The sequence below is a fragment of the Mesoplodon densirostris genome, chromosome 4 (assembly GCF_025265405.1).
Source record: "Mesoplodon densirostris isolate mMesDen1 chromosome 4, mMesDen1 primary haplotype, whole genome shotgun sequence".
In the NCBI taxonomy this organism is placed as follows: Eukaryota; Metazoa; Chordata; class Mammalia; order Artiodactyla; family Ziphiidae; genus Mesoplodon; species Mesoplodon densirostris.
The window spans coordinates 95714641-95786729 of record NC_082664.1 but is presented as its reverse complement, the minus strand read 5'-3'; the positions used below and the strand labels follow the sequence as shown (position 1 = coordinate 95786729).

At 45.3% G+C, this 72089-nt stretch overlaps 1 protein-coding gene across 1 annotated transcript; it reads left to right on the top strand.

Annotated features, from left to right (window-relative positions):
* Window positions 1–30050: 30050 nt before the first annotated feature.
* On the top strand, window positions 30051–71148 carry TNFAIP8L3 (TNF alpha induced protein 8 like 3). The gene is made up of 2 exons (XM_060098374.1): window positions 30051–30184; window positions 69684–71148. Exons 1-2 carry the CDS (start codon window positions 30133–30135, stop codon window positions 70244–70246), a joined length of 615 nt encoding a protein of 204 aa, XP_059954357.1. The 5' UTR covers window positions 30051–30132; the 3' UTR covers window positions 70247–71148.
* The last annotated feature ends 941 nt before the right edge of the window (window positions 71149–72089 follow it).

Below are 72089 nucleotides of genomic sequence, written 5' to 3'. Positions count from 1 at the left end.
TGTCTTGTTTTTAACAATAGAAAGAGGACAAGAGTGTTACAGATGAAAACAGATTACAGAAGTTATTATTAATTCAACCCTAATAAACTTGCCTAAAACTAAGAAAGGAGTCTGCATTATTTGGCAAAAAGTTTAGATAATAATCAGCATTTTCAGATTTTTTGTAGTGACAAAATAGCTTCAATATCTCTTATTCATAAAACCACATCTATACATATTCATATATCATTTATTTTTAAGGACAGAATCATCAACAGCAGGAGGGAGAAGCATATATAAAAATAAAAGACTATAATGAATATAAGTGACAATCACATCTGGTTACGTACCTTTTTTTTTTTTTTCAGAACCCAATTTTTTGGGATATGAGTGGCACTATTTTCAGGGTATGTCAGCCCTTAGACAATCCATTTCTCCCCTGGTTTCTAAACGTGGGCAAATAACCTGTTAGGACTAATGAGACCTGAGGGGAATTTTCTGAGAAAGACTTTCCTCCTTAATAAAAAGAAAGAGATGGGCATAAAGAACTTCAGACTTGCACCTTTCCCCTTGTTCCTGGTTTGGATTGCAATTGTTAGAGGAATTACTATAGTTATTCATGTGATCGTAAAACTCAAAAGAATCACTGAGAAGGTAAGTCAGGGTTTTAAAATCATTGGGTCACTGAACCAATTTTGTAATAACTACTTACCTTTGAAATTAATACTACCCAAGACAATAAACTTTCATTTTAGGCTAAAAAAAAAAAAGAACGGAACAATGCCATTTGTAGCAACATGGATGAAGCTAGAGATTATCACACTAAGTGAAGTAAGTCAGAGAAAGCCAAATAGCATAGAATATCACTCATATTTGTAATCTAATTTTAAAAAATGATACAAATGAACTTATATACAAAACAGAAACAGACTCACAGATTTCAAAAACAAACTTATGGTTACCAAAGAAGGAATGTTGCAGGGAGGGATAAATTAGGAGCCTGGGGTTAATATACACACACTACTATATATAAGATAGGTAACCAACAAGGACCTACTGTAGAGCACAGGGAACTCTACTCAATTTTCTGTAATAATCTATATGGGAAAAGAATCTGAAAAAGAATGAATATATGTATAACTGAATCACTTTGCTGTACACCTGAAACTAACACAACATTGTAAATCAACTAAACTCCAATAAAATTTTAAAAATTTAAAAAAAGAGAGACTTCCTAGACACAGGACACTTCCATTTATAGCTCATTGGCCAGAACATAATCATATGGTCATACCTAGCTGCAAGGAACGCAGGGAAATGTATCTTTCACCCAGGTGAAAATGTGGCCAACTGAAGAGTAGTAGATGAGGAATGGCCTCTTATAAAATTATTCCAATAAATAAATGAAAATGAAATTATAGAATATCACCATCTTGCATCCTGCAACAAATTAATGGATAAAAGCATTGAGCATCAACGACTGCTAATATAAGAGAAAAAGACTGAAAAGCAGACATTACATGCCTCCTGATAAAAGAACACATAACACTAACAATCCAGTTAAAACGATCAGTTATGAGTTTGATCAAACCTCTGGTAATCAGTAAAACCAAAACTGTGAGAAACTCTATAGGTCAAATAGATCAGGTTCTTCAAAAGATAAACTGTAAGAAGAAGAAAGGGATGGACAGGAACGTGCAGTTTAAGAGATTTAAGAGACAGATCAGTGTTGTTAAAGAGCAAAATTAAACTTTGTTGTCTAGAGATGCACAATGGGGGTAATCAAACTGTGAAGATATGCAAGAAAGTGATTACCATAAAAGTTATGATCGTAGTTACTTTTGGAGGGATGGAGGAGTTTGTCATTGGGGCAGAGTTCATGGAAGGGCTTCTGAGGTAGCTGGCAGAACTCTATGCCTTCACCTGGGTGGCGGTTAGAAGGATGTTCGCCTTATAACAATCCACTGATCTATAATTTGTTTTGTGTGTTTTTTTCTGTTTGCATTTTGTCTTACAATGAAAGGGTTAAAATGAGCAAAAGAAATGTTTCTCATTAAAAGGCACTGTAGCCTTCAATTAAAAAGGATGCCAGGAGCTTCCCTGGTGGCGCAGTGGTTAAGAATCTGCCTGCCAATGCAGGGGCACAGGTTCGAGCCCTGGTCCGAGAAGATCCCACATGCCGCGGAGCAACTAAGCCCGTGCGCCACAACTACTGAGCCTGTGCTCTAGAGCCTGTGAGCCACAACTACTGAAGCCTGTGCGCTTAGAGCCCGTGCTCCGCAACAAGAGAAGCCACGACAATGAGAAGCCCGCGCACCACAACGAAGAGTAGCCCCCACTCACTGCAACTAGAGAAAGCCCGTGCACAGCAACAAAGACCCAACACAGCCAAAAAATTTTAAATAATTAATTAATTTTAAAATAAAGGATGCCAGAACAAAATTTAAAAGGGCAAGATACCCACTATAATCAAAGAAATAACTGAATAAATTTTTCCTAAGCTGAAGATGCTCTCAACAAGGCAATGGAAAGGATGTATAAGCTGCTATACAAGAGTATTCCTTACAGAAAACAATTTCTAGAAGACCTTTTGACTAAGAAGTCTGAGCCCTTAATTCATTGCCAAGGAGTTGCTCAGGGCAACCTCAACTCGAGCCAGGAAAGGCTCCGTTTCCTAATAAAGAGGAGGTGGCCGCCTGGCATAGCCACTCACACTGTGAGTCTGGGAACATAAGTTCCCGCTTTAGCTCAGCCACTGCCTCCCTACATGACCTCGGGTGAGTCACCTAAACTCAGTGTCTCTATCACCCAAATGGGGAGTGAGTGTTTAATGAGGTAATCAAGAGGCCCTTCCAGCTCTACCTTCATATAATCTTATGATTCTAAAGCAGGATCTCTCAGAGGGTAGTCTGTCAACCACCTGTGTTAGAATCACTGGTTATTGAAAAGGCAGATTCCTTGGCCCCATCCAGACCTAGTGAGTCAGACACTCTGGGGCACTGGAAGCTGTTTTTTTTCCAAGGACCCCAGGTGTTTCTTATATTAATTAGTTTGAGGGTCCCTGTTCTAAGGTACTGTTCAGGTAGAAAGAGGGTGGAAAGGGCTTCACATCTCTTAAACTCCTCCTATATGCCAAAATGTTAGGGCAGTTTGATTATATATATATGGTGGTACTCCCCCATCCTACAGATGAAGAAAAGGAGACTCAGAGACTTTCAGTCACAGAGCAGTAAGTAAGAGATCTGTCTGAATTGGAGCGCTTCTTCACAAAAAGTTAGGGAGGGAGGGAACTAAATTCAAACTGAGAAAGTGTCCCAGGATTGGAAAGATCCTAGTTGAGAGGCCCTGTTATGCATTTGTCACTGGCAAAGCCCATTAACAATTCCCAGGAAAGAAAAATAGAATAAAGTCTAACCTTTTTTCGTCCTTTGTGCTTAGTTTCACTCGCTCGTATGCGGAGGTACTGCACCGGGCACTTCAGACGAGAGTTCCTAGTGCGAAATGACTGCGCCAGCACCTCGGCTTAAACGCTGCAGACGCCTCTGTAATTCAAAATGGCGGCAGCAGTGAGCCGTGTGTAGAGAAGCTGCACCTGGCACCTCAGCTCGGCGGGCCGTGCGCAGAAGCTCTGCGCACGACACTTCAATTCAAGATGGCGGCGGCAGCGTGCTGTGTGCGGAGACGCTGAGCCTGCAGTTCAAGCTGGAGCATCTTTGAGCAGCACAGCTGTGCCCTACCGGGAAGAACTCTGCCCCCTCCCCGCTGACAAGAAACCTACAAAGCAGCCCTGCTGTTGGCCATTGCCGAGGGCTCTTTGGGAGAGCGTGTGCTCTAGGGCGAGAGTTCCTTTTTTTTTTTTTTTTTTGGTACGCAGGCCTCTCACTATCGTGGCCTCTCCCGTTGCAGAGCACGGGCTCCGGACGCGCAGGCTCAGCGGCCATGGCTCACGGGCCCAGCCGCTCCGCGGCATGTGGGATCCTCCCGGACCGGGGCACGAACCCGGTCCCCTGCATCGGCAGGCGGACTCCCAACCATTGCGCCACCAGGGAAGCCCCGAGAGTTCCATTATTTGATGAAAGAATAAAGCTTTCCCTTGCTTCTGAGTCGACAGCGGTCTCGTTAGATTGGCACGAGTGACAGGGGGCAGAGGGACCCTTGTTGGGGACTGACTCGAGGGGGTCAGTAACGCTTTCAGCACAGGCACACACCATACAAAACTATCTTTAGCTTAATATTGTAAAGAGGAGGTGGGTGGGGAGTAACGGGAGGGATGACGTGGGAAGACAGAGTAAGGTCTCTCCTTTGACCAACATGGAAGCCAGAGGAAGATACGTAAACACTTGAAGTCTCTGGAGTAGAAAAATAAGTAGCCAGAAAGACCTTAAAGTTAAGTGGCCGAGAGAACAAAACAGCCAGGAATAGCTTTTGACTCCTGCATGTTAAAGAAGAATTTATAATAAAACAATATTCTGGCATATTGATTTCTTTAAAAGTTGCTATAAAATATGATCCTTAAGTATATGGATTATTTAATATATCTTAAATGTCTTAATAAAGAAAAATTGCTATAAAAAAAGGGCTGAAGATGCCATTACTGGAGGTAGATCTCAAGCAGCCTTTGCCTTGTAGGACAGATCAGGTGTTTGAGTTCCCATTGCCTGGGGTCAGCACACCCAATATTTGGGGAGAGAAGATGATAACCTTCTTAAAGGTGAAACCTGCAAGTATAAAATGATCAAAGTCCTAGCCAGAGGCATAGCCATGTGGAAGAGGGGGTAGAAAGTGCTTTCAAATATCTGTTAAACATTTTTTAAGTAAGTCAAAGGATGGAAGGGGCTGCAGTAAGTAACATCCAGTTCTCTGGACAGGGAGAAAGAGAGCTCAGAGAGCCTCTGGCTACAAAAGTCAGGCTGTGGGAAGTAGTTGAATCGAATGGGGCAGCCACAAAGATCACGGAAAGGTTTGTAACCTACTAGTGTCAGCCACTGAGGTAGACGCTGTGGGGGAGGCACTTCTGCCCTGGGAGGCCAGTCACACACAGGAAAAGGTAACTAACAAGAAGAGATGGTAGAATGAGAACTACAGAGCAAGATGAGCCAAGAAGTGCTGTGGGCATACAGAGGTGTGAGATACCCTCTCAGCCTAGGGTTTCCAGGGGAGCCAGTTTTCAAAATGAGAGACTTGTAAGTCAGACTCCAAATGGGGAATGGTGAGAAAAGGCACAGAGTGTGCACACCACACGGCATAGTTGGGGATCAGTGAGTCAGTCAGTTTAGTTGGAGAGGAGGGTTCCTACAAGGGATGTAAGATTGCAAAGGGCCAGACCGGGGATGGAGTACGGGGCTCGAATGACAAGATTAAAGAGTTTAGAAGTTATCTTATAGGCAATAGGGAGCTAATGAAAGGTTAGGAATAGCATAACCCTTATAAATCCCAGATCCATATGTCCAATCCCTATATGGAGTTACAATAAAAAAGCACAGTCCTGGGCTTCCCTGGTGGCGCAGTGGTTGAGAGTCCGCCTGCTGATGCAGGGGACACGGGTTCGTGCCCCAGTCCGAGAAGATCCCACATGCCGCGGAGCGGCTGGGCCCGTGAGCCATGGTCGCTGAGCCTGCGCATCCGGAGCCTGTGCTCCGCGATGGGAGAGGCCACAACAGTGAGAGGCCCGCGTACAGGGAAAAAAAAAAAAAGCACAGTCCCAACAGTTAACAACAAAAAGAATTCCAGTCTTTTCCTTCCATCTCTCCCATTCATAACTCCCAGGAACATTTCTTGAATACTTTTTTTTCCCTCTCTTCCTCCATACATACTACTCCAGAGTTCAACTTTCTAGCTAAGTTCTTCCCCTTTCCCTCCAACCTCTCTGCTCCAGTCTTTCTATATTGCAAAAGTCTTGGAACACTTCTGACAAATGGAAACTCTCTTAAGCATGGGAGTGGGGAGGGAAAGAGTGAGGATGTAATACAAGGAACAAAGTTGAGGTGTAAAGGCAGCATTCTCCAAATCAAGAGGAGAGAAGGGAATATTCAAGTCTACATATATTTTACACCATCACTGTAGTGATGATGAATATGGAGTTTTAGAAAAATGTCTATAATTATTGATCTGACCCTGAAATATTACAGATAGATTGGATACACACAGCTTTTTTATGTTTGGGAAGTCAATGGATGGATGGACATATTCAATGAGAGGAGAGTAAGCATAGGAGAGTGGTGAGCTGATTGTGTGTCACCGGAACTGGGCACGAAAGATAGTAAGTGATCAGCAACACTGACAAAGAAAGCTAAATTTTTGTGATTTTTCTGAAGGTTAATGAGTCATGAGTCAACCACTTCCAAGTAAACATTTCAAGCTGCATATCTAGGTCTTTTGGCGGTAATAAAAATGAGAGAATTACATTTATAATTTCATTCAAATTTATTTTGTTTTATTTTTTTAGACATCATTTCAGACTCACAGAAAAGTTGCAAGAGTAGCTAGTTATTTTGTAGAATGTCCTCAGTTGGGTTTGTCTGATGTTTTGTCATCATTAAATTCAGATTATGCCCTTTCGATAGGAATGCCACATAAGTAATACTGAGTTCTACTAAATGTCTCGTATGAGGAGGCAGTATGTTTTCATTTAAAAATAAAATATAACATATTATAAGGAGTGATTTTTCTGAGAATGATTATGCCAAAACTATGTTTAACTATAAAAATGAGAACAAACAGCTCCTAAAGGAACCATAGTAGGAACAATTGTAGACAATGGAGTTGTTTTCCAAGATGACACCAGAGCCTGTGGCTGTTTTCTTTCTGTCTTCAGAAATTTTTCTGGGTGTCTCATCCTGAGTCCATGTAACCCCAGGTGGCCTTTAAAACTTTTTAAATCATGTAATTTAAGGAACAGAAGTCTTTATGATATATCCACAAAATGGAATGCTATGCAGCCATTAAGATGATGAAAAGGTAGGAATCACATGAATAGACATGAAAAGATGCCCAGAATTGGCTTTTTAAAGCAGGGTACAAAGCAGTAGGCATAATCCCATTTTTGTAACAAAACCGCAAGAGAGAGAAATGGAGATGGAGAGAAAGAGAGAGAAACAGAGTTAGAGAGAGAGGAATCTGGAAAGATCCATACCTGGTTATTTCTGGGATGTGAGATCATAGGCAAATTTCGATTTCCACTGTCATCTGTCTATATTTCTGAATAATTAGAATTTTATAAGTATTATTACTCATGATTAATACAAGCAATAAAGATGCTTCCATTTTGGAAAAAAAAATCTGATGTAAAACAAGTCCTGGGAGCTTGGTGGCGTCTCCTCAGAAGCACCTCTCTTACACATCCCTTCTTCCTTTTCTGTCTCCTAACAGAAGCCCTCACAGTCTACAGCCCTAAAAAGAAAGGGAACCTCCTCCATTTTCCTGCCTTGCCTGATGCCCTCCTCTCAGAGGAAGGGGCTTCCTTTCCCCTCTCCCAGGCCCCTTTTCTCTGGTACCTTGTCTCCCCCTTATTCCTGGCTTCCTTCCCAACACAGAGGTTCAGAAATCTCCCCTAAAACCCTTCCCCTCTTCCCTCCCATCCAGCCAAACTCCCCAGAGAGGTGTCTACCCTTGTAGCTGTATTGCCTCTTTAAGTCTTGAAGTCAGCTTCCACTTCCCCCCTCTAAAACATTGTGCTCTTAAATGCAGATCAAATCCAATGGTGGCTTTTCTTTTCCTTTCCTAGAAGACTCCTCTGCAGCTTTTAATACCTGCATTGGCCTTCTTGAAACACCCTTTTCCATGGCTTCTAGGACAAGCTGCAGCCCCAGCCCTTCTCCCTCCTCTTTGACTGCTCATTTCCAAACCCTCCTAGGTGGGTATTTCCCCAAGACTCTGCCCTGAACCTTCTGCTCTGCTTTTTGACACTCTTCTCCTGGGTGATCTTACCTACATCAGAGACTCATCATCTTTCCTCCAAAGCTCTGAGTTCTCTGTTTCAGCTCTTAGCATCTAGTCTTTTCTGTCACGTGGGATAGATAGTGCTGATATTTTCATATCCATCGTCAATTACCTGCTAAGTCCAAGTAATTCTACTGCTGAAATGTCTTGTTATGAACTGAATGTTTGTTCCCCCCAAAATTCGTACACTGAAGCCCTAACCCCCACTGTGATGGTATTAGAAGGTGGACCTTCGGGAGGTGATTAGGTTTAGATAAGGTCATGAGGGTGGGGTCCCTCTGATGGGATTAGTGTCCTTATAGGAAGAGGAAGAGACACCAGAGCTCTCTTTCCACCATGTGAGGACACACCCAGAAGGCAGCCATCTGCAAGCCAGAAAGAGAGTCCCCCAGAACCAAACCTGCCAGAATATTGATCTTGGACTTCCCAGCCTCCCAAATTGTGAAAAATAAATGTCTGTTGTTTAAGCCACCCAGTCCGTGTTATTTTGTTATGGCAGCTCCATCAGACTAAGATACCTGTCAAATCTCTAGTCCCTCTTCTCCCACCCCACTGCCACTGCCCTGGTTTAGGTCCTTGTCATTGCCTGGATTGTGACAAAACCCCCTTCCCTGAGTCACTCACCTTTACAAACCATCCCTCAAGCTCAGACTGGTATTCCTTCCTGAAACACAGCCTGGCGATGTCATTTCTCTGCTCAAAACCAAAATTCAGATTTCCCACAGGCCATTCCACAGAACACTTGTTCCATGGGTTGTTAATAGCTGATAGAGCAAAATAAAAAGGGGGGAGGGCAATACCCAAATAAGTTTGACTTATTGAGAAACATTGGGTTAAACAAAGTTCAACAGGTTTCTTCACTGTAGAACTCATCACAGTTCTTCATATGCTAATGAAAACTTTGAATCTCTAAGACAGAAGTTATAAGTGCATTATTTCTCAAATTTATTTGACCCCAGAAGTCTTTTGGTTTGGTTTTGTTTTGTGTTTTCACAGAATATTCACGCTCAGGAAGGATCCTTGTAAGAGGGGTCACAAGATAGAAGGAACCTACGTCCCAGAGTCTGCTTGGAGCTGCCCAGGAGAGCAGCCCTACAAGAAACGTCAGTGATGGACTATTGGGTGGGTGAGAAATAAGTTTTTATTGTGTTTAGCCACTTAAACTTCAGGGTTATTTGTTATTGCACTTAGCCTTTGCTGCCTAATGCGGAATGCATACAGGTTTTTAAGATATCTGCCAAAGAATAGAAAATCTTTTTCAGCCTGGGGAGTTTTGTCACAATAATAGGCTACATGGATTGCAGCCTTAATAAGTGTCAGATAAGGTGATAAGCACTTTGCAAACATTACCTCATCCAATCCTCTTGAGGACCCAGCAGGGTAAATATTTTACTATCATTGCCTCATGTCACAGATGAAGAAACTAAAGCTTAAAGAGGTTAATAACTTGGAGGTAAGAGGGTCAGGATTTGAATCCAGGTCTTTTGGCTAATGGATCCTGGATCTTAATCACACTGAGGTCCTGCCTCCTAAGCCCAGGTTTTGAGGTCAGAAAAACTGGATTTCAGGTTCAATGTGTTACCTAGATCAACAAAACATCTAGATGACTGACTTACTTCCAGTCTTTATTAAGACCAGTGGTTCTCAACCACTGGTGATTTTGCTCCCCCAGGGGACATTTGACAATATCTGGAGAAATTTGGGGCTGTCACAGCTAGGGAGGTACTACTGGAATCTAGTTGGTAGAAGACAAGGATGCTGCTAAAACATTGTATAGTGCACAGGGTAGTCCCTCCGCAACAAAGAACTATCTGGCCTAAAATATCATAGTGCCAAGCTTGAGAAACCCTGACCTAGACATCTTGTATCTTTTATTAACAGAGCCCAAAATAAATCCACATTCATGCTTGGCATAAGAAGTATGCTTGAAAACTCTGCTTTCTGCCTTAATACGTAAAAGCAGGAAAGGCAGTAGCCAACAAGTGGCTTTTGGTGCTCAGTGGCCAAGGCTCATTGTGGGAGAGAGTCCAGCCCAAAGAAGACTAGCCTCAGAGAAAGAATTTGGCTTGGCAAGACCTCAGGAACAATATATGGTGGCAGAATAGAAATTCTCTTGAAAGAATGCCAAACCTTTTTGGTTTCCTAGTAACATAATTTTCCTGAGATTTCTCTTATATTTGAATTTGCAGCATCTCCATACCTATTTTAAATCAAGGCAACAAAAGAATTTTTGTAATGACATAATAGAATCAAAGCTTCTTGGGGAGGGAGGGAAACCTAAAAGGTATCTGGCCCACCCCCTACCCACATATCTGGTATATGATGCCTCTGTTTCAACATCATATGATTACGAGGAGGGGATGTCACCAGGATCCCATTCCATTTCCAGAATTCTCTGTTAGAAAGTTCTCCTTCCCAGGCACAGAAACCTGCTTCTCTGAACTCTGCTTGTTGCCTCTAATTCAATCTGTTGTTGGAGGTTGGGGTTTGCAGGAATGGATACAAGGGGACAAAAGGGGATGGAAATTGTCCTTCAGTGAAAGTTTACTGAGTCCCAGGTGCTGTGTTCTGTGCTTTACACACATTATTTCTAATCCTCCAACAATGTCTCACAGCAACCTCAGGTTAATGCCCATGCACAGCCTCCCACCCCTGCCTGTTGTCTCTGTTCCTGTAGAAACATCATGAGATCTATTTTCATATGGAAACATCCCTTTGGCACTCTGTTCATTCATTCATTCATTCAGCACATATTTACTGGGCACCTACTATGTGGCAAGCTTGTACCAGATACTGGGGGTACAACCTTGAGCAGGTTGGCTTTTCAGGACAGCAGGACTGCCACATTCTGTCAGCAAGGGAAGCCCTCAATCTAGGTGACTATATTATTATTATCTGCAGCCAAAAAATATCCCTAGGCTGGCACCCTATAAGGTAGCCTATGACTTGAGGGACTCATCCCAGAGGTAGTGATGTCTAACTGGTAGGTTAAGCTGAGACACAGAGGGCTTCACCAGGTGATGGGGATGGAGAGTGTTACAGGCAGATGGAGTAGCCTATGCGCATACCATGAGTGCACGCAGTGCACTGAAAACAGGTGTGTGAGGCTAGAATGAAGAGCAAGGACTTGGGAGAGGTGAGAGCAGTGCTGGAGAGGTGGGCCCAGACTGGGGTGGGCCCTCCAGGTCGCCTAAAGGATTTGGGTCTTTAACTGAAGGGCAGTGAGGACCACTACGCAGAGGAACAACTGGATTGACTTCAACTTCCAGGAAGCCAGTCTTGAAGACTGTGCGGAGAATGGACCAGAAGGAGCACAGGGGCCGGGAGTCCGGGCGGGAAGCCGTGCAGCTGTCCTGTGTCTTACAGTGGGGACGGTAGGGTGGTGCTTGGGAGAAGTAACTGTGGTGGCGGAAGGGGTGGAAGACTTTAGCCATTGCCCATCATCTCATCAGCTCACCTCCAGAAGTCACCCCAAGTAAACAGATACTCCAAGTTAAAACACGGTGCTGGCTCTGCACCTGTAGCTAGGAAACAAGCCCCCAGTCCCACCCCCTTCCACCAGCAGATTATTCCCAAAGCCCCCCACCCCCGGATCTATCCAGTCTGGAGAAATGGGGATATTTAGGGTAGACAGAACTTGGTATTTGGATATGGGAAACAGAGAGGGAGGAGAAGCAAGGATGACTCTGATCTCCTGCTTGAGCAGCAGGAAGACAGGAGGCAGAAGAAGGAACATGTTCAGTGGGGTATGGGGAGGATTCACTGGGGCCACGTCCAGCTGGGGCCACCAGTGTGTAGTTTTAAGTACCAGGAGAAGATTTCAGAGCCCCAGAAGAATCAGGGTGTGAGAGAAGACAGAGGACAAAGAGGTGAGCCTGACAGAAGACTGAACTCTCCTTTGATCTCCTCAAAATCTTCAAGGACGTCTGCAAACCTCACAAAATGCTTGCCATGATAGGTGTCCCACGGAAACTAGAGTGTGGCTGATTGCCACATCAGGGTAGATGTGAGAGAAAACAGGATGCAGGAGCCAGAAGCTGAGGGGACCACAAGACTGTCACACCCAGGGTTTCATCAAGCTGTGGAAATAGGTAGGATGATGGTGAGGGAGGATGCCTAGTGATGTCTAGAATGCAAAGAGGAGCTCCCTAATTCACATCTGAGTTCTGTACATCCAAGCCTTTGGTACAAGGGTTCATTTGCAGAAAGAGCTGCAGTGTATTACCATCATCCCCTCAAAATAAGTTTGCAAATATCACCAGAGGGAATAAACCCTTATTAGTGGAATTTTGGGTACTGCGGCAGGTTATTGGGGCCACACTTGGTGGCAGGGAGGATTCTGGCACCTTCCAAATCACACTCCCTGACAGCAGCTTACTCCTCCCTTGTGCCCCAAGGTGCCACCTGAAGAAATTATCTCCCCGAAGCACCCCTGAGGATGACCAGACCCTCTCCGGCTGGTCAGGAGCCTCACCAGCAATCCCTGTGGAAGTGGGGAGATCCTAATGAAACAGCAACAGAAAACAAATTATACTGAGACGTCTCTAAATGAGCCAAGGGAAATTGTGTACAATTCTATGTTTTTGCCATTACTCCTAGAAATAGGGGGTCGACTTTCCCTATGATTTTTACACCTGGAGACTGAATGAAAACAGACTTAAACAATTGCACGGAAGCTTCAGAATCTCCTGAAAATCTCTCATAAAACAATGTGAGGGGGCTTCCCTGGTGGCCCAGTGGTTGAGAGTCCACCTGCTGATGCAGGGGACACGGGTTCGTGCCCCGGTCCGGGAAGATCCCACATGCCACAGAACGGCTGGGCCTGTGAGCCATGGCCACTGAGCCTGAGCGTCCGGAGCCTGTGCTCCGCAGCCGGAGAGGCCACAGCGGTGAGAGGCCCGTGTACAGCAAAAAAAAAACAATGTGAGGTAAATATGGAAGTTTTCCAAAAAAAAAAAAAAAACAGTTTACTGAAAAATAATTTGCAGTTTGAATGTTCTATGAAAAAATTTTCACATCATGTACATTTTCATTTCAGGCTCATTTTGTTGAAATAACATTGTCTTTAATTTTTATTTTGTTTTGTGTTTAAGCATACAGCTAAGCAAGAAGAAGGCTCTGTTCTGCTTACTAGTAGAGTTTTTTGGGTAACTGTCTTCCATGTACCCTGCTTCTCCCCCCACCCTCAATCTAGCTTATTGATTACTTAAGATTGAGACGGTCTCATTTCTCACTAAGCAGGCACAAGACCAAACCTCACAGGTAATAGGTGCTCAATAAAAACATACAGATCTGAATGGAATTGTGGGGAAAGGCAGCAGCGTGGGCTTTTCCTCAGGAAAACAGGGACAGGAGGCAGCCATCTCAAAAGGTCCTCTCTTTGGGGTGCCCGTGACAGCAGGGACTGAGCCATAATTAGCTTTGTGTTCCCAATCCTTGGTACCCAGAAGGCGAATGTTTGATGTAAGAGGCCAGGCATTAGGGCCAGGAAAGAGAACATTTATGCATCAGGGGAAGTACTACAAATGCAGACATTTTTCTCTTTGCAATCAGGGAACTCCAGGCCAGAGGGGCAGCATCATTTTGGATACTGGCATAGCAGAGCCATCACTGGTGAGGAATGGCAGGAGAGTTTCCAGGATCCTCATTCTTGGTGGGCAAACAGTGCAGGCAAGATATATGGATCAGCTCCTCCATGCTTGGAGCGGCAGAGCTGTCCCTGCTACAATTCTCAATTCAAAACGTCTTTCTGAATACATTCAACTCTTATTGTTTTTATGGTTGATTTGGGTTTCAACCAAAACTTCACCACTTACCAGCTGTGTGACCGTCAGCAAATGATTTAGCTTTTCTGAGACTCCATTTTCCCATCTGTAAAATGGGGATAAAATTTAGTAATACCTATCTCTCTGGGAAATCTTGACACATGTAAAGCACAGTGCCTAGCACACACCAAGCACTCAGTGAATTTCCCAACAGTAGGAGAGGCTTACCCAGGGTGAGCCTTGGACAAAATCACAATGTGGAAGGTGTTTGTCCGCAAGCCCTCTCATAGCTCTTTTCCCCAGCAGTGATTCTGTGCAAACAGGCCAGCCTCAGAAATGGGGTGGGAGGACTGGCTAGGAACACAGTGGGTGGCACAGAAGCCTATACGAGGCAGGGCTGGGGTTACGAAGAACCAACCTGCAAGGTGGCCTGCTCCCACCCTGGTTTCAGGGGTGGGGGAATGGGGGGTGGCCAAGTGAAGGTTGTAGGGACCATGGTGGGGGTAGGGTACAGGAGCCTGCAGAGGGATGGTACTTGCCAATGCAGAGGGGAGGGGTGGGGTTACAGTTCCCCAGTTCAACTGGGGACTTGAATTCCCAGGGGAATTGGCAGGCAGTTTCTAAGGCCTCCTCCAGGTAAACTGGAACTCTGGATGAAGCTCCCTGGCTCTCTGGGACAGAGGCTGCAGCTTGGCGAGTGCTGCTACCAGGGTTTACCCCAAGCCTTCTAGGCACTCGGACAAGGAATGAGGAGTAAATGCTCCTGCCCACCTCCCTCTCTGTCCTCCTCACTGACCACCTCCCCATGCCTCCCCCAGCCCCCAGGCTCCCTGATGGTCCTCCAGCACACCCTGTGCCTCTCTGCCTGGGATGCCCTTCCCCATGTCGCTAGCTCACTAGCTGGTTCACTGCATACAGCTTCTGTCCAATTGTCACTTCATCCAAGAGAACTTTGCTGTCTGCCCATGTGAAATATCACACACATCTTTCCCCATTCCTATCACTCTCTGGCCCCTTATTTTCTTCACAGTGCTCACTGCCATCCAACCCATGACACATTTATTGGTGACCTTGTCTACCTCCTATACCATAATGAATGCCCCATGATGGCAGGGACCGGTGCTCACTCCGGTATCCCCAGAGTCCAGCCAAATGTCTAACACCTGAGCATGTAGCTGCTCAATAAAAACTGGATGAATGAATGCATGAGTGGGTGAACTGCCAAACCCCATCTGCTGGTAGGTAAAGGTCACTAACATACTGAATTGGCTCCAGAACTGACCAGGATTGAGTACATATGGCCTAATGAATGTCGTATGTACCAATTACTGTTGCCTTGGGAACAGGGAGGAGGGGCTAAGCATAAGGAAGGCAGCAGCTCAGCTTGGGGCTTCCCTATACCTGCTTCAAGTATCCATCCAGGGACGTTTTTATTGGGAGGCTCTTGTACACTGAAAGCTTCCTCTTGATTCAGTGGCCTGAATCCCTGATGGTGGGACTTCAGGCACCATGGCCAACAGGGGAGAAGGCTGCCCCAAATTGCATGTCACCTCATGCCTTAAAGGCTAACTCCAATAGCAACCAAAGGGTCATTTATGCAGACACGCCATTAAAGAGATGAGAGAATTTAAGTCATAGTTTCCATGGCATTACCCAGATAAATGACAGCATGTGGCTAGGGCTTGGATGGAGTTCTTGCCCACAGGTCAGGCTTTCTTTTCTCTGGTGGTTAAAATCACTGGCTGGCAAAGGACGCAGCAAGCAGGATATCATTACTGAACAATTCTTGACGCAAAATGCAAGAAGGTCCAGGCCCCACCCAGAAGCCCATGGTCACGACACTTGCCTGATCTCGTGGCTGAATCCATTGAGAGGAATTATTTCGGTACCAAGAACACATTTCTTCAGGGTCCATCCATATGTGAGGAGAAATGGCAAACGCCTCTCTGTGTGACAGTGCCCAGAAACATGCAGGCTCTCACACTGGTGCATGTGACAGAAACCTCACCCACAGGTGTGGCCAACATCTGAGAGGTTTTCCAGGGAGCCTCCTTGAAGAAGTAATGATATTATCCTGTGGAGGGTGGGGTGTGGTGGTGATAACATGGAAGGGGAAAAAGAAAACAAAACACCCATTCTGAAAGTGTGGGCTCAGAAAGTGGGGACTGTGTAAAAGGCTGTCCCTTGGGGTCATGTCACTGCTTCCTCTCCTGCAGCGGCTCAGCCTTCCTTGCCTGCTGCACCCCAGGGCCCTGGATCCCTCCTCCACCATGACAAGTTGCAACAAAGCCCCATCCCCATGAAACAGATTCATCTGCACTTGAACAGTGTTTGATTTTTGCCAGGAGAAGTATTCTAATTTATGTGCACATCAAAGCTGTCATCAATCCCACCATAACTGGAAAGGTCATGGAGTCTGAACCGTAGCTCTCTCACTTAGCTGTGTGACTGGGACAAGCTTATTAACCTCTCTGAGCCTCATTTTTTTCATTTGCAACATAAGATAACCTTATGTCCATGGCGCTATCAGGATTAAACATGATTAAATGCACTTACGTAAATAAAGGATCTAGAAAATGCCTGGGAGCTAGTGGATGCTCAATAAATATACTTTCCCTGTTGAAACGCCTCATTGTTTAGCTTACTAAATGATGTTATATTACTCTATAGTGGATTATTATTTCTTTTAACTTCTGGACTAGATGGCACCTTCTAGCTTCTTGTATTTTTGTTTTAGATATGTTTGATATGTAAGATACGTTTGGTTTTTAATAAAGTTATAATAAAGCTATATGTTAGAACTAGCTCAATCTAATAACACTCTCAAATACTAGAGTGATTTGAGGGACATTCATTCCCACGTTAATCCATTTATACCCCACCTTACTCCAAAAGTATTTTGAGGGACTAACAAAAATAGATACAGCAGGATACAAAGAGATAAGATTAGTTGTTACAGGTTGGTCACAGAGTTAATCCTGAGCTTCCTAGAAGCCAAAGCAAAGAGGGAAAGCTGAGCAATAATAAGATGCATAGTGTTTGCAAGATACCAATTGCTTCCAGGAAACACAATTTTTCCTGCACTAAGCTCTAAGTGAACTCTGTCCCATCCTCAACAGAATCTCTACAGAACAACTGCCTCTGATCCTGCCTGATGGTACAAACCAGGGCACCACACCTGAGGGCTACTCAATGATCCAAACAAGGTGGGTTTCTGTTGGTCTGGCTTGATCCACAGATGGGATTTTACTCACAGGAATCAAATGAAGTGCATATCCCTTTCAGTTACTGTAGATGCATAACAAAATTATGACTTAAGTTTTTAAGATGACTTAAAAATATTTTATTTTGGGCTTCCCTGGTGGCTCAGTGGTTGAGAATCTGCCTGCCGATGCAGGGAACACGGGTTTGTGCCCCAGTCTGGGAAGATCCCACATGCCGCAGAGCAGCTAGGCCCGTGAGCCATGGCCGCTGAGCCTGCGCATCTGGAGCCTGTGCTCCGCAACGGGAGAGGCCACAACAGTGAGAGGCCTGTGTACCGCAAAAAAAAAAAAAAAAAAATTATTTTGCTTACAATTTTGTGGGCCAGAAATTTGGGCAGGCTACAACACAGATAGCTTGCTTCTGCTCCACAATGTTGGGGACTCATCTAGTGGCAACTCAAAAGCTGGCAGATGGAGGCATCTTCACTTACATGTCTGGTGGTTGATCTGGCTGTTGGCTGGAACAGGAGGGCTCACACATGGCCTCTTCACATGGTCCACGATTCCTTGCATGGAGTCCTCAATGTAGTTGGAATTCTTACATGCCAGTTCAGGGCTCTGAAGGGCTCTGAGTGTCCCAGAGAGCCAGACAGAAGCTATATACTTTGCATACTTCTTGCCTACCTCAGAAGGATACAAAGTCCCTTTCACTGCATTCAGTTGGTTACAAACAAGTCACAAGCCCACCCAGATTTTGGGGAGAGGACAAAGACCCCACTTCTTGGTAGGAGACCTGTCAAGGTCACATTGCAGAAAAGTATGTGGATGGGAGATATTGTTGCTGCCATCTTTAAAAAATACAATATGCTATAATATCCTTTATGCAATCACCCATAAATACTGTACCTGCAACCAAGCCTTTGAGAAGAATTAAGTAGATCTAGGATTAAGGGCTTAGAGGGTGTCTTTTTGATGCCAAACACCAAGCAAGGAGGTCTCGGCTTGGTCTAAATTGTATAGAGCAGGTTTGAGAGGCACAGTGACCATACACTAAAGGGATCAACAGATCTGGGTCCCCATGTGTATTATTCTGCTCAGGCCCCATAACAAAATACCATAGACTGGGTGCTTCAACCACAGAAATCCTATTTACTCACAGGTCTGGAGGCCAGAAGTCTACGATCAAAGTTCCAGCATTGTCAGGTTCTGGTGAGAGTTCTCTTCTTGGGTTGCAGATGGCCACCTTCTCACTATGTGTTCACATGACCCCTTCTTTATGTGAGCACAGGGAGAGAAAGAGGTGGTGGGGAGAGAGAGAGAGAAAGCCCTCTGATATCTCTTCCTATAAGGACGCTCATCCCATTATAAGGGCCCCACTTTTATGACCTCATCTAACCCTAATCACCTCCCAAAGAACTCATCTCCAAATACCATCACAGTGGGGCTTAGGGCTTCAACATACGAATGGGGGCACAAACATTCAGTTCAGAGCACCATGGCTACAGATATGCCAGCATTCAGTGGAAAATGATGTCAATTCCTGAATATTTCCAAATAATCCGAAATCTTTACTCAAGTAGACAAATCACCCACACATGTGAATTTTTCACTTTCTTTCCAATTTAGTCTTATAGCTAAAACTCAAGCCAGAGACTATGACACAGATATAAATAGAGCATCATTATATATAATTTGGAAAGGATTTCACTGGTGTACATCTGTAAGCAGTTCAGGAACACTTTCAAGCTGTGTTTACATGATATCAAACATCTGGATGAAAACTGCAAAAAAATAATCAATTTGGATTGGAAACAAAACAGAAGTACAAATCTCAGTACACTGGCCCTTGGAATACTGAACACAGAGATGATCCCCATATCACAAGAATGAGATAATGATGCACAAGAAGGGCCGTTGGAATGACCAAGGAGGGAAAGGGGCTTCTGTGGGAAGGCAGACTTTAAAAAGAGAACTCCATTATACAAACAGGAGATGAAAAGGGATAAAAATGAACACTATGAAAAACATGAAGAATACAAATCTCAAAGAATCAAACTGTGGGAACCAGGAGCTTTGAAGCTTGAAAGCAATAATTTTAGCTCAACTGAAAACCCAGTTAAATCCTAGCTATCAGGGAAAGGGGCATCCAAGAAACTCAAGCTTCTAGAGAGCCAATGAATTATTCCTTTCAGCATCCCAACCTATTTTTACTCCTTCAGGCAGAAACCTTTCTAAAATGTTGTACTTATTTCCCAGGCCTCTAGGAGAGAATACACTATCCCCAGATCACCACTATAGCCTTCAGTGTGGCAATAATTATGTCACATACCCTCATCCCAATGGTCCCTGCTAGATGAGCTCAGGGCCCCGATACTTTAGTTCTTGTCTCTGCCTTTTCACCGTTCTTCTAGTTTCTCTTTCCTTCATGTCTCGGCCTTTTTGCTTGACATGTGATTTAGGATAGCTTCCTGAGACATGGACCCTGAGATAAAGATTTAAGGATTTAACAAGTTTTTTGTTAGAGTGGTAATTCCAGGAAGCTCCAGCAGGGGGCTGGGAGAGTGACAGGAAAGGGAAAGCAGCCCATACAGGTGCATAGATTACAGGTGGAACTTACTTACCCTTGTGGGCAGCTGGGGCCTCTACAAGACTGTGTAGAGCTGTCCCACACAAGGGGTGGAAACCTAGATTTTATTCCTAAATTCTGTCCACCATTCTTTGAAGGCTGCTGCCATTAGTTCCCCGGCGCTCCCAGAACCCTGCAGGTGTTTGCAGCGGGAAGCCACCAGGACATAGGGGAAGGTGAACACCCCGGGGATGTGGGGGAGGACAGAAGCTCCTCCACTCTGGCTCCAGTGCTGCCTGGAGCGGCTGCTCCACCCCTCCCTCTTGTCCTCACACCTGACAGAATTTGAAAAGCTAGACTATGAGTGAGAGTCTAAGGGACTCTTCTCTGACTAAAAGATAGCTTTTACTTTTCTGATAGCTCAAGGGTTTTTACTTTCTGACTTCTCCTGGTTCTTGGTTATATTCTTAAAAGGTGCTGTAAGACAACTGATAATCCAAAAAAAAAAATTTGGCCATTCAAAAATATCCAATCAAATTAATTTTTGAAGCAAAGTAAGAGTCTACAAAGAGTAGCTTGTACTGGGCAAACTCTCTAGAGATGAAAACTGCCTTGCTTATGCTACCTCAAGTAATAGGAAATGGCCAGACCTCAGAGTCGGTGTCGAAAGTGGGGCCACCACCCCAAGAAGAACACGTGAGTGCAAATGGGGAAACTGAGGCAAGACCAAAGCACACTGGTTTATACAGTCTGTGGGACAGATCCAAGGGAGAAACTGTGGGTCAGTGAATAAGCAGGGACCCAGGGTATGCTGAATGCCAGGTTACAAACAAGACTCATCCCCCTCCTCATCTTGTGGGGGGAAAGGGAATTGGTCAGGACAGACTCAGGCATTAGCAGGGAAGGGTGGGATATGTTCAAGGTATGCAAGATGACAAGCTGAAAGTCCTCAGAACTGGCATCTGAAGAGGGCTGGGGCACACAGCCCTGACTTATTTAAACTCACACATTGAGTTCATGAACAGCCAGGACAAAAATCCAGGTGTCTTCACTCCAACATGCCAGAAATTACCCAACACTTAGTGGTCCAGAAGCAAAGCCAAGAAGAAGATGTGGGTTCCAGGAACACCAGGGCATACTGGCCCCAAGTTCCCTAGAGGATAATTCTGGGGACAAGGGCCTGAGGCCAAGCCAGAGAGTCAAAACCTACAACTATCACAGCACAGCATCCAGGCTGGCAGGAAGGAGACAGGCCTTGTGCTAGGGGAAGGCAGTGGGAGGAGCCCACACATCAGGGATGGAGCTGCAGCAAACAGAGAGCCAGAGAAATTAAGGCAGGAAGCAGGGAGAGACTGAAATGGGATGGACCGGGATAAACCCATCATTGTTTTGATACACAGTCAAGGCTCTCCTGTGCATAGGGAACAGAGAAAGATGGTAAAGACACAAGTTCTCAAGTGAAAAAGAGTGATGGTTGAGGGAGCCTGAGCTCTGGCTTGGGTGTAGGGAGATTTGGGCAACGCTGGAGAAGTGTTGCTGCAGCAATCAAGATACAGGTGAAGAGCTGGGAGGAGGGAGACTGTGGATTTGGAAAGGAAAGGGTAAAATCAAGACACTTGTATAAGAAATAGCATTAGAATTTGATAGAACAGTGAACGCCACAGTGGAAGTAAGACCCAAAAAAATCACAGAACTAATATGAAGATTACAAGTCTGGGGAACTGGGAGGCTGTTGGCACCTTGGGTAACTACGGAGATTTTGGAAAGATGTGATTATTTGGAACTGAGAGTTAGCATTGCTATGACCCACCCTCCACTCTATCTAGGAGAGGAGAACATGATGCAGTTCAGATCCTGGTGTCCAAGGCTGCCCTCTTTCCTCTGGGCCACTCTCCATTCCTGCTAACTCTTGCAGCACTATCACCTGGACTAAGGAAGGAGGTGGGTGTCCCCCACACTTGTTTTCTGGGACAGAAATCCAATACTTGATCCTTGGACTTAACAACTTCATCAAGAGAAATGAAAGTGTGAGCTACAGGAATGTGAAGGGTGAACTGAGTTCCTGGATTCTTAAGTATGTGACTTGACAAAATCCACATTGGAAGAAAGTAACACAAAATTTGGAAGGATAGAAGAATATAATTAAGCCAACTGGAAATATGGTGTCAATGTGTCTGTCTAGGGGTACGATTAGTTCAGTTGAACAAGGTCACTGTGACTCAAATATTATATTGTAATGATGTTATCCTGAAAGAGCTTCAATAAATCTAACCACTCATGAATGTCTAGATAACACAAATTTGGAAAGATTTAAAAACCAGCTAAGATTGATACTGACAGCCAAAAGAGAAAGTTGTTGAAACACTGGAAATTCCCATGGGATGATACGTGTTAATGGTTTGACCTAAAATAAATGTTATATTCTTGGCTATGGGAGGATTTCCCATCTATGCCATAGTGTTTGAGGTGTTAAGATGATCACATCCACAATCAAGAGGCCAGGGAAGTAATCTGGATAGTCCCAGGAGTCCTGCCAAGAGATGACATTAATTTATGGCTTTCCTCAGAGAATAATCAAAGGTTTATGGCAACCAGGAATCAGATCCAGTGTTTGAAAGATTCCTCCCTTAGAAGTGTTGATGGCTTCAATTGGGCAGATTGGCTTTTTTTTTTTTTTTTTTTTTTTTTGCGGTACACGGGCCTCGCACTGCGGAGCCTCTCCCGTTGCGGAGCACAGGCTCCGGACGCGCAGGCTCAGCGGCCATGGCTCATGGGCCCAGCCACTCGGCGGCATGTGGGATCTTCCCAGACCAGGGCACGAACCCGTGTCCCCTGCATCGGCAGGCGGACTCTCAACCACTGCGCCACCAGGGAAGCCCGGGCAGATTGGCTTTGAACACAAAAGAGAGGGATCAATTAAAGGACAATGCCAAGAGAAGACTTGGTGGGAAAGAAAATGTTGGCTTGAGAAGAGAGAAGAATGGAAAGTCTGAAAATCCAGAAAAGAAGGGGAGGGGAGGAGAAAGGAGGGAAAGGTAGGGAACTGAAGGAAGTTGTTGATGAGATAAAGAAATTTAAAAGAGGGGTTGGTCAAGTCCTGCTTTTGATAATTCCATTCCAAGTGGAGATGGGCTACTAAAACTCCTGGTAAGCAGGAGTTGAAAAGAGGGGAAAGATCGGCATTGGGGAAGAGCTTTGGGAACCGAAGGCAGAAGCAGATGGAAAACTGGATGTAGTGAAGGAGAGTAAACAGTAAACTCATACTGCCATGCTCCCATAAAGGATCACTGGAGCTCCCTTATGGGAGCATGGCAGTATGAAGGGTATCCTGAACTCAGGCCTGAGACCTGGGTTCTAGCCCCACTTCTGCCCCTAATGTTGGGCAAGCCACTCCATCTTTCTGAACCTGTTTCTTTATATCTAAAGTGATGGGATTAGTGACCTCGAGCATTCCTTCCCTTTTCTACAGCTCTTGATTCAACATAGACATTATGAAATCAGAGACTTACATAAATGGAATATTCCAGATTGGAGCATGTATTTAGCTTTTCTAAGTAAAAAATGCTTTGAAGGGAGGAAAAAAAGGTTCCAGTAACACTTGGCGAGCAGTATTTGTTCTGTAAAATAACTAGCGAGTAAGCATTATTCAACTAGGTTGTCACATAATCATAAGAGAATTTTTTTAAAAAGGATTTAGGAGACTCAATTTTCCCTCCTATAGATCAAAAGAGTGATTAATATAATCCATGAGTGGATAGTTAATAAAGATATATGCAGGAGGAGAGAGCCAACGTGAAATGAAAAGAGTGCTGATCTCGGGTCAGGAGCCTTGAGTTCTAATCCTACCTCTGAAAATATATAATTTTCAAAAGAGTAACACAGGGAACCAACTAATGAGGTGACAGAAAAGCTGAGAACCCAGAGGACAGTAATGCAACCTAGATATTAGCAACAGCAGGAAGCCACTGCCACCCTGGGCTGGAGGGACACAAGGGAGGAGGTGCTGTTACTGGAACCCAGAAGCCATGGTCACCTGATGGAAGCTGGAACTACAGTGGGTCCATCTGGAAGGAGTTGGAGCCACGGAGGAGATGCAGCCACTATCACACTACTGAGGGACAGAGGGTTGAAGAGAATATCCTGGCTCTCCCTTGCCCTGGCCTCCAATCTTCTGCCAGTGCCTCACATTGGCTGGATCCAGCTGGCACCTAGCTTACAGGATAGCAAACGCAGCCTGCAAGGGTCAGCCCTTCCTCCATACAGAGCAGAGAAAGGGCACGGATGGATCTGAGGACCAGCAGGCCGAGACTGGCCCTAGATCCAAATTCTGCTTTCTTATAACATCTATCTATCAGTTCTGTATCAGCCTTGAGTCTAGGTCTTCACACATTTGAGGACATCCATCTGGTCATGTCTTGTTTCCTTTCTTTCCCAAGCCTGACACTCAAACCTCCTCATACAGAATATTTTCCAAACCTCCTTCACTGTTCTGGTTCCCCTCCTCTGGGAGCTCCCTGGTATGTCTCCTTAAAATGTGGCACCAGGGCTTCCCTGGTGGCGCAGTGGTTGAGAGTCCGCCTGCCGATGCAGGGGACCCGGGTTCGTGCCCTGGACCGGGAAGATCCCACATGCCGCGGAGCGGCTGGGCCCGTGAGCCATGGCCGCTGAGCCTGCGCGTCCAGAGCCTGTGCTCCGCAACGGGAGAGGCCACAACAGTGAGAGACCCACATACCGCAAAAAACAAACAAACAAACAAACAAACAAACAAATGTGGCACCAGATGTTCACAAGACCCCTGGTGTCCATAATACCAGCTCAAATACAGAGGACTATTCCTGCCCTTATTGGAGCAATGCAGCTGTTATCCCACTGTGGACTCGTGGAATTCACGGATAGTCAAGACCCATATACCTTTTCCATGTGATTCCAAGTCTTCCCTGACCTGTCCTAGCAGGGCAGCTACACATTTGATAAGCACAACCAAATTCATCCTCTAAAGCACTGATTAAAAAAAAGTAAAAAAAACCAAAACAAAACAGAATAGACCAGAGCCAAGACAGAGCTCTGTGTCACTCCACTGGAGACCTCCCTCCAAGTTAACTCAGAACCATGAATCAAGTCTCACTGGGTAGGGTTGTTCAACGAGTTCTAGATCTACCTAACAGCAAGGGAATTATGTTAAGACTTCATCAAATTCTTTTTTTAACATCTTTATTGGAGTATAACTGCTTTACAGTGTTGTGTTAGTTTCTGCTGTATAACAAAGTGAATCAGCTATACATTACATATACCCCCATATCCCCTCCCTCTTGCGGCTCCCTCCCACCCTCCCTATCCCATCCCTCTAGGTGGTCACAAAGCACTGAGCTGATCTCCCTGTGCTATGCAGCTGCTTCCCATTAGCCATCTATCTTACATTTGGTAGTGTATATATGTCAATGCTACTCTTTCACTTTGTCCCAGCTTACCCTTCCCCCTCCCTGTGACCTCAAGTCCATTCTCTACATAAGGCTTCATCAAATTCTTTACTTAAATCACAACATGTAATATCTGTGGCAGTCAGTTCCCTTCACTTTGCACCTGAAGCACAGAGGGGGCTTAACTAATACTTGCTGCCTCAAAGTTGAATAAAATTATCTTGATTTATACACCTAATGACCCTGTTTAAAGAAAGTTAACGTGGTCATTTTAATGGGACATGACAATGAACCCATGTTGGCTGCTGGTGATCACCGCTTTCTTCTTTAAACGTCTATAAACCTGTTTGTTCCAGACTTTTGCTAGAGAGTGGCAAAAAGGCCACCAATCTGTATTCCTGAAATCCACTCCTTTCTTACTTTTGAAAACTGGAGCAATATTGCCCCTATCCAGCCTTTGAGTACTCTCTTATCTTCCTAAACTGTCAGGACTCTAGTTGCTGCTTGAGCCTCATGGGTCTTGAGTCCCTCTTCTCCCCAGTAGGAATAAATTGACCGTTTCCATGCCACAGAGCTGTGTAAGGATCCAGGAAGATGGAAAGACATAGAGCACAGCTAAAACATTCACTTAGGGTGCCCACATACAAGCCCTGTGGATGGTTGTAAGAACAGCTCCAATACAGCATAGTCACGTCCTGCAGCCCCAGAGTGAATGCCACAGGGGACCCAAGACACCATATGCGGCAACTGGGGAGACGCCCAGCGGTGCTGAACCTATGATCCTCGTCCTGTTTGTAAGACAATTTGAAAGGCTTACAAACAACCCCATAGGAAGCTGAGCCAAAGCACAACAGGGATTGGGCCCATAGAGTTTTCCTCTTTCTCCCTCTTTCTCTTCCTCTTCCTTCTTTCTCAATTTCCCTCTCCCTCTGAATCAGTGCTTTACAGTCACTATCACTGCATTCACTGCTCAGGAAGCTGTCCTGTAGGCAGCCCATGAGGGCAGAAGCTAAAAGCTTGGGAGAACAGCCTGATGCCCAAATTGACAGCCTCTCCCACCCCTACCTCCCCCAGGTGTCTGGATGTGGATAGGCCTTGCAGAGGACATACTGCCCACAAAAAAATGCAGAAGGATGTTTTCCATTTCTCTCTTCAACCTATAGGAACGCCCTCTGGGCTCAAGCAATGCTTGATAAATTCAAGCATGAATTCAACTAACCCACCCTCTGCCGAGAGGGAACACACTCGTTAAAATTCTTGATAACCTGGGCTTCCTTGGTGGCGCAGTGGTTAAGAGTCTGCCTACTGATGCAGGGGACACGGGTTCGTGCCCCAGTCCGGAAAGATCCCACATGCCGCGGAGCAGCTAGGCCCGTGAGCCACGGCCGCTGAGCCTGCGCGTCCGGAGCCTGTGCTCCACAACGAGAGAGGCCACAACAGTGAGAGGCCCGCGTACCGCAAAAAAAAAAAAAAAAAAAAAAATCGTGATAACCTAATGTCTCAGCATAGATATAGCAATTATTTTGTTAGCTATAATCTTCTGTCTTGTTTCTTTCCATTTTTTTCTACAGTGATGTGCACTGCTTTTGAAATAAGGTGGGGGGGCAATAAAACTTATTTTTGCTAGCCAGGAGAAAAAAAATAGGAAAAGCCCCCTCTTTCAAGGCTGTCTCCCAGCATCTTGTTCTGCCAGATGGACACGAAGCCAGCTCAGACCCCCCTGTCCAGCTTGCCTAGAGCCCCATGGAGGTCACCTTGGCTCTGGGCAGAAGTTTCCTTGGTGCCAATATTCACCTTGAGACAAATTATTAAAAATGGGCTATCCTGGCCAAGATCTCATTCCGAAGTACCAAGGGCCACTTCAGCCCAGAAAAACAGCAGTTCCAGAACCCTGTGGGTTTTCGAAGTAGAACCACAGCCCTGGTTTGTGAGAGGAACCTCCCTCCCTCCCTTCTCCCGGCTGTCTGCCGAAGGTTGCAGACAGCTCCCTTTCCATCCCACAAGAGAAGACAGGCAGATGAGTCATAGCACTGGCTTGGATCAAAGGAGTATTATTGTGTTAGCAGAAATGGATCTATTTTATGATCTGTTTCTTGACGCCTTACAAATAAATATGCTTTTCCCACCAGACAGACAATTTCCTTAAAAAGCCACTGATTTCATTAGCTGAAGCTAAGAAATGACCAGTAAGAGAAATTTTTGTGTCTGAAGAGTAGCCAGGCTGAAAAGATGTAGTGGAAACATTGAGGAAAGCAGTTTATAATCCTCAGACTCTAGATTCAAGTCTGCAAAGCGATGCCATTCTTCTAAAAATACACAGAGGAATTAGAGAAGTCCTTTCCTCTTTTCTAAGAGCTTTCTCTTTCTTTCTTTCTTTCTTTTAAAGAAATATACTAGGATTGGTTTGTAAAGGAGATTCACCACCTCAGATTTCACTGTTTTCGTGGGGGTGACGGCCGTGGGATACTATTTTAAGGACTTCCTTCTCTTACACAGATTTTTCCACACTGGGAGGACAGATAAGGTATGTTCCACTAATGTTCTTCATTCAACACACATGCGTGCCAGCAGTCATTTCCCTTTGTCTTGTTATCCCATGACAACAGATTGAATATCATAGGAAATTGGAATGGAGATCTTATTTAGTTTGGATCTCTCTTCTCCATTGTTTAATTCCACATTCAATTTTTCATTCTACGTCTGCCTCCTTTTGCAGAAATATTCTATGACTGAACACAGGGACAGATAAATGAATAGGTGTTGTTTATTAAAGGCTCACCCCATAGACTTTTCAGGAGCACTGTGACTAGCCCTCCCCCTCCCTCTGCCCACAGAATTTTATCTCTGGTCTAAAGTGTACTTCGTACTCAGTAAAGATCTGATGACTGATGGACATATCTGTATCGTGAACTGCACTCCCAGTACTTTGTTTACTGTTGATCAAGTTCCAGTAGTGAGCTTCCCTGTTTTCTCTGAGATACACAGAGGTCTCAGTGGTATTTCTGTCTTCAACCCAGACCACCTGTCCATTAAAACAAACACACAAACAAACAAAAACAAAAATGCTTCCATCAAGTGCCAGGAAAGGAGGTCTAAGCGAAAAGTGAAAGTTTCACATTTCCTGTTGTTGAACCTAGGCAACAACTTCTTAGAGGAAGCTGGATGACTTTTCAATCCAATACACTCTGTTCTCTGACGCTATCATCGTTGTTTTTCCTCAAGACTACAAAGCTATGATGCCAAACTTTTTAAATGATCCCAGCTATTTGTTTTTTGAGTGTCAACTTTTATCCAAATGTTGCTGCTACTATTTTCTTTTCACTTAAAAATGTGATTTTAAAATATTTTGTTTTTCTAAATGGGACCCATTAGATCTAAGAACATTCTTTCCATTTATCAAACATCAACTGTGTGCCAGACATTGGGTACTAGATTCCACACTCATTATTTCATTCACTTCCTTACAACCACCCTGTGAAGGAGATGCCATCACCTGAGGAAACTGAGGGAGGTCAAGCCATTTGCCCAAGATCACGCTTCTAGCGTGGGGTTCTTCTGACCCTTCCAATCCATCCAACTTTTACCAGCTAAAGTCCATGAGTTTGGCCATCCAAAAAACGTTTTCTGAGAACACAAAGGAGAGCTGTATGTGCACTCTGAGAAGCCCATACCTTCACCAAAGGAGGTAGACTTCAGGTAGCCAAGAGGCCAAACACACTTGCGACACTATACCCTAGCGGTCAGTAGCAGGTCCGCACATCAGACCAGATTTCAAGGCCCAACTCACCCACATACTGGACCTGAGACCACAGGAAAGTTATCTACTCTGAGACTCAGCTTCCACATCTCAAAATGGAGATAACAACATAGGTTAAATTCTACGAAACTGCCAACTTTCAACCATTTTTTACCTCCAAAAAAGCATTTTCAAATCATTCGACCTAAATACCTCACTAGGTCGTTGTAGAGATTAAATGGGTGCACACAGGAAACAATAAACGGTGCTTTTTGGTAGACTTTTCTCTTCCCAATTTCATTTTGCGCAGGTCAGTAAAGTGTGTTTGTATTCTCTGCCCACAATTTGTATGTTGAGAAGCCGGCCTAAAGTTATGTAAGTGTTGGAGCTGATAATTCAGGGAGAAAATAAGACTGCGTGGATAATCACGAATTAACAACAAAGGATCCCCTCAGGCCTTACTGCTCCGTGCATTTCCCCCCTAGTTTAGTCTCTTAATTGCTAAATAAATATACAGCCGCTTCTCTCTCTCTCTCTCTCTCTTTTTTTTTTTTTTTTTAGAAAGTGGAAGGAGGGGATATTGAGGAAGCTTAGCACTCTGTGTTAAAGACAAAGTAAAGGTTTTACGATCCGTTCTTGCCTCTGCGTCGGGGCCTGGAAGAGGCCTGGCTCCTTGACTGGCAGCAGGGCGGTCCTGCCTGGGGCGCCCGCGAGGGCTCCCCGTCCTGAAACCCGCTCCACAGCTGCTTGCCCAACCTGCCCGCCCCCGCCCGCACCGGGAGAAGAACCAGCAGCGTCAGCGTTGCCTCCGCGCGTCGTTTACTTCCTCGCTAAGTTCCAGGCCCTGCTCTCGGCCCCTCACACGCACGATTTATATACTCCCCTCACAACCTCCCGGACAAAAGGGAACTCTGATTGTCCCCATTTTCCAGGTGAGGAAACGGGTACAGAGAAGTTAAGTCACTCGGCCAAGGTCTCCGAACTGTGGAGTTAGACTCGAACCCGGGCAGCCCCAGCACGCCCACTCTGAACCTCCCCTTCTCCTACTTGCGTAGAGGCGCTTTTTCACCTAAGACTTCTCCAAACTTGGCCACCTCCAAGGGAAGGGGCTCAGCCTCGCCGACTCACACGACCTCGCCCGGCTCCACAAGTTCAGGGCTCCGGGCGCCCGATGGGGGCGCGGGTGGAGGAGCGGCACCGCCCCCCGGGTATTTAACCCGCGGCTGGAGCCCGCGGGGCGCCGGACGCTCCTGCTCCTCCCCACTCGCGCCTCCCCGCCCTCCTCCCCGCGCTCTCCCGGCGCGCCCCACCCTCCGCCCCGCGCTCGCCTGGCAAGCAGGCACCGGCCGGCGGGCTCGGGGAGCGGGGAACGGGGCGCGGGCGGCGCTAGCCTCTGCCGAGCGGCCCCCTGGCCGCGGCCGCCGCGCATTGCCCGGCCGGAGTGCGACGCGGCAGCCCGAGTCCGGACGCCGGCCGGTCCCGTGCGCTCCGCGGACGGGCGGGCGGCTGTGGACGCTCGGCCGGCAGCATGGATTCGGATTCTGGCGAGCAGAGCGAGGGCGAGCCCGGGACCGCCGCAGGTACGAGGGGTCGCAGCAGCCCAGCCGGGAAGGCTGGGGCAGAGTGGAGGGGAGGCCGGGGCGGGAAATCGCGAGTATTTCTCGGGCGGAGCGGCCACGCGGGAGGCCAATCCCCAGCAGCCCGATCCCTTCCGGGCCGGGACTGGGATGGCTCTGCGCCGTGAGTTTGCTTTGAGGCTTTCTCCCCATTGCACTCGGGCGCTGGAGGGAGAGTAGGTGCATTTGCGGGTGGCTCTCGGCGCTGCGGGACTCCGGCAGCGGGCTCCGGTCGCCGGGCGGGTGGGGGTGGGGCAGGGTTCGAGTAATCCGCGTCCTGTAGTTTGCTGCAGCGAGGGTTGCTGTCTATCTGCTTTTGGAAATAACTTTCCGAGCGCCGGCCGGGTCCTCGAACCCCGGGCGCCAGGGACGCTGCGGAACAGGTGACCCGCTCCGAGGGCGTGACACGACGCTCTGGAAAGGAAAGGCCCCCGGGGGTGGGCGGGCAGGAGTCAAACCACAGCTCGTGGTTGCAGTTCCCGAAGCTGCTAGATGAGCCGATGCAGAAGCGTTGGCCCATCGCTGCCCTGCATGCGCGGAGGAGGTCCCCACGAAGGGTCCGGGAAGACAGACGCGGCGGCGGCGCGCGGGGTCCCGGCTTCGCCTTTAAGGGGCGCCGCCAGCTTTTCACAATCGATAGTTATCGAAGCGACGGGTGGATGCTTACTTAGGAAATAATGAATGTCCTCCCCCGCCTCTCCCTAATACTGAGCAACAGGAGGAAGCCACCCACAGCCTTGGGTCGACTTATCCGCGGGCTCTGCCCCCCTCCACCAGCCCGCTCTGCCCTCCGCCTGCAGGTCCACGGGCGGGAGACCTATGGCCCTCCCACGTGACCGTGGCTCCCTGTGCCCGCGTGGCCCTGCAGGCTAGCCCTGGCCAGCACACCTGTGACCTGAGAGCTGGGACCCTCCTGGTACAGACCTGAGGGCCCGGACTAGTTCCCAATCTTCCCAGTGTCAGACCAGTGTCCTGAGGGTGGGGACCCGGTGACCGGAGGCACTATCAGCCCAGGCGTGGGTGTAGGAAGGCAGGCTCAGGAACCAGGCAGGACAGCGCCAGGAGCTGTACCAAGGGCCCTACGTATATTATTCTCCTTTATCCTCACAGCACCTAGCCAGGTGGTTGTTATCTCCATTTTACAAAGGTTCAGAAAGGCTAAGTGGCTCACCCACGAATCAGAGCCAGGGAGTAGCCAAGGGCGGAGTGACTCCCTTTTTACTGCATCATACCCCTCAGCCTCTCACAGGGCAGCTGTGGTCAACATCTACAGCTGGGTGGGAAGAGATGAGAATGGAGGAAAAGAAAGATGGCATCGTCAAGATGCCTGTGTGTGTGCAAGGGCCACCTGCTTGGTGTAGGGATGTGTGGACATAAGTAATAAACATGAGCCCTTCTCGAACCTGTATGTTCCTGTGACTGTGAAGCACCAAGACTTTGTTTCACAGGTGGCTTGTGGATCTCTTCACATCATTTAAAAGTTCCAGTGGGTGTTTTGTGTCTATCTAAGTATATCTCTAGAGCTCAAAAGGAGGGGGAGTGAGTACATTGACACTGACACTTTACTCTCTCAAAATCCGAGGAACTAACATGCTCTCCCTGCTCTCACCCTCAGATCTTTTATGCCGGTTGATGGAGAAGGGGAGGAGGATAAGGAGGCTTTGAAGAGGAGGGGAGGGGAAGGGGGGGTGGCAGGAGACAGAAGAGTTGGTACTTGGATGACAGGGGAGGGAAGGAGTTCTTAAGGGTCCAGTTGCTTCTCCCCACAGCCTGCCCAGCAAGGAGTATCCCAGGGTGTTCATGTGTGTTTGTGTCAGAAGACCTCTGCACAATTAACAGCAGTTATGACTCCTGAGGTCAGATGGGTCTGATGAAGAATAGGGCAGCCAGCTCTCTGAGCTGTCACCATTTGTTTGTGCCTTACTGTTTTCTACAGTCATTTCTTCTTCCTCTGTGTGCTTGAATCTCAGGTTGAACATTTATTTGAATGTCACAAGCCATTCTGCTAAATGGCATTCAGTCTCCCTCATTATTTTCAGTCTTAAAGTATTCTTCGTGACAAAGCTTCAAAACTAGTTGCTAATTCATCGTCTTGCTATGGCTGCATACTATCAAATGGAAATGCCTGTTGCAGCTTCAGATACTGGTTAAATTATCCATAGGAGTGGACCATTGTCCCTGTAATAACATGACATTCATCTGTGGACCTGTATCTGTGCAAGCTGGATGGGTTTGTAACTGAGAAGCACAGCAGAGGAAGTGGGATCTCTCGGAGTATTAATGTGTGTGTCTGTGTGTACCTACCTCACAGGGAGATAAGATGAAGGGCTGCTTCCTCCTCAGTGCCCTCCCCTTCCTGAACTTATGAAAAAGCCCTGCCATAAGACAGACCTTATTAAGGTCCTGAGCCTGGACTCTGGAATCAGAAAGACCCAGGTCTCAATCTCTACCTGACGGGCAAGTTACTTAACATCTCTAAACCTCAGTTTCCCCTTCTGTAAAATGGGGATAACAATAGTACAAGGTGGGGGAGGGGGTGTGAGGATTAAATAACACATGAAAGGTGTTCCTCCTGGTAATCATTCAGTAAATGGCAGCTGCTATTTTTATCACCTGATTGGATTATGTTCTAAGAATACTGCTAAATAATGTACCCCGGAGCTTTGTAAAATGTAAATCACTAGGCATGTGTAAAACAATTAGTATTATTGTCATTATTATCACACTAATGTAACTGCCTAAGGAGATTTGTTTTGAATTTTATCCTTTTCACTCTCTCATTCCCCCCACCTCTCTCTCATGTGTGTGTGTGTGTGTGCGTGTGTGTGTGTGTGTGTGTGCGTGCAGATGTGTTTGTTTGTTTGGGGGAAGTTATTTTTAAGGTACGTCTTCTCATCCACATCATCTTCCAGCTGAAGTCATAAAGATGGGAACCTTCAAAACTACTGCTTTCACCATCCTTTTCTTTCAGCTCTAGAGAACTTGCACAAAGTAGAGAAGGTGGCCTTACCCAGTCCACCTGATAACCTGGAGATTAGCCACTTTCATGCCACTTCCAATAGAAGAAGAGGGGTTAATTGCCCCCCACACACTGGTGCACCTTTTCCCTTCAAGGTAACAGGAGGAACAGGAGGTACTCACCATTCTCCTCTCCATTTTTGCCCATCTCGTAGCCTTCCCAGTCAAAAATTGGCAGTGAGGAAATCTCTGAGCACCACCTACTCTTTACTGTACCCCTTTCAGGAGACTTTTCCAAAGAGCTCCCCAGTATCTGCTGTGCAGCTCTCTCATCAAGCAGTACCCTGCATAGGAAGTAAAGGGGGTGTGTGTGGATGAGATTTGTCTTCATCTGCATTTTCTGTTTTTCAGGAAGCACAGGATGGTGCTTCTAAGTCATTCTGCTGCCTGCAGCTCTCCTCTGCCTTTCTGTCATTTTATGGTTCTTTCTATGGTAAGGAAAGAGACAGGGTTTATGGAACACTGGATTCTTTCCAGAGACCCAATTTGGCAGTCTCTCCTTTGACAAACCCACCATCCATCTCTCAGAAATCCTAGAGCTTGGTGTATTAACTCGGCAATGATTTGAGTCTTTCCTAGGAAATAACAAGCGAGTAAACATTAGCAGTGTCAGCTTTTTCCCTTTCTGACTTGTGAGACAGAGAGAGTCTACCCAGCTCAAGATGACAAGCTCCTTCCACCCAGAGCTAGGTGGTCTGGGGCAGTCAAGCTGATGGAGCATCCCTGTGGCTGGGTAGGTGCTACAGAAAAGCATTTCTGTGTGATGGAATCAGGATGTGGTAGGGAAACTTCAAAATAATAAAAGAAATAGGAAAACAGCAGGCCCCTGACTTTGTCCTTCCTGTCTTTCCCATCACCTCGGTCCTAAGCTTGCCACAAAGTGGCAAGGAGTGGGTAGGATTCAATAGTTGGTCAAGAGGAGACAGGGTGTTTCAGAAGTCAGACACCATTGAGCAAAGGCACAGATAAACAGGGAGGTGACTGGAGTGCAGGACATATACTAAGGAGTATTGGGAAGTAAAGTTAGGTGAGTGTAGGGAGAGACACTGACAACAGGGGGTCTTAATAACTAGTACCTGATGGTGCCAAAGGAGCCCCCGTTGCGCTGATAGTAGAGCAGAGACATGACCGACTGAGATCTGGGTTTTCAGAAGCCACATCAGACAGACATGAAGTGCAGGGATGGCCTAGGCTTGGGGCCTCGTGGCCACACAATCGGAGAGGATGGTAGCACTAAGCGAGGCAGAAGAGGAAGGATGCAAATGCCATTTCAGAGAAACAAACAACAGAAGTTGGTGACAGATTGTACAAAAGCAGTAAAAGGAGAGGGAGAGTGGAAGGGGACTGGCATGTTGAGTTGGGCTAAGGCAGGGAAATGCAGGAGACTGGCTTCCCCACCCTGCCAGTGCTTCTTTTCTTTCCATCAGACACTTAATAGTGATGACTTAAATTTTCTTAAAGGTGCTTTTCCCCTGTAGACAGTAAATTATGCTGGGGCATTGGTTTTGGAGGATCACGAGGTTCTGGAGTTTGTTGATTCTCATTGTTGGGTTATTCGTGGAGGCTATTCAGTAACCTTCGTCAACTGACAGAGTGACCTTTGACGATTGATGGACTGGCTGACCAAGGGCAGGGACCACCTGGTCCCTGGGGATGATGTACCACTTGGCTATTAGTCATAGTCCCAGGTCTTGTTCTTATTTGTGGACATTTTCAGGGGCCTCTGCCTCATCCACATAGTGGGCTGCTTTGAGGGTCAGGGCCTTGTCTTGTGCTTTCATGTTCCCAAGGTTTTATGGACATAATAAATGAATGAGCATCTTAAGGAGCCTCCTGAGAACTCTGCACTAAAAGGCCAGACAGGCAGCCAGAAACCTGTCCTATAAAGTAGAACTGCCAACGCTGTCCTTCAGTGTTCTGCTTCAGTGTTTTAAGATTTCTTGCACTGTCTGGGACTCTGTGTTGGGAAGTATGGGAAGTGCAAAGAGAGATAAGGACACAGTCCATCCTGTCTCCAGGGCTTGGGACCAGATAGAGAGTTAGGAAGCATATACCGATGGTCATATCTTAAGCCAGTGCCTGAAGACTCTCACCCCCTTGCCCTGGGATTATACCCTGGCTGTATCTTTGTTTATATGTTCTCTCTTGACACCATCCACTTTCCACTGTGTGCTTCACAGTTATTCCTGTACATGTCTCATCTCTTGTACTGGCCTTCGCTCCCTAAGGGTAAAGACTGGGTCTTTTTCACCTCTATCAGCACCCACAAACACCACCTGCGTGCCCTAAACACAGTGGTAGTTTGCTGGCAGGCTGGCTGGCTGGCTAGATAGATGGATGGATGTATAGATGATGTTGTAGGTTGGTTCCCCAGGAAGCAGACTCTGAGATGGAGGTTAGCTTGCAGTGTGCTTATTTGGGGATGCTCTTGGGATCAATACCTGGGAAAGAGAAGGAGAGGGGAGGGATGCCAGACTGGGCAGAGTGAGAAGCTGAGCTGCAATGCAGACCCAACAATAGCCTCGAGCTCTGGAGCTGGAAAACCCTTCAGAACTGAGTTGGGGGACTTCCCTGGTGGTCCAGTGGTTAACACTCCACATTCCCAATGCAGGGGGCCCAGGTTCGATCCCTGGTCAGGGAACTAGATCCCACATGCTGCAACTAAAGATCCCATGTGCTGAAACTAAGACCCAGTGCAGCCAAATAAATAAATGTTAAAAAAAAAAAAGAAAAAAGAACTGAATTGGGATGAGGGGCCAGGCCTTTATATCCCCTGACATAATGATTAGTCATTAGATTCATGCCATCCCTGCACCTTGGGCGAAGCTGTTCCCTTCAGCTGAGGGCTGTCTGCAGGCATCACTACCAGCAGCTTGTGAAGTGCTTAGTCCTTCATTCCGGAAGGGAACCTGGGCCCTACGTCCATCGTACATCGTGCATTCACCACGGATGGCCTCCAGAGTTCCTCAGGGATGTTTCATGATGGATGGCAGCCCTGCATACAGGCAGAGTTCAGGGGATAGTTGTTGAGCTATAAACATTATCTAGACCTCATTAGGGCAATTTAGATAGCCAGATGGAATTAGCCATTTTAGACCTCACAGATCCAATAGATGTTGGCTGATCCTCTGTTTTGTGTTCAGTGTGTGGAGGTGCTATGGTATTTCAGTTACACCGAAATGGAATTAGGTGTGGCCCCACCCTCAAGAGGCTTGCAGCCATAGGGAGAGAAAACACCCACCCAAAAGGAATCTGCAAGACTGGGCAGCATCAGCAATAAACAGTGTCGGCTTTGGAGCATGGGGCATCGTGACTTGGGGTTCTGGTGGGGAGGCTTCATGGAGGAGATGGGCCTTGAGGATAGCCTGGAAGGAGTGAAGGATTTAGATGGGGGAGAAGAGCAAGTCAGGGGAAACAGAGGAGGTGGCAAGGACAGGAGCCTGTGAGAAGCATGGCCTGGAGCAGTGGGGCCCCCTTAGAGGGCTAAAGGGAGGAGAGGGCGGACCTGCTCAAAACGTAACACTGGATGTTGTGGTGATTGTGGCCAGCATGTAAGTTTCTGGGAGCTGGAGACAGAATGTGTGTGTAAATGTAAAGCTCTACTTCCTACTTTATTTTTCTCTAAAAACACGGCGCCTGCTTTTTTATTTCTCATCAAAACCAAATCATAGTCACACTTCCCATTAGCACTTTTCTCTAACTGGTTCATTGTCCTCCAGAGTTACCATTGGCTCCCATTTGAATTCACATGTAAATCTCTTTAAAGACACTGTATACATAATTTTGTTTTGTTTTTCAGTCACTTGGCTTCCAACTCTTTCTGTAAAATGCATGTGTAGGTGGGTGTTTGGGCTGTATTCTGTACAAGTATAGAAATAAAGGATAGAGAAGAAGAATTTAAAAAATAAGTTTCCTGTGATACCTCAATCCAAGAAAACATATGAGAGTGAGTACCTTTTCCCCAACATATATTAAGACATGCCCCAAAATATATTATTTTTTTATACATCAGACATGCTCGTTTTAGGCAACTGCATAACACAAATTCTGAAACTGCTTTAGAACAATCTTCACGTTCATATTGGGTTTCCTAAACATCATTGCCTGGGAATAAATTTGAGCCTGTTCATGGAAAATCTAGTGTGCAGACTATAAACATGGAAGCCTGGCAGCACAGAAAGTGCTAGACACACCCTAATAGAAACCAGTGTTTTGTAATTCAGTTCTCCAGGGAAAAAAAGGAGACACTTTGGTGGTGTCCAAGTACTGGTTTAAACAGTTGAAAAACCACAGCAGCAGCTACTAGCTTCTAGGTTGTCTTCTGGAAAGTAAAATATGCTTTCCGGGAAACTTTTCTAGCCCCGAAAGGAAGCATTTTGGTGATGCGTAGCTTCATGGAGACTCCCAGTTGATATCTGTATGGTAGAGGCATCCAGTTTCGTGTGCAGGAGGAAATTCTGTAAAAGGTTGTTCGGGTGAGCACACATGTCCTGCATCCCTGATTTGGGGCCTGGGAAGGTAAACAGATTTTCAGTGAATAATGTGGGAGGGAAGTGGTGGGGGCTGTCTGCCGGCCTCTGCAGCAGCTTTCCTACCATGTTTGAGTCTGGTTCCTTGGAGTAACGTTAGGAAAGTCAGGGAGAGAAGGCTGGGGTTCAGGTTACAGGGTAGAGAAACTAGGTTTAAGAAGTTGTGCATATATCAAACAAGATGAGAAATTGTGAGGATAGTCTTTGCCAGCCAGAGTCCAGCCCCAGAGGGCTAGTACTGAATGTAAAATAATAATGATGTTTTGAATTTGTATTTAATTTTATATTAATTAAGCACATACAATGTATTTCAGACTGGGTTAACTGTTTATATGGTATTTAAGCCTTATATAGGCCTTCTGGGCTAGGTACTATAAATAACCCCATTTTATAGACCAGGAAACTGAGGCACAGAGAGATTAAGTAATTTGCTCAGGGATGTGCAGCTTCTCAGTGGATATGAAGCCAGTCTAACTAACTCCAAAAACAGTGCTCTTTACCAGGTAGACTATGTAGTTAGATCGATGGATGCCACCAGGCTCCTTTACATCCCCCACCAGCTCCCACAGGGCCCTTCAGACCATTAAGTTCCTTCATTAGGCTCCTTCTGGTAGGTTAGCACATTATATCTCCAGAAAGCCCTGCTTTAAACTGCAGACATTACCTTCAGTGGCCCAATAACACATGGGCAAGGATGGGCTATCACAGGCTCCAGAACAGGGGCTGGTGAGGGGTGGTTTGGGAGGGAAGATCAGGGGAGCAGCACAAAGCAGCTGTCAGAGAGAGAAGGTCCTGGGAGGACCCTGCAGCCACGTGCATGTCTAGGGTCCTGGGAACCTGGTGCGTAGTGAATGTGGCAAACCCCAAGAGGAGAGAAGGGTTGAGAAGCAGAGTCAAGAGAGGTGCAAAGACAAACAAACGTTCCCTCTATCAGAGTGTACTTAGGTTGGGTCCTAAGGTACTTTTTCCACTCCAGCATTTAGAATCATTCCAGATACAGAATCCCTAGGACAGGGTGACCAGTTGGATTCAAGGGCAAGAGAAAACTCGAAGATGAGACTGTAGTGCAATGAAGAGAACTTGAGATTCTGAGCTGGATAACTGGGATTTGAGTTTTTAGTGGTGTCTCTAACGTATTGTTTTTTAGTAACATTTATTTTCCACCAAAGGCATGCAAGCTCATGGTAGAATATGTGAAAACAGTACAAAGAGGAAAATCAGATTGAGCCCTAAGAATAGATGTGCTTTTCCAGAAGAATGTAGTCCAAAAGCAATCCTGAAAAGATGCAAGAGACCTTTATTTGGGGAAGAAGGGGTTTTGTAAGAAAACAAGAGTCCCCCTTCTGAAATATTTACTTGGGGACACTAAGAACATTGGCTACACTGCCAGGCAGCATCAGAACCAGAATTCGAGGCCACACTCTGGCTCCTCTATCGTTCCCCCAAAACATATATAATTTTTTTTAAAGGATCAGAGTTATTCTGGGTATTGGGATATCTAAAGGACCCCTGCTATGTTTCCTTCTGACACCTTCCACTGTGTTCTTGACACCCCTCCCCCATTTTCCTCTCCTGAGCTTTCTCCCTCCCAGCACATCTGCCTAGAGGTCAGACACTACAGGCCCACACCAGGCCCTTCCCATGTACCCAGCCCACTTTCCAGGTCAGGAGAGCCCTACACGGAGCCCTCAGAAGATTCTTACATTTTTTTAATACCCGAGAGGAATTTGGTAGGTTTTACAGATGCACAGTGACAATTGCAAAGGTTAGTTTACTTTAATAGCTTCCAGCTTCAGGAATAGACTTATTGGCCTCTAGTTCTCCAATTATGTTTTTAATCTTTGTTTAAATTGATTTTTTATTTTGTAAGGAAAGAGGGAAATTTGTTCATCTGTGTTAGCCTCTCTTACCCTTAATGTTTAATTCAGTGATTCAATCTCAGTCACATGAAGCAGGCAGAACTAAGTTAGTACAGAGTCAACTTTTAGCGAGCCCAGAGCAGTATCTGATGGGAATTAAACCTGAATTTTCTTGACTTTTTTTTTACCTTTTGATTTCTCTGACTTTGTATAATCCTGGTTTCCCTGAACCCCTCCTCAATTGCTCCTTCTGCATCCCTCATTAATATCTTTCTCCTACCTGTGTCTCCTAAGGCTGAGCTCTTGGCCTTGTTCTTTTCTAACAATACACTTTCATTTGGAAAAGACCACCAGTTTTTCCAGCGTGAAGCTAAAGATTCCCAAAGCTGTGGTCTAACCCATTCCTCTCTCCAGAGCAAGAATCCTACCTTTCAAAGTCGTCTGGACATCATCTTCTCACTGTCCAAGAGACACATCAACTCAGCACAGCTACACCCAGACTGTTAACTTTCCATCACTTTCTCTCAACTCCTCTGGTGGCCTCACCAGCTGCCAAGTCATTCAAAGTTAAATTGTGAAGTCATAAGAACAATGAAATATCCTACACACATGATTTCATAGCAAAACCAGGACATGGAGAAAGCAGGTATTATTTACAGTTTACAGATAAAGAAACAGATTCACAGAGATTACCCCAAATCACAAAGTAAGTGGTAGATTTTCATTATTTAAAGCTGCTCCCCCCAAAGGGGGAGCAGAAACAAATCTAAATATCCAACCTAAACATATAGGTAAACATTCATTTAAATAGTTATTGAATTACTAAATACATAATGACATTTCCACACAGAGGAATATTACTCAGCTGTTAAGAAAAATTAATTTGAAAAACATATGTTATAGGTGTTTGCATTATAATGTATGAAGAAAGCTTGATAAAATATATAGAGAGCTTCCCTGGTGGCGCAGTGGTTGAGAGTCCGCCTGCCGATGCAGGGGACACGGGTTCGTGCCCCGGTCCGGGAAGATCCCACATGCCGTGGAGCGGCTGGGCCCGTGAGCCATGGCCGCTGAGCCTGCGCGTCCGGAGCCTATGCTCTGCAATGGGAGAGGCCACAACAGTGAGAGGCCCGCGTACCGCCAAAAAAAAAAAAATATATATATATATATATATATATATATATATATATATATATATACACATGTATATTTATTTATTCATACATATATACCCACATACCTATATATACATACACCCCTTTTTTTAAAGATTTTATTGAAGTATAATTGATTTACAATGCTGTGTTTAATTTCTGCTGTACAGCTAAGTGACTCAGTTAAACATATATATATTCTTTTTCATCCTTTTTCATTATGGTTTATCACAGGATACTGAACATAGTTCTGTGTGCTATACAGTAGGACCTTGTTGTTTATCCATCCTATATATAATAGTTTATATCTGCTAATCCCAAACTCCCAATCCATCCCTCTCCCCTCTCCCCCGGCAACCACACGTCTGTTCTCTATGTCTGTGAGTCTGTTTTTGTTTCGTAGATCAGACACCCCTTTTTTATAGAGAGAAGGGGAGGAAAATCTCTCCCTCACATTCACATACATGCTTTTTTTTTTTAATGCTGGAACAGAATTAACCATTCTATATGATGAGTTTATAGGCAATTTTAATTTCCTTCTTTGTGCTTTCCTTCCAGATTTTTTCTCAATGAGTATGTATAACTTTCAGCAGGTTATTATTTATTTATTTATTTTTTGGTACTCGGGCCTCTCACTGTTGTGGCCTCTCCCGTTGCGGAGCACGGGCTCCGGACGCGTAGGCCCAGCGGCCGTGGCTCACGGGCCCAGCCGCTCCGTGGCATGTGGGATCTTCCCAGACCGGGGCACGAACCCGCGTCCCCTGCATCGGCAGGCAGACTCTCAACCACTGCACCACCAGGGAAGCCCCAGCAGGTTATTATTTTAAAAACAACCACCGAATGAGATTCAGTGGACTTATCCACTGGTCATCCTTCTGACTTGCTTGCACTTTTGTCCCAAGTCCCTCTATTTTCTTTCTTGAAACTCATTCTTCCCTCCGTCCTCTGTGATCCACTTCCGCATCGGGCCAGGCCTCAGTGGGTCCTTCCTGCCCACCCACTGGTGGAGGTGTGATTCCAGGCTTCTCTCTTCAGCCCTCTTCCTACTCACCCGTTGCCCTGGCTTCGGCTCTGCACTCTCTCTCTCTCCACCTCATCACACCCTCCCCTCTGAGCCCACCTGGCCTGGGCCCTCACACCAGGTAGAGGAAGTGTAAATAGTCAAGGTGGATAATGAGCTCATAGGTTTGAGGCCAAGGGCACCAGAGCCTCACCGGCCAAACAGACCTGCTGGGTGAGCTTGCTGACTCCGCCATTTTGGCTCTAGACTGTGGCCTTACTGTTGCTCACTGACCAGCAGTGTGTGTAGCTGGCATCCCTGATGCTCACTCCCTCCATGACCCCCATCCCAAACATGAATGACTTTCACTTTCCACTTGTTCATCTACACATTGATTTTGTGTCTTTATTACTTTTACAATTAAAAAAAAAGAGGGGGGCATTTAAAATTCTGTTATAACAGGATTATTTGCTTTTAGTAGGTATTGGTCTGCCACCCCCAAGTTTGGTCTTTCCAAAAAAATTCATTATTGAAAAGTTATATGAGGGACTTCCCTGGTGGTCCAGTGGTAAAGAATCACCTTCCAATGCAGGGGATGGGGTTTCAATCCCTGGTCGGGGAACTAAGATCCCACATGCCGCGGGGCAACTAAGCCCACATGCCACAACTACTGAGCTCACACCCCTCAACTAGAGAGCCCGCATGCTGCAAACTACAGAGCCCATGCGCTCTAGAGCCCATGCGCCACAACTACAGAGCCCATGTGCTACAACTAGAGAAAAGAAAAAACCCGCACGCCACAACCAGAGAGAAGCCCGCACACCGTAACGAAGAACCCGCACACCGTAACGAAGAGCCGGCACATCGCAGCGAAAGATCCCGCAGGCCTCAATGAAGATCCTGCGTGCCACAGCTAAGACCTGATGCAGCCATAAATAAATAAATAAAATTCCTTAAAAAAAAGAAAAGCTATATGATAATATTATATGTATCTATTTCTGAAGGAATTAGACAGAAATGTATTGAGGTCTTGTAATAACCTATAATGGAAAATAATCTGAAAAAGAATATCTGTAACTGAATCACTTTGCTGTACACCTGAAACTAACACAACATGGTAAATTAACTATACTTCAATTTTAAAAAAAGAAAATGTATTGAGAATTTCTTGTGCATCTCGGAGCTGAAGATAAGAGATATCATGGTCCCAGTATTCTTCACTGCCTCCCTGTCTCCACCTTATTTTACTCTAGTCCATCAAATAGGGGTAGCCCAGTCAGGAAGCTTGTAGAAAACAGAAGTGCTTACACTTTAGACTCACATTTATCAGAGTTTCTAACCTAGTTTTTTTTTTTTTTTTTTTTTTTTTTTTTTTTTTTTTTTTTTTTGCGGTATGCGGGCCTCTCACTGTTGTGGCCTCCCCCGTTGCGGAGCACAGGCTCCGGACGCGCAGGCTCCGGACGCGCAGGCTCAGCGGCCATGGCTCACGGGCCCAGCCGCGGATCCTCCCAGACCGGGGCACGAACCCGTATCCCCTGCATCGGCAGGCGGACTCTCAACCACTGCGCCACCAGGGAAGCCCCTCTAACCTAGTTTTAAATTAGCCCCAAGCACCCTTAATGATTGATATTCCCCATCAGCCAGGATTTTGTCTATCTTTACTTTCTTGATTTATATTATAAAATATAATTATTTTACCCCTTTTCAGATTTAAAAACATTATATTAACTATGCATTTTCAACCCTTCCAGAAAAGCTCTTCCTTCCATTAAAAAAAAAAAATCACTTTCTTAATCTTCAAGTGGAAAGCAGTATGAGTTTCCTTATTAAGCAGCCATATTGTCTTATTAATGGCAAGTGGGTGAATATGAACACTGTGAATTTTTTTTTTTTTTTCCGGTACGCGGGCCTCTCACTGTTGTGGCCTCTCCCGTTGCGGAGCACAGGCTCCAGACGCGTAGGCTCAGTGGCCATGGCTCACGGGCCCAGCTGCTCCGCGGCATGTGGGATCTTCCCGGACCGGGACACGAACCCGTGTTCCCTGCATCGGCAGGCGGACTCTCAACCACTGCGCCACCAGGGAAGCCCAACCACTGTGATTTTTAAGGGAGAGATAAGAGGATATGAGAGGCAGAATAACTGAGATAGGAGTAAATTCTTACAGAAAGCAGATGTTTATGTTGAGAATGATGGATGGTACATCCTAAGACCAGCAGGTGTAGTAAGCACCCAGGCATTATCTCTAGAGAGTTGTCACCCAGCTTTCCCTTCACCCCAGGAGGGAAGTCAGTGATGGGCTATGCTGATGTATGAAGAAGTCTGGTTCCAACCATCCTTGGTTTTCTTTGTTTCATTTTTGTTAAAAAAAAAAAAAAAACCTCTCCACATAAATATAGCTCTGCCATATTGTTGTAACCCAAAGAGAGTGGCTGAGGTCTGAGCCAAGTCTGAAAAGGGGTGAAGGTTGGTGATCATTAGGGGCTGAGACTGTCATACAGGCAGGATGCAGGCCAGGCAAGGACTAAGTGCAGCTGGTCAGGGGGTTGGGTCATGTGGCAGGGAAGCCAGAGGGGCAAGGGGCTGTAGGCCAGGCCCATGCTCTTGAGGGTCACTTGGCCTGCAGCAGGTCTGCCAGTCACAGCTGCCCCAGCCTTCTTGGGCCTCTCCACCCGGAGAGTAGCCCCTTTTAATATTAAAGAGTCCAAAACTTTGAGAAAAGCTGGCTTCCAGCAGGGGCCCTCTGACCTCTGACCTCCACCCCAGGAGCAAGTCCTTCTCCTGACCTCCCTTCCAGCCCGTCTCCCTGGCCCCAGATCTCTGCCTCATCCTTGGTGCCTCCCTTCCCTGCAGCCCCTCGCACCCAGGTGCTCCTCTCCATTTCCTCTGCCTTGGTCCCCCCACGCATCACACGAGCCCTCCTGGATGCTAGAGGGACTAAGGCAGTGGAAACTTGGAGATGGAGAAGTATGGCTGTGAGTGGAGACTTGTCATGAAGCGAAGATCTTTAAAGCTTCCAGAGAGAAAAACCAGGCCCTTAACGCACTAGTTTTCCAAATAGCAACGCCGAGGGCCAAACAACAGTGGTGCAGTGTCTTTGAATTCTCAAGGCGAATGACTGGTGATGTAGAGTTCTGAACCCAGTCAAACCATCAGTCAAGTGTGCGGCTAGACTACAGCAGCAGTCCCCAACATTTTGGCACCAGGGACCGGTTTCGTGGAAGACAATTTTTCCACGGACCTGGTGGGGGTCGGGGGGAGGATGGTTTCGGGATGATTCAAGCGCATTACATTTATTGCACACTTTATTTCTATTCTTATTATTACCTTGTAATATATAGTAAAATAATTATACAACTCACCATAATGCAGAATCAGTGGGAGCCCTGAGCTTGTTTTCACTTGCCACTCACTGATAGGGTTTTGCGTTTTTTTAAACATCTTTATTGGAGTATAATTGCTTTACAATATTGTGTTAGTTTCTGCTGTATAACAAAATGAATCAGCTATATGCATACGTACATCCCCATATCCCCTCCCCCTTGCATCTCCCTCCCACCCTCCCTATCCCACCCCTCTAGGTGGTCGCAGAGCAATGAGCTGATCTCCCTGTGCCACGCAGCTGCTTCCCACTAGCTCACTGATAGGGTTTTGCTGTGAGTCTGCAAGCAATTGATTTATTATGGTCTCTGTGCAGTCAAACCTCTCTGCTAATGAAAATCTGTATTTGCAGCCGCTCCCCAGCCCTAGCATCACTGCCTCAGCTCCACCTCAGATCATCAGGCATTAGATTCTCATAAGGAGCATGCAACCTAGATCCTTCACACGCATAGTTCACAGTAGGGTTCGCGTTCCTATGAGAATCTAATGCCACTGCTGATCTGACAGGAGGCGGAGCTCAGGCAATAATGCAAGCGATGGGGAGCGTCTGTAAATACAGATGAAGCTTTGCTCACTCACCTGCCGCTCACCTCCTGGTGTGCGGCCTGGTTCCTAACAGACCATGGACTGGTACCAGGGGATTAGGGACCTCTGGACTAAAGTCATTGTATGATAAGTTAGATCTCAAAAAAATTACCTTACCGTGTACCCTTCCTCAGGGAGCTGCCGGGTCAGGAGTCAGCCAACTGAGGCTCCCAGGCCCAGTCAAGCCTGTTCCCTGCTTTTGTATGTCCAACAAGCTAAAAGCATTTTTACTTTTTTTAATGGTTACATTATAAATGGTTTTATAGGTACCTTTTGATACTTTGGGCCCTCTATTCTCTAGCCCTTTAAGGTAGTTTGCTGATGCCTGTGCTGGACAAAGTGTTCCACTGAAATGGAGAGCAAGTTAAGAAAGAGGAAGCCATGAGACCTAAGAAGCAGGAGATGGACACAGGAGAGAAGGGATGAAGGAGGAAGGGAGAACCGGGCTGAGAGCCTGGAGCAGGCTTAGAGGGAGATGCACCCAGATTTGCGCCAGAGCACAGAGCGCTCCCAGAAGAGTCTCCAAGAAAGAAAACTGAAGTGGTAGATTATTTGACATGTTTGAACCTTTTGAGAAGAACCTTATACTCTGCTAAGAACTTTGAGAGTGAATTAGATAGAAAACTAATCAAAAGAAAAACAAGGCAGTGTTTAACGCCTGGGAAAACAAGATGAATAAGAAAGGAAATGCAGTCATGCAAGTTATAGAACATACATGACTCAGCTATGAATGGCATCTCAATCCCAGTAATGTAATCATTGAAGTTTCATTTAACCAAATATTGAAATAGAATCAAACCGGAAGGTGGAAGGAGAAATGAATGGAGAAGAGAGCTAAATTCTCACCTTCCTTAATAGGAAGTTAAAAGCAAATAAAATCAAGAACTAACAGTATAAGCATGTAATTTAAATATGTAGAGGTAATTATTAGTTGCAACAGCTAATAATTTAAAGTGTTTTGCCTCCAAAGAGCCAGCATCAGAAGTGGGCCAGAGGATGCTGCATTTTGTTATAAGCCTTATAGAATGGTTTGACTTTTTAAATAATGTACCTTTTTAAATAATGTAATATTACTTTCAAAATAGATTTTTTTAAATAAAATGAAAAAGAAAAGTGACTGGTCAGCCCAGGGCGACCATGCCCAGGTGGGGAAGGGGCACAGTGGGGCGACCTCAGGCCCCTGTGTGGAGGAAGTAGGCGTTAGTATCCCGAGGCCCCGCCAGCTCTAGTTATCATTATTGTTCCTGACATGAGTGTGAGTGCATTTCAATAAAATGTCAAGACTGTTAGCCATTCGTTCATGCAACAAACAGTCTCTATGTTTCAATCCCTGGCTAAAGTTGCAGCAATGAATAAATCATGATTCCTGCCCTCAAGGAGTTCACAGACTGGTGAGATATAAAGTCACTCATCCAGCCAATGGATGATTGCTCTCCATGGTGATAAGAATATACCAGAGGGAAAGGTGGTTGCAGAGAAAAGTCCCTCAGTGGTCAGAAGTCCTTCAAGGGAGCCCTGGAGGGTGAGAGGGGAGCCGATGTCCAAGCACAGGGGAACAGAATATGCACAGGTGCAGAGGGGACCCAGGCATAACAGAGCAGGACAGGTGACACCTGTGTGTGGCCTGAAGTCAGGAGCTCAGAGTTTGTAGAAGATGAAGCTGGAGAGGTGAACAGAAGATAGATTATCAGCTCAGCAACCAGCATGCCATGCTCAAGAGTCTGAACTTTGTCTTCAAGGCCATGGGAAGCCAGTCAGTGTTCTCACTGGTGGAGTAGCATCATCAAAGCCAATTCTCATCCCAGTATGGAAATTAGAATGGAAGCTGCAGTAGAGAGGTAAGTGAGGAGATGGACAATCATTCAGGTGAGAAATGATGAGGGTCAGTACTAAGGTGTATCAGTGAGACAGAAAGGTGGATACAATTGAAGATGTGAAGGAGGCTGAACTGACAGTCTGATGCCCCATTAGATGTGGGAGGCGAGAGAGAAAGAAGGCAAGGATGGCCCCCAGGTTCTTGTCCGGACACTGGGCAGGTGGCAGGGCCACATATAATACAAGGAGGAGGGTGCAGGGGGAGTGGGAGAAAGGGGATGAGGGAAGTTTTGAGCATGTGGAGGGTGAGAGGTCTGTGGGAATCTAGGTGGAGAGGTCTGGCAAGCAGTAACCTTTGGGGGTGGGCAAGAGGTGACATCTCACACTCAGGGACAGTGCGTGGCAAGAGAGAAGAGGGGCCTGAGTAAACTCAGAACACCTAGACTTCAGGCATGGACAGAGGAAAAGGAGTCCTGGCAAAGGCTGAGAAGGACCAAGAGGGGAGATCAGGAAAGCAGAGAACGAGGGAGGTTCGAGTGCCACTAGAGGTCAGGTGAGCCAAGGACCCAGGTGTGTGTCTCGGGGTGCTGCTGGCATTCCCTGTCCCAGAAATTACAGGATAGTTAGCATATCTGGCCCCGCCCACTAATGCCTATAGAACCCTCCACTCACGTGCTGTGACAACAAAATGTCTTCCCATGTTTCCAAACACTCCTCATGGACAATTAGAAGGCACTCAGTGACCTTGTGAGAGCCATTGCCATTGAGTTTAGGGTGAAAGCCAGGGAAGGACAAGACCACAGTTCCTCTGTCCTACTGTGGCCGTCCCTCCTCAGGCCTCTTCCTGGGCCCCCAGGCTCTCCTCTCCTCAATCCCCATTCTTTTCCCCATGACATCACTTCCTGGGCTGACCAGTCAGTGTTGGGTTTTGAGGTTTAAATCTAAATATTATTGAGCTCCTTCTATGTGCCAGGGACACCATGGTGGACACAGCAGTCCAGGTCCCCCTCTCCTGGAACTTGCAGTGAACAAACAGGTGACACCAGGTGGGAGGTCCTTGAACAGGCCCCAAGTAAAGAGTTTGTTCTGGATAGATGGAGGGCTCAGGGGAGGGGTGGGAAAGAGGACAGCAAGGGGTGCTTGGGTCTGGAGAGAACATGCACCAAGCAATGGGTGAGACCAGGAAAAGGATGAGCCACTTTCTCTTGGGGGCAGAGAAGTGGGATAACAGGGATGTGAAGCCTGATGAGAAGAACTGGTCCTAGGGTTTTGAATACAACTCCTGTATGGAGCTGTGTCAGCACAGGGCAGCCTGCTGGGGCTGGCCATCTGCAGCTTGGTCTGTGGGTGCTGAGGTCAGCACAGGGAGAAGCCTTGGGGAGAGCCTGCTGACCGCTGCTCTGTGGCAAGCACAGGCTGACGTCTGACAGAGGAGTCAAGGGCCACAGGAAGCCAGGGGGTGGGGGGATGCATTTTGGAGGAAAGCCAAAGAAAAGGAAAGCTAGAGGCTCCAAGGTCAATGCCCCAGGCTTTCAGAAGGAGGGAAAAGCAGGAAGCATTCCATTGCTGAAGCATTGGCATTTGCAGAGCTGGGAGGGAGCTTGGTGGCTGGAGGGAAATCAGTGTGAGAGAAGGAAAGCTGAGAATCCCTCCCACTGACATGGGCTCTCATCTCATCAATACCCAGTGTGTGTGTGTGTGTGTGTGTGTGTGTGTGTGTGTGTGTGTGTGTGTTTTTATGGACTTAAAAACTCAGTTTCTGATTCAGAAGAGGTTATTATTAAATTGAGAATATAAAACAAATTAGCGGAATCATCTAGTCCAACTCCCTAATATAATAGACGAAGATACCAGGAAGGTGAAGACTTGGGCCCAGCGCACACAGTGAGCGCCCTGGGGGGCAGCAGGGGCGGGCCTGGGTGGTGGGCTCCTTCACCCCCTGCTGTAGGCTCAGTGGTGAGAGTCAGGACCAGGGGTTGGCTCTTCAATTTTCCCTGTATTGGGGGTTTTCCCCATACTTGGGGATGGACTCCATGGCCACAGCCCTGGCATCCTGATTCCCCAGGACATCCATTATCAGCATCTTAGAGTGACTGCACCCAGTGACTTGATTTGAAACGGTGAAACTTCTGGTGGTATTGTCTTATATTACCATGAAGTATAAAGAATTTTATTTGGGGCCTCCCTGGTGGCGCAGTGGTTGAGAGTCTGCCTGCCGATGCAGGGGATACGGGTTCGTGCCCCGGTCTGGGAGGATCCCATATGCCGCGGAGCGGCTGGGCCCGTGAGCCATGGCCGCTGAGCCATGGCCGCTGAGCCTGCGCGTCCGGAGCCTGCGCGTCCGGAGCCTGCGCGTCCGGAGCCTGTGCTCCGCAACGGGAGAGGCCACAACAGTGAGAGGCCCGCATACCGAAAAAAAAAAAAAAAAAAAAAAAAAAAAAAAAAAAGAATTTTATTTGGAAGCTTTTACTGCCTTTGAGACGAGTATGAGGAAAGTTTAATTTAGAAAGGAAGCCTCAGAGAAAGACACATTTATGGGCAACTTCCAGAGAGGCAAGTTTCCACAGCTACTCCCCTATTCAGAGTGGTTCCATCAGAGGAAGGCTCCCAGCAGAACTAAGGAGCCCAACCTCAGGGTACCTTGCAGGAGAGCAAGCTATCCGCCACCCCACCGCCCATTTGCAAACTGGGCCAGATACAACCATGGCACCAGTGGATATCCAAACTATGTCTTACTCACGTCTCAGATCTCAGATGCATGAACAACAAGAACAACAAAAAACAGTTACTATAGAATACAGGTAAGGGGTGTTATAAGTGATACGTTACATATGCCCCTTTCCTGTTGTTTCACTCTCGTACTGACTGAAATCCAAGAATGTCATTGTACAAAATTCTTACTTCACTAAAAAGAAATTAAGTAGAATATTGAGCAAGGCATACTGCTGGCTGCCAAATCATCTCCCATCCAGAAGTACCTTCTGGTTTCCTCTCCCTCATGTGTTTCAACCTCCCTAGTACAGCTAACCATTTATCTTTTTTTTAAGCTCAACTGAGGGTTAACATATTACTGTATTAATCTAATTACAGCACCTTCCAAGAGCCTCAGATCTTTAGGCTTAAACACCCACTGTCTCAGGCTATATTTTGTTTATTTTTTGCAAATATAGATTAGAGTTTGTTCCATTTTATTGCCTGCTTTTTTTAAAAAACATTTTAGGCTTTATATCTATCCAAAAATTGGAGAATTCCAAAGACTGACATTTTTATTGCATCAGTCTATTTACTAATTTCACGTATTACCAAGTTGGCATCCTCCCACAGCTCTGAATTCGGCATCCTGCTGGCATCCTTGTTAGCAGTCTGGTGGCCTAAGCCTGAGTTTTTGAGCACCTGCCATAGTGAACAGTTTGAGATCTGCCAACAGAGAGAGAGGATCACCCAGAGAGACAGACATGGCCTGTGCTATTCTGATCCCCAACAGCCCCTGAGTTTTAAAATAGCTTGTAAGCATGAAGGGACGTGAATGGGGAGGGATGGATGCTGCTGCCATGGAGAGAGTGTTCCTGATGGAATTGAGCACTGAGGGTGGGGTGGGGTGATACATCTCGGCCCCCAGGTGATGCTGCTGCTTGTGGGGCACAGACAGTCAGCTCTGTGTGGAAGGCAAGGGACGGACCTCATGCTGAGTTCAGTACTTTTTTTTTTTTTTTTAGTGTGTTCGGTTCAGTCTACATTTTGTGAATACACACCTCATTCCAGTATGTATCCTGAACAGATAGACTGGGCCTCAAGGCCTGAGAAAATCATTCATTCAGTCATTCATTTAACAGACATTTATTGGACTACTTCTACTGGGTGGACACTGTCCTAGTTGTGAGGGTTCACAAGTCCCCCAAGCATTGGTCCTGTGAGAACTCAGCACCAGTCACAGTGCAGCAGCATGGGGAAAGGACTGCGCTGGAGTCGGGTGCGAGGGCCACTGTGCCCGGGAAGAAGGATGTGAGGGATGGCCATGGGCTCACAGTGGGAGGAGGCCTTCAGCTGGAACAGACAAGCTGTGGCTGTGCCCCTTCTACCTAGGCACGGGTCCGCTGGATTCACCTGTGGGCATGAGAGGCCCTGCTGGTACTATCTGGCTCTCATCTGTCTGACTATCTTTGGCGAGTTTGGCTAGGGCACAGCCATCCTTGTGAAGGGGTGAGCCGCCCTTTGGCTTCTGATTTCAGTATGACTTCTGACTGACATGGACAAGCAGGCCTCTGGTGGGAGGGCTGGGATGGGGTTAGGTGGAACCAAGGGGTCTGTCTGTGGGGCTCCCTCTCAGCATTAGGAGGGAATACTGCCATATGCCAAGAGACACCTTTGGACACCCTTTCCCCCTACATGCAGGCTGGTGCTGGGTTATTTGTTACTGTCCCCAGACCCTTTATAGCAAAAACTGGGAACAAATTAAAGTCTATCGGGAGAGGATTAGGAAAGGAAATGGGAGAATTGGGAGAGGAAATTATATCATCAAGATGATGATATAATCCATTTATTGACAGAGAAAGATATCCACAGAGTGTTGACTGAAAATGCAGATTAGAAAGTAGTGTTCACTGATCCCATGTTTGTGACTATTAAAGTGCATATGCCTGGGAGAGTGTTTGGAAGAATATATACATGCTAACCATGGTGCATGGTGGGATCATGGGATATTCATTTTTTTTCCTTTAGCTTATCTGTCTTTTCTGACTGTTCTCAGTGCTCATGTATCATTTTTTATAATAAACTTACTAAAGAAAGAAAATATTTTGAGAAATAGCTCCTCAGGGGCTTCCCTGGTGGCGCAGTGGTTGAGAGTCCGCCTGCCAATGCAGGGGACACGGGTTCGTGCCCCAGTCCAGGAAGATCCCACATGCTGTGGAGCAGCTGGGCCCGTAAGCCATGGCCGTTGAGCCTGCACGTCCAGAGACTGTACTCCGCAATGGGAGAGGCCACAACAGTGAGAGGCCCACATACCGCAAAAAAAAAAAAAAAAGAAAAAAAAGAAATAGCTCCTCAGTTTCCCCTCTTAAAATAATTAAAATTAAAATTAAATAATTAAAAATTATGCCAGTAGGGCTTCCCTGGTGGTGCAGTGGTTAAGAATCTGCCTGCCAATGCAGGGGACATGGGTTTGAGCCCTGGTCTGGGAAGATCCCACATGCCGTGGAGCAACTAAGCCTGTGCACCACAACTACTGAGCCTGCGCCCTAGAGCCTGCAAGCCACAACTACTGAGCCTACGTGCCACAACTACTGAAACCTGTGCGCCTAGAGCCTGTGCTCCACAACAAGAGAAGCCACCACAATGAGAAGCCCGTGCACCGCAAGGAAGAGTAGCCCCTGCTCGCCACAACTAGAGAAAGGCCGCGCACAGCAAAGAAGACCCAACGCAGCCAAAAATAAATAAATTTTTTTTAAAATTATGCCAGTAGATGCATATCTACTAGATATGCATCTACTGGCATAGATTCTCAGAATTATCTCAATTCCTGAGATAATTCTCAGGAGTTATCTATTCCTGAGAGTGATATACCATTCAGAGTGACTACCTACTTTGTAGATACTCTAGGGAAAGAAATAAAAATCTAAAGATTTTAGATTAAGATTTTAGATTTTGGGCTTCCCTGGTGGCGCAGTGGTTGAGAGTCCACCTGCCGATGCAGGGGACACGGGTTCGTGCCCCAGTCCAGGAAGATCCCACATGCCGCAGAGCGGCTGGGCCCGTGAGCCATGGCCACTGAGCCTGCGCGTCCGGAGCCCGTGCTCCGCAACGGGAGAGGCCACAACAGTGAGAGGCCCGCGTACCGCAAAAAAAAAAGATTTTAGATTTTAAGCTCTAAAGAGTGGCTACCTGGTGTCACAAGTGGCTTTGTGGACGCATTTTACTAAACTTTCATAAAGCCGTTAATCTTTGTCTAACACATACAGTCTCAGAGAATAGAAAAAAAAAAAAAGCAACCTAATCCATTTTATGAAGCTAGTTTACTCTGACATAAAAATCAGACAAGGACTGTACTAGGAGAAAGTTATAGACCAATCTCACCTTTGAGCATAGTTGCAAAATGCCGAATATGATATTTACTAATAGAATTCTTCAGTATATTAAATACATGATCAAGTAGGGCTTATCCTGGGAATGCAATGATGATTTAAATGAAAAGTCTCTTAGTAACTGGTTAAATTCACATATTAAGAGAGATAAACCATATAATCATCTCAGTAGGTACAAAGAAAGTGTTTGATAAAATTAGATACACATTTTTACCTTAAACAAAAGCCTTAGCAAACTAGGAACATAAGGAAGATTCCTTAACTTAATAAGTAGTATCCATCAAAAATCTACAGCAGACATTATACGTGGTGGGGAAATTTTAGAAGCAACCCTGTTTAAGTCAAGAACAAGACAGGGATCCCAAATAGCACCCTTACTATTCAGCATTGTACTAGAGTTTCCCACCAGTGCAATAAGGCAAGAAAAAGAAATGGGAGGTAGAAGGAAACAATCATTTTGTGCAGGCAGTGTAGTTGTCCACATTAAAAAACCCAAGCAAGTTAGGACTAATAACAGAACTCAGCAAAATTTTTCAATTGGAGATAAATATACAGGAATCAGTTGGGTTCCTATACATCATTAATAAACATTTAGAAACTATAAGAGAAAAAAATTACACTTAGAGTAGCAACCAAAACTATTCGGTACCTAGAAGTAACAATAATGAAAGATATGCAAGAGCTTTATGGGGATGACTATAAAACATTACTGAAGAACAGAGAAGATGTTCTGACTAAATGGAGAGATACATCATGTTAATGGATAGGAAGCTTACTATCATAAAGATACCAGCTTACCTCAGATTAATACAAGGTGTTCATGGCATTTGGTCAAATGACACAAAAATTCAGTTGAAAGAGTAAAGGCAAGAATAATCAAAACAATTTCTAAGAAGAATAAAATGGGGGGACTTCCCTATGGCCAATCAAGACTTATTATGAGTTACAGTAATTAAGACAGTGTGGTGTTGGTACTGAAATAGACAAATTGATCAATAGAATAGAGTAAAAAACTCAGACCTATGCAATAAGGGAACTTGTTAAGAAAAAGGTGGCCTAACAGATCAGTAGCAGAAGGATGAACTATTCAATACATTGAATAAATTATGAGGAGAAAAATGTACCTCCTACAACATCCCCAAATAATTTCCAGATGGATTAAAGACCTAAATGTGAAAAGCAAAACCTTAAAACTTTTGGAAAATATATAAGACTCATTTATCAACTCATGGCAGGAAAGGATTCTTTTAACACAAAATATAAAAACCACTAACCATAAAGGGAAAGACTGATAAATTAGTTAAATTTAACTAGAGTAAAAATTTTAATTTCTATACAGTTAAAGACACGATAAATAAAGTTAAAAGGTAATGCTACAGACTGGGAGGAGATTTTTGCAAGTCATGTGATCAGCAAAGAATTAGAATCCATAATACATAAAAACCTACAAATTAACAAGAAAAAGACATACAATCCAATTAGGGGTAAATGACTACGTGAATAAGCAATTCACAGATGAGAAAGACCTGACTGCTCAATATACACAAAAATATATTGAATCTCAGTAACAATCAGGAAAAGGCATATTGAAACAAGATACCATTTTGTACTTAGCAAATTGGCAAAAATTTTAAAGGTGGACTATCTGAAGTGTTGATGAGGAAGAAGATCCACAGGAACTCACACACTGCTGCTGGGAGTGAAAATTAGTGCAATCTCGCTGGAAGCAATTGGCAGCTGTGCTACAGGACTCGGAAGTTGTGTTCTAGGTATGGAACCTGGGAGGCTATTGTGTGTGTGCACAAGGAGACACGACTGTGGACTTATTTGCTTGCAGAAAGTGGAAATAATGTAAATGTCCATCAATAGGAAACATGGATAAAGAATATATTCATATAAGCAATGAAATGACTAATTAGATAAATCTTGCAAGAAAGATGTTGAATGAAGAGATGCAGAAGGATCTGTGCAATGTGACACCTTTATCTGAAGTTTACAAACACTCTGAACAATATAATGCTGATGCATGCATACTCATGAGGCAAACGTATAAAAACATGGATGAGACAAAAAGACACCTCGACTTCTGAAGTGCAATTAGATCTGAGGAGATAGAAGGGAAAGAAAGGGAGTTGAAAACAAAAGAAAGGGAGTTGAAAACAAAGAGGGCTTCACCCCCGCCTCTGTCTTTGAGGGCAGAATATTAAGATTTGTTCCATCTGGGTGGTGGCCATACAAGTAGAGTTTGTTGTATTATCTTCTGTTTTGTCTGTATATTTGAAATGCTTCCTGGTTTTTTAAAACATTAATTCTTCTGAGAAAAAAACCAGCTCAATCTCCATCTTAAAATGGGCAATAATTCAAAAAAACATTTAAACTAATTGATGTTTATCACCTCAGGAATGGCAGTTTAGTGTGGCGGGTTGAAGCACGGGACTCTGGGGCAGCCTGCCTGGGTCTGAATCGAGCTCTGCCGCTTCCTAAATGGTCGTTTTAAACAAGCTGCTTAATCTCCCTTTGCGTGGTTTCCTTGGATGTAAATTGATGATGATGATGATGATGATGATGATGATGATGATGATGATGGTGGTAGTGATATTAGTACATGCATGTTAAGTTGCTGCAAGGATACAATGAGTTACTGTGCATAATGCACTGTATACATAGACTCTATTTTTATTTTATTATGCCTGAGTATGACCTACTATTCTGAGAGAAACTAGTTTTTTTAGATGCAAAAGAGAGTGGGGGAGGGGATGAATAAGCTTTGTTTAAAGAAATCATGTAAGTAGATGTTGTTTTTAGTGATGATTGCTCTTCTACTGCAGTGAGACAAAAATATCTCTCAGATCTCCAAAATTAACCTGTTGAGTTGGAGATGATTCACCCTGCCCCCCGCCCCCCCACACAGTGACTTCACAAGTATCTGCTTCAGTTAGCTCTGGTAAGTAAAATTATCACTCATTCACTTTTCAGAGCTAGCTGTAAAATCAATATGAAAAACAAAACCACTATGCAACTCTGTTCAAATATATAGAATGCCCTCTAAAGATGAAAGCTACATCTACCTTCAAGTTTTGATGAATAGGTAGTATTGTTCTATCACATCATAAGACTGGCTTTTTTTGTATTTAAGAAAAAAATGATGAAATGTAAATCTTATTGCTAGATAGGAATTTTAATTGAGGCATAATTAATGTCTCAAATAAGTGAGAAATCACAGTCATTAGGGAGCCAGGGAAAATCTTCTAAAAGCAGATGCAGGAAGGGAAAGATTGCAGGCTTTGTCTAGATTTGATTTGGCTCAACTGCAGCTCTCTTACTAGCCTGGTAGCTTTGAATGAATTACTTAAATCTGCTGTTCCTCAGTTTCCTTATCTATAAAATGGAACTTATTACAGTCTTTCTTTTGCAGACCTCTTGTGAGGATCAAATACATAGTATATACTACCTCAGGTACATAATCTGTGCTCAGTAGTTAACATCTCTGACATGATTATTAATTGAACTATGAATCCCTCAGTGCGAATGGATGGGTGGATTGGGGGCATCTACGACAAAATGAGATAATGAGCTGGAAGGTCTTACAGCTGACCTTGCCAACATTTCTTCACTTCACCTGAAACGATGTTATTTCAAGGCCCAGGAAATTTTTTTGAAATGAAAAAAGAGTCTTCATCTTGAAGGTCATCAAATGCTGGTTTTAAAGTGTAATTACTCACTGTAAGGTGTCACAATGATCTGAATCTGCTTTTCTATAAGAAACACCCTGTTTTGTCTACTATTGCTTTTGTATGTCCTTTCTCAGCACCCTAAAACATCCAGTATTAGCTAGGAAATTTCATCATATCTGGTCCCCCCAAAACACTCAAATCCTCACTCCTGACTGCTGGATGAATGAATCTCTAGGACTGAGCAGCCACCCAGGGCAAAACAAAACTCTGTGCCTGTTCCCAGGCCTGACCCAAAGGCAAGATTTCAGGGGCACCCAAGCCTGAGCTAGAGGCAGGACGACTGGCCACATGAAGGGGAATGCAAAGTGGTGAAGACTGGCTAATGCAACACCCCCTCCCCTGCATTTGGCTGTCTCTAGCAATTCAGTCCTTCCTCCTTCCACCCTCCACCCCAATCCTACTGTACCCAAGCCGGCCTCTCACTTCCTACCCTCATTTTAAAATAATCCATTTTCTTGGTGGAGAAGGAGGGGCGATTTGGTGGTGGGCCACGAAGGGGAGAGAGAAGCCCTAGGAGGGCTACCGTGTGGTTCTGACTAACTTGATCCCCAGCAAGCTTTGAACAGAGAGTACATTTTAACCACTGAAGTAGGAATTTGCATTTTAAAGGAATAACCTGTTTATCCCTCGGGATCTTTTTCTTTTTAACATCTTTATTGGAGTATAATTGCTTTACAATGGTGTGTTAGTTTCTGCTGTATAACAAAGTGAATCAGCTGTATGTATACATATATCCCCATATCCCCTCCCTCTTGCGTCTCCCTCCCACCCTCCCTATCCCATCCCTCTAGGTGGTCACAAATCACCAAGCTGATCTCCCTGTGCTACGCGGCTGCCTCCCACTAGCTATCTATTTTACGTTTGGTAGTGTATATATGTCCATGCCACTCTCTCACTTCATCCCAGCTTACCCTTCCCCCTCCCCGTGTCCTCAAGTCCATCCTCTACGTCTGCGTCTTTAATTGGCTAATTATTTAGGGAAACTAGGTCTTTTCACCATCAATTGCTTGATGGATAGGGACATGGTTTAAATGGGGAAATGGGGAGCTCAGGGTAGAACATGTTGAGTTGGAGGTGCCTACTGTACAGGCTCATGTGACCATCTCTACCTAGATGCCCCCCCGGAACCCCTCGAACTCAGCGTGCTCAGGACTGAAATCATCTTCCCCACACACGCTCCCAGATGCCTGTTTCAGTTGGTGCTGCCTAATGTTCCCCACCCCACATCTCCCAAGCTAGTAGAAGCACTCAGCATCATCTCTGACGCATCCCTCTCCCCCAAAGTCACATAGTCTGTTCCTTATTGCCTCTCCCCATCACCCACAGGACAAGCTAAGATCAAAATCACAGTATGTCTGTCTTGCTAATTGCTGTGGCTTCCTACTGCCTTGGGGAATATCTCGAGGCAAGTAAAAGTGTGTAAAATCCATATTTCAAATCGTCTTATTAGAATTTTTGAAATTTTTATAGCCCATTTCTTGTTTGATCTGACTAGATCATTGCTTTTACCTTATAATTTGGCTGCAGAAAAGCTCTTATGATGAGGAGGATAATCGTCAGCTCTGCCATTTTCTTGCCATTCACTTGTGTTGGCATGATTAGTGTATTGTCTTCAGGCCTCAGTTTTGTTTCTTGCAGGAATCTTTTGAAATCATTGGTCCATTTCATAAGGGTTAGTTTAGTTAGAACTAAATAATATAATCAGTGAGTCTATTTAACCAAGCACACGCAAACATGCCAAAAAAAAATCAAAACTGCTGAAAGGCAACAAACAAATGAGAGAGACACACTAAAATACTCCCCCACCCCCGGGAAACAGGGGGATCTTCCCCTCTTTCCTTAGAATGCCACACACCAGTGGGTCCCAAGGTTAGCCTGAATGTTAAATATTAGTAAAGCGTAACCCATCTCATTAGAAAACAAGGAAACAGAAATAAAGGTTCTAATGTTTTCATTTTGCACACGCCCTCAGGGTGCCTGGCGGAAGCTGCTGCCCTTCAAGTCACGGTGACCCACTCACAGGACCCACAAGCTGCTTGCTTCTTATTGCAGGCAGTGGAAATCTGGGGACCTCAGGTCTTCTCAGCATCAGGGGTGAGCCCAGGGGACATGTCCTCAAGGCTCTCTCGGAGGGTGGGGAAGAGACCAAACCTAAGAAGGCCTCAAGGGTGTGCTGGATTAACCCCCAGTCAGAAAAGTCTATTTCCTATCCTTCCTAGGTCATCTGAGTTTTACTGTGATGCCTTTTAAATTATCCCAAAATACCTTTCTTAAGCCTAGAAAATGCCATCTCATTCAAGTATGAAAGGGATTAGACCTAAAAGGCATTTTTCATGAGCTGCCAAGCTTTGATCATTTTCCGTGGGGGGAGGGAAGGATCAAGATTTTGCTTGTCTCTAACTCAAAGATCCTACCATCCCTTGACCATTTCACTTCATTGTACCTCCTCCGGTGCCGTCTTTTTTCTTTAATACTCCGGCAGTATACAAACCACAGTCTTATATATACAAGGGAAGGAAAATGTTCTCCAGTTTGACTCCACTTGAGATGCAACACCTCAATTAGTCTTTCTGGAAACTGTAACAGTGTTAGGTTTGCATTTCAAAAAACGACTTAAGGTTTCTTAATAGTTTTGTTCCCATAGCTACATAGGGACCTAGAACTTAAGCAGAGGCAATGTCTTCTCTAGAAGGTGTTGTATCCTTGTCATGGATATCCCATCCTGCAGACCACCTCACCCCCAGAGCCAACCCCTTCCTTATCATTCATCCAGAGAACCGACAAGGAAGCAGGAAGGGAGGGGGGAGGGTGTTAATCTCCCCCAGCTCCTGGCCCCTTATTGGCTGTGAAGGATGGAGCTTAAGGGACATGACTGGCCCAATCAGCTTTTCTGGGTGCATGTGCAGGTGAGCAGAAGGATAAGTGCTCATTGTGAAAGTTCACATTCAAAATAGTTTGTAAGGCTGCTCCGTCTCAAGGAAGCTTGCTTGAACTTTATTTCCAACAGTTAAATGTAAGTGATTGAGTGCCAGAAACTTGGACTACCACAAATCACCCTCTGCCAAGGTCTTCCCCTCCCCATGCCCTGGAGACTCCCCTCCCACCTTCCTTGTACTCTGGACCTTTGACTTTGACAGATGGTGCTTATGAAACACCACAGATGGTTTTTCTCAGGGTACCGTCTCCACCCCTAACTTCTACTTAACATTTTTAGCTAACTCTCTTCCTTGCCATTATCCTAAGCTGTTTACAGAAGTGAAGTGATATTGTGTGAGTGCTACTACAGATAACTTTATAATTTTGAAACAGCTGTCCATCCTCATATGCAAGTTTTCCGCACACTCCTTAACCAGAGGTAGAGAAGTTACCAAGTCCTGAGAGTAAGGAGAGAAGAGCTGAGTCTGTCCCCTAGCCCCTCTCTGCCACAATCCATCCTGGCTTGATGCTCAGAGCTCCTCTCTGGGCTGTAACTGACAGCTGAGAGCCTATCATCCTTCATAACCATCATTTATTTTCCCCAAAATGTATTACTTTGCCCTTACCATGCTGAAGTTCATCTGCCTCTTTTCTGCCCACGCACCCTTGGCTTGGTAAGATCTTCCTGCTGTTTATCACCATCAGCTTGGCATTTCACCATCCGGGAGAGCTTAGTGTTTTCTAGAAACGTGGAAACATCACTTGTGCTACAGCTGAACATCATTTATAGAAGCATCAGCTCAGACTAGCCCCAGCATTTTTCCATGCAGTGAAGGGCCCACGTAAATTATCTTTTGTTTTCTGTCTTCAAACTAGTTCACTCCCATTGTCACGCCATTTTCCCAACATAGTTCTGGTACTTTTTCTTCCCTTATAATGTTCCAAGCGTGCTTATTCTCAGAGCACTGACTCCATAATCCTTTCATCTGAGCTCCTCCATCAGACTTGGTTTAAGGAAGCCCCTGTTTTTCCCTACAAGGATGAACTTTGCAGCTTCCTCAGACTCCTCTCTTTGTGCTAGTTAGGTGAGCTGCATAATAATAGCTGCATAATCATGTTTTTATTTCCATTCTCAGGATTCTAAGCTACTGTAAACAATCCCTTACTTTTTCATGGCTGGGAAATGGGAACTTTTGTTCAAAAATGGTTAAGAGAATCATCGCTGGCTAAAAGAGCCTTCTTAAGGCTTGTACACAAGAAAAAGAGAATAGTTTTTGCCACAACCTATCCTAGATCTTCTCGGTGTTTCCCACAAACAAACATGTGCATGCCAGTTAGGCCTGTTTCCCCAGGTATCCCAATTGCACTCCTGACTTTGGCTTCCAAAGCTCACACTCTTCCTCTCAGCCCATAGTGTTTCTCCCTGATGGGTCACCAACATGGTCCCTCTGCAAAAGGTGGAGACAGAAGGATGGATGGAAGGAAACAAGCCCAAGATTTCCATCTACAAAAAGTCTGCCCCACCCAGCTCTCCCTCAGTGCACACACTCTCCCTTAAATCGTGCGTGTGTGTTGGAAACAGTACTGGCTCTCCAGCCCTCCCCCTGGGAGTTGTCAGAGTTGACCAGATTGGTGTCTTGATGTTATTTCATCAAATAAATAACAAAACTACACAGGTATCTTTACTACAGGACTTCTCAGAGCCTTTAATAAGCTACCTGGTATGGCACACCATGAAAAGCCAGCCACAATGTGTAGTCATCTACAAACTCATTTAGCTCACCACAAAACTTTCTCCCCTGGAACATCTGATGGGACTAGTATTCTGTAAGATACACATTGGGGCATGCCGTGATCAGTGGGCCCTACCTTCAGCATGTCAGAATCATGCTGAATGTTAGAGAGCTTGTGATTACTGGCCTTACTCCTAAAGATTTTGATACTGACAGTCTGGAGTAAGTGTGGGAATCTACTTGCTTGTTGTTTTTTGTTAAAGCTTCCCTTATAATTTGATGATCTGTAATTCCTCTGCTCTAGCCTCTTGATTGTTAGGCTTCAGAGATTTGATACCTGTGACCCTCCTGAGCCCTCACCATAGAAGCTTGTACCTCAAGTCCCTTTGTAGGTAAATAACATGTTCTTTTACAAGAGAAATAGCTGAGAACATATGAGGGAAACCACCCAAGGCCTTTGTGATTTGGGGGAAATTGCTGGCCTGTTTGGATAACTTTAGAAACCACTTCCTGACATTGTAGCCATCCCCACCTATCCACATCAAGTCTACCTTCAGAGCCCATAGAGCTTCCCCCAGCTGTTCTCACTCATGGCAATTTGGGCTGTTTCACATGTTTAAGTGTTTTGTTTCATTTGTCTATATCTCGCCTCCCTGCAGGACCATATTCAGAGTAGGACCCAATTAAATATTGGGGGAGGGGGGAGGACGTCCCCCATAGCACTCCTTACAGAGTTGAACAAGCAGTAAATGCTCAATAATTGCAGAGCAACCAAGGGACAAAAGAAATCTTGGCCCAAAAGAGACAAAAAACAAAAAACAAAACAAAAAAAAACGTTTAAGATTGACTCTAGAATTAAAAGTAGAGAAGGGTGGTAAGTGTGGCAACAAGAATATACAGCTTACCCTGCTGAGATGATAGGATCTTCAATATTAGGTATGTATCATCTTCCTCCCTCTGGAATTTTTCCTTTGTTACTTCCCTGTTCTTCATTTTTTAGGTCAATGATAATATGCATCACTAGTGGCTCAGGAATAGGGTGACCAACTTGTCCCAAGTTGCCTGGACTTTTCCAATTTTAGCCCTGAAAGTCCACCATGCAGGAAACCTCTCAATCCTGGCAAATCAGGGCAGTTGGTAACTCTACTCAAAAAACACAGTTTTGGGGGCTTCCCTGGTGGCACAGTGGTTGAGAGTCCACCTGCCAATGCAGGGGACACAGGTTCGTGCCCCGGTCTGGGAAGATCCCACATGCCGCGGAGCGGCTGGGCCCATGAGCCATGGCCGCTGAGCCTGTGCGTCTGGAGCCTGTGCTCCACAACGGGAGAGGCCACAACAGTGAGAGGCCCACGTACCGCAAAAAAAACAATAAATAAATAAATAAATAACACAGTTTTCTGGGACTTCCCTGACGGTCCAGTGGTTAAGATTCTGTGCTTCCACTGCAGGGGGCACAGGTTCAATCCCTGGTCAGGGAACTAAGATCCCACACGCCTTGCAGTGCCCCAAAAAACAAAAAAACAACAACAAATAAACCAGAGTTTCCTGACCAGATAAAATTGGGAAATGCTTTACCACACTCTACTCACCTGAACTAGTTTCCTAGAGCTACTGTAACAAACTCAGTGATTTAAAACAACATAAATTTATCATCTCACAGCTTTGGAGATCAGAAATCCTAAATGAGTTATACAGGTCTGAAAATCATTGTGTCAGCAGGGCTGCATTTTTTCTGGAGGCTCTAGTGGGTAATCTGTTCCCTTGCCTTTTTCAGCTTCTAGAGGCTGCCTATGTTCCTTGGCTGGTGGTTCCCTCCTCCATCTTTGAAGCCAGCCATTTTACATCCCTTCGATCCTCTCCTCCATCACCACATCTCCTTTTCTGACTCTCTCTCTCTCTTTCACTGATAAAGACTCCTGTGATTGCATCAGACTCACTGGCTAATCCAGGGTGATTTCTCCATCCCCAAGTCCTTAACTTAGTCATGTCTGCAAAGTCTCTTTTACCAGATAAGATAACACACGCACAAGTTCCAGGACTAGGATGTGGACATCTTTGGGGGCCGTGATTCTGCCTACCATACCCACGCCTCTCTGACAGTTGATAAAACACCCTAATCAATTAAAGAAATATTTTTAAAGTCTTACAAGATTCTGTTTAATGTTGCTTAACCCAGTGTTTTCCAAGCTTATTTGATCAAGAAACTTTATTCAGAGAGTACTATGAGAAGTGAAATGAGTCGGTCATGGAAAGGCAAATACGGTATGATATCACTCATATGTGGAATCTAAAACATATAACAACAAACTAGTGAATATAACAAAAAAGAAGCAGACTCACAGAAAACAGACTAATGGTTACCAGTGGGGAGAGGGAAGAGGGGAGGGGCAAGATAGGGGTAGAGAATTCAGAGGTACAAACTATTATGCAAAGAATAAGCTACAAGGATATATTGTACAACATGGGGAATATAGCCAATATTTTATAATTATAAATGGAGTATAACCTTTAAAAAAAAACCCTCTTTACTCCCCTCCCCCACCCCATCCCCCCAAAGACACCACTTAACATCTCATGGAATGCTGCTGCTCTTACAGAAGAGCAGGACTCAAACTGGTGTGTGCACCACAGAGAGACCAGAGACTTTCCATGCGATGAGCAGATAAGGAGAGTTTTGGGGGAATTGATTTATAAATCCAATTCCTCTTTGTCACTTCAGTACTCTTTTCTTATATAAATTTATTTTGGCTGCATTGGGTCTTCGTTGCTGCGTGTGGGCTTTCTCTAGTTGCGGCGAGCAGGGGCTACTCTTAGTTGCGGTGTGAGGGCTTCTCATTGCGGTGGCTTCTCGTTGTGGGGCACACGCTCTAGGCGCGCAGGCTTCAGTAGTTGTGGCACACGGGCTTAGCTGCTCCGTGGCATGTGGGATCTTCCCAGACCAGGACTTGAAGCTGTGTCCCCTGTGTTGGCAGGCGGATTCTTAACCACTGCCACCAAGGAAGCCGCAATACTCTTTTCTAAATTCATCTGTCAGAGCAACAATCTGAGGTCAAAGGGTGGTGAACCTTCCTTCTTTCCAGTGTTTCAGTCATGGGGTTCCCGCCCATAAGGAATCTTATTGGGACAAATACATTTTCCTGGGTTGGAAAACCTGGTCAGACAAAGGGATGATGTGAAGCTTTGGTGTTGGTGATGCCTCTCTTAATCAAAGCACCATAACCCGCCCCTACCCATCTCATTTGGAGGTACATTTCCAATAAAGCTTTATTTTTTATGTTTAGTATTTATCAAAAGTTTAATACTTGTACCCAAAATAATTAGAATAACTCACTCCAGAAGGCATTTTTTTAAGGATTGGAGATTTTGATCACTGGAATCGTCTTTTAATTTAAATTTCAATATGTATGGATCCTTTGGTTATAGAGAATTATGACGGATTGATCAAATAAAACATTTTCAAGCATAAAAACAGATATTAAGTTAAAGTTTCTGGATGTCATAGAATAGAGATACAATTTCAAGGAGAAAAAAGAATAATGTAGCAACTCTAATTTTTTTTAACATCTTTATTGGAGTATAATTGCTTTACAATAGTGTGTTAGTTTCTGCTTTATAACAAAGTGAATCAGCTATACATATGCATATATCCCCATATCCCCTCCCTCCCTCTTGCATCCCCCTCCCACCCACCCTATCCCACCCTTCTAGATGGACACAAAGCACCGAGCTGATCTCCCTGTGCTACGTGGCTGCTTCCCACTAGCTATCTATTTACATTTGGTAGTGTATATATGTCCATACCACTCTCTCACTTCGTCCCAGCTTACCCTTACCCATCTCCATGTCCTCAAGTCCATTCTCTACGTCTGCGTCTTTATTCCTGTCCTGCCCCTAGGTTCTTCAGAACCTTTTTTTTTTAGATGCCATATATATATATGTGTTAGCATACGGTATTTGTTTTTCTGACTTACTTCACTCTGTATGAGTCTCTAGGTCCATCCACCTCACTACAAATAACTCAATTTTGTTTCCTTTTATGGCTGAGTAATATTCCATTGTATATATGTGCCACATCTTCTTTATCCATTCATCTTTCGATGGACACTTGGGTTGCTTCCATGTCCTGGCTATTGTAAATAGAGCTGCAGTGAACATTGTGGTACATGACTCTTTTTGAATTATGGTTTTCTCAGGGTATATGCCCAATAGTGGGATTGCTGGGTCATATGGTAGTTCTATTTTTACTTTTTTAAGGAACCTCCATACTGTTCTCCATAGTGGCTGTATCAATTTACATTCCCACCAACAGTGCAAGAGTGTTCCTTTTCTCCACACCCTCTCCAGCATTTATTGTTTATAGATTTTTCGATGGTGGCCATTCTTACCGGTGTGAGGTAATACCTCATTGTAGTTTTGATTTGCATTTCTCTAATGATTAGTGATGTTGAGCATCCTTTCATGTGTTTGTTGGCAGTCTGTATATCTTCTTTGGAGAAATGTCTATTTAGGTCTTCTGCCCATTTTTGGATTGGGTTGTTTTTTTTTTTGACATTGAGCTGCATGAGCTGCTTGTATATTTTGGAGATTAATCCTTTGTCAGTTGCTCCTTTTGCAAATATTTTCTCCCATTCTGAAGGTTGTCTTTTTGTCTCGTTTATGGCAGCAGCTCTATTTTTTTTTTTTTTTTTTTTTTTTGTGGTACGCGGGCCTCTCACTGTTGTGGCCTCTCCCGTTGCGAAGCACAGGCTCCGGACACGCAGGCTCAGCGGCCATGGCTCACGGGCCCAGCCACTCCATGGCATGTGGGATCCTCCCAGACAGGGGCACGAACCCGTGTCCCCTGCATCGGCAGGCGGACTCTCAACCACTGCGCCACCAGGGAAGCCCCAGCAGCTCTAATTTTTAAAGGAGAGCTTGCTCCTGTCATTTTAAAATGGACAATAATGGATGTTGTATCACTGTGGTATGTGGTATGTACATTGGACACTTTTAGAAGAATAATTTAACACATTGATTTTAAAGTATCAATACTTACAATATCTAGACATTTAATCTACTTAGAAATTCTAACTATTTAACCATAAGGTGAAAAATACTTTCTGTCAAGTTAAAAAATATGCAAGGAGGTACTAGCTTTTCAAAATTCTTATGGGGCTGTAAGAGCAAAAGGTGTGATGACCACTGTTCTGGAGAAAACTTTTGGGAATGCTGGTGGTAAAAGGAGCAGGGTTTGGAATCCGGCTAGCAGGGAAGCCTTGGTTAAAAACACCAGCTTCACCCAGCTCTTAGGGTTAAAGTGCTTCCTCATTCAACAACAGCTGCCATGGACCAGCAATGCACTGGGCTTGGGATGTCCAGTGGGGCTTGGACACAAATCCCTGCTCCCACAGAGCTTACATTCCAGTGGACACACAGTTGATCCGTTGCTTCTGTGTAAATGCATGTGTGCTGCATTTCCAGAGAACCTCTTCAAATACCTTCTTCTCAAGCAGTTTTTAGGAGTTGTGTCTACAAAGAAATGACTCATTTTTTGATATTCCAGAACAGATCCATGTAGATTCCCATCAAAATAATCACCTAAGGAGGCATACACTTATTTTGGTGACAGGGCCAAAGCTCAAAGTCTTTAAGTTTCTCCTGTGGAACTGATTTCAAAGCATACAGCACAATCTTTTAAACATCCTTAATGCTGGTAAATATTTGTTTGGGGAGGAGGAATTTGATGTTTTTGGAACAAAGGTTATTTACACAAAGGTCTGGCTGACCACGGTAGATGATCAGACCAGGCAGAAATATTATTTGTCTCAAACTCTGGAAGGGCATAAATCTCACCGTAAGGAAAAGTCAAGAATTACTGTTTATTCCCTTCACACTGAAGCTGAAGGGAAAATCCTGGCTGTATCAGGGTCACTTGCTCCAAAGTTGCTTAAAGAGTCTATGGTCTCAGACTTTTAGGAGAGAGCTTCCTGGGGCTGTGGGAGACCCGTGGTGCCTGCTGCTTTAGTTCTTCTGATCCTACTTTAGTGACCCCACTCCAGGCCATGACCCTGCAGCTTACAGCTGGGAGAGGTCCGTGAGCAGAAGTAGCTGTCCTGGAAAGACCCAGGGCTGAGGGAGCAAGGCTGGGCTGGGAGGGAGGGAGTCAGTCCATGAGGGGATAAGCGAGTGGAGGAAGTGTTGGGTCGTATGTCTGAATTGTGTTTAAGTGTTTACTGAGTCCATGTCTGCAAGACCTAAGCACCAGGGATTAATGGCATTCCACTGAGGGGATGGGTCTGTGGTGGGCAGAGGGGGTGGGATATGAGTTGGGGAGGGGCCAGACAGGACTGCAAAAGCTAGTATGTGTGGCCACCTGTCTGTCCATGCTGCCTGTCACTTCCATGTTGCCACAGAGCACTGGACAAAAACTCTAGGGATCCTAGAGCCATCAGTTCTCAAAGGAAAATTTATTCTTCTGCAGTGTTACTCTGGCATTTAACCTAACAAACACCATTCCATCCCTGCACCCAGAACTGAGCTAGGAGATGTTGTCTTTGTCCTCCAGCGACTTGAATGTCCTTGGGAAGATAAGAACGATGCACACACGTACTGCTGACTGTCAAATATCAGTTCCAGCTAACTGGTGACTTCATGGAGTATTCGATCCAATCTAAGACACCATTGATTATAAGATGCCTTTTATGCTCTTAAGAAAGAAGAAAATGCTGCCAATTAAACTGAAAATGATTGCTTTCTTATTGCTTAGAATTTTTATTTTATACTTATTGAAAGATCCCTTTTAGACTTACGTGTACATAGTGTTATTTCTTTTAACATATATTGTTCTCATTCGTTCATAAAGTGGAAAGTAACGGGGAAATAAAGTGGCTTTGGTTTTTCTAAGCTTCCTCACATTCAGGGTACTTCTGTACTCAGCTGAAGCATCTTTGCTTGGAACTGTTGATGTCTGTGTTACCCACAAAATGTGGTTCTGTGTGCCATTGAGAACACTGGTGAGCAACATTTCTTACAAGACTACTCATGGCTTTTATTCCAAATCTGTCTCCTATTGTGTAAACTGATGCACACACAGGTAATGCAACCACAGCACAACTACCACCTGGGAACAGTGACTATGAGACACATCCCAATTTCCAAGATATCAAACAGGAAAAAAAATACATCTTAGACTCAATGAAATATGAATTCTGAGACTCAGTCAAAAAATACTACCATGATCAACCACCCAGGTCTGTCCTAAGAATGGGGTTGGCATTGGTGCTACATCCTTATCATTAAGCAATAATTTCCTCCTGTAAATTTGCAAAACTGAATAGTTTCCTGTGCAATAATCATTGTAGGGAGTTCTTCGTGAGCAAATAGAGTTAAGGAGGCTTTTTGCATGAAGTAAGTCAAAAGCGTGAGATTTGGCCCGGACATGAGGAGACCACGTCTAGAGAGAAAAGAGCACAATTTAAAAGGTTCAAGACGGTAAACAAGCATGTCATGTGGCGAGCACAGTGGAGTAACCAGGCTGGGGTGGGGTTTCATAAAAGAGTCGTGGGGTATGAAGGCATGAATTTTTGCTGTAAGAACATAAGTTCAAGTTAGTATGTTTCACTTGTAGAAACATAATAAACAGTTCCAGTATTTCTATAACTTTTATTTCTTTTCTTACCATAGGTCCTGATGTTTTTAGTTCAAAGAACCTTGCCCTTCAAGCCCAGAAGAAGATTCTGAGCAAAATAGCCAGTAAAACTGTGGCCAACATGCTGATTGATGACACCAGCAGCGAGATCTTTGATGAGCTCTACAAAGTCACCAAAGAGCACACACACAACAAGAAGGAAGCCCACAAGATCATGAAAGATTTAATCAAGGTGGCGATCAAAATTGGGATCCTCTACCGGAACAACCAGTTCAGCCAGGAGGAGGCTGTTATCGTGGAGAAGCTCAGGAAGAAACTGAACCAGACGGCCATGACAATCGTCAGCTTCTATGAGGTAGAATACACCTTCGATAGAAATGTGCTCTCCAAGCTCCTACACGAGTGCAAGGACCTGGTGCATGAACTGGTACAGAGGCACCTGACACCCAGGACCCACGGGCGCATCAACCATGTCTTCAACCACTTTGCTAATATGGAGTTCCTCTCCACCCTTTATAGCCTGGATGGAGACTGTAGGCCCAACCTCAAGAGGATGTGTGAAGGAATCAATAAATTGCTAGATGAGAAAGTCCTCTGAATGCCTTCCCTCCTCCTGGACTTGGCTGCGTTCATGTTACAGCACCCAGCGTGTTCCAGGTGAGAATCAGGAAAACAAGAAGAAACCCTTGTCAAAGATGCCCATGTTCTGTCCTGTTCACCCCTCCGATGTTGATGCTAGATTGAGCTCGGGTGTGTTTGTCACCTAAGCTCTCTGCTGAGGTCTGTACTTAAAATCTCCTTTGTTTGCAAGCCCAAAGGACGTCTCATCTATTCTAAGCAGAAAAGCTGCCCTGCTCATCTAGGTGGGCCCAGTTCATCTTGTGGAATGGAAGGAGCCCTGGACCAGGGGTCAGAGGACATGGGTTTGGTTCCCAGCTCCATCAGTTACAATTTTGTCCTCTGGATCCTGGAACCATCATGCCCACCTGCCTACCTCCCAGGGCTGCTGTGAGGATCAAGTGAGATTATGTTCATGCTTTTAAAAACTCTAACAAAAGGTCTTACTAGTTTCTCTTTGGCATGTGGCAGGGATCAACCTGGATCTAGACTATTAAGCGGCAGAGAAAAGAACAATAGTTTCTAATGGGCTGGGTTAGCAATTTGTCTCTAGATGTGCTGTTTCAAACAAAATAAAAATGAATCCAAAGGTGTGAAAAAGTATAGCTGCAAATTGGAAAAATATTTTTCAAGAGCTGTGTTTTTTAGGTCTTAGATGTGCAGGTTTATGGTCCTGCAGAGGGAAACTTTCTGTGGGGGGGGAGTGGAGAGAGAGTTTCCCACCCATCATGCAAAAGCAGAGAAGAACTGTGCTCCCCCTGCCCCTGAAGGGCTGGCCTCTCCCCATCTGAGGGGCACCATCCGGGAGGCACAGGGAAGGTTTATGCTGGCACACGCAGGAGAGTTGGGCAGAACGAAGCCCTATCCATCTCTCTTGGTCTTTCACAGTCATTCTGTGCTGTTTTCTCTGGTTTGTTAATAAATTGAAATTACCCTTCAAAGAAGAGGTTTTGGAGTTGTGATTCAAAAATCAAATTCCTTGGAGTTAGATACAGTGTTAGGAATAATGGGATTGAAAGGAAGAAGACAATGAAGAGTAAGAGCTTTGCACTTAGTCCCTCAGGGAAAGTAGCCCCTGGGGGAGCACGTATAGGGTGGAGCCTGTGCCCCTGGTTAGTGGGGAGCTAGTTCATGGACACTGTGACCGCCTTCTCTGAATGTCTCAAAGCCTCGCTTTCACACAAAATATTTAATGCCTTATAATGTTGCCTGGAGGACACCACCTTAAGAGATTTGCCCTTCCATCATCACCTCCTGTCCTGTTACGCTTCTCCTGTATCTGATGATAATGCAAAAATACTATATTAGCTCAGCCCCATGGTTCATCCCACCCCATGGCCTCTCTCTAGCAGAGATGGTTTGTGTGAGGGTGTGAAAAGATGGCCACTGAACCTGCTGTGGCCATTCAGCCCCAACTGGCTCCCATGTCAACATCAGTATAAAGTATCCTGTTAAGTTCTTCAGCCACCAGTATTCAAAATTACTTCACAGGAAGGATGTCCAGTGGGGAATAGGGAATAGTTAAGTCTGCCCCTGTCTCCATGTTTGACAAACGTGGCCCAGCCCCTTCTCACAGTCCCGAGGACAGAACAGTGATGCCCTGTGCACATCTGGGCTGGGGAGGTCACTGGTCATTTAGGCAGTGCCCGTGGAAGCTATGGGTGACAGGCTCCTCCCTGCCCACCTGCCACCAGGCAGCAAGCAGCCCAGCCGTAGCCGAATTTTCACATACAGAGTCCTCCTCAATGCCTGTGGTGGTGTACTTGTCTGATGAAGGACCGCTTTCTAGTATGAGGCATGGTTCTAGAAGCAGGTTCTTTTTT

Bases quoted from the DNA above. Each gene is read 5' to 3' on its own strand.
- TNFAIP8L3 (XM_060098374.1), top strand. From the start codon at position 30,133: ATGGATTCGGATTCTGGCGAGCAGAGCGAGGGCGAGCCCGGGACCGCC. The intron at 30,185-69,683 runs GTACGAGGGGTC...TTCTTACCATAG, and splicing joins CGAGCCCGGGACCGCCGCAG to GTCCTGATGTTTTTAGTTCA.